Source organism: Rana temporaria, chromosome 8 (genome assembly GCF_905171775.1).
Source record: "Rana temporaria chromosome 8, aRanTem1.1, whole genome shotgun sequence".
NCBI lineage: Eukaryota > Metazoa > Chordata > Amphibia > Anura > Ranidae > Rana > Rana temporaria.
In genome coordinates this window covers 109,682,849-109,754,937 of record NC_053496.1, presented here as the reverse complement: position 1 = coordinate 109,754,937, position 72,089 = coordinate 109,682,849, and the positions used below count along the sequence as shown (strand labels likewise).

Genomic DNA, 72,089 nt, shown 5'->3' with positions numbered 1-72,089 from the left:
GTTCTGAGCATGCGCAGAGAGGCGTGGGACATAGTCAGTGTCACGGCGCATGCGCCGTTCGTTTGGCCCTTCATTTGCATGGGGTCACGGTTTATTTCAATGGAACACGCCCACTTCCTTCCTACTTTGAATTACGCCGGCTTACGCCTATGAATTTACGTCGCGCCGGCGCAACGTTGGACGGAAATGCTCTGAGGATACGGTACTTGCCTCTCTGAGTTGAGCCGGCGTAGCGGAAATGAGATGCGCTACGCCGGTCTATATATACGCCGCGCTACGTGGATCTGGCCCTCTGTCCCTAAAAATGCATTTAGAGACTTTAAGGGGTTGTAAAGGTAAAAAAAAAAAACATCCCTAAATAGCTTCCTTTACCTTCATCCTTCACTTACCTCACCCTTCGATTTTGCTTTTAAATGTCCTTATTTCTTCTGAGAAATCCTCACTTCCTGTTCTTCTGTCTGTAACTCCACACAGTAATGCGAGGCTTTCTCCCTGGTGTGGAGAAAGCCTCTTGAGGGGGGAGGGGGTGAGCAGGAGTGTCAGGACGCCCACTAACACACAGCTCCTTTCTCTATCTGCAAAGTAGAGAGTGTTTGACTCTCCTGCTCGCCCCCTCCCCCCTACAAGAGGCTTTCTCCACACCAGGGAGAAAGCCTTGCATGAATTTATCTATGGTCACCGCTGACACCCCTATTCAGGTGCCCAACCCCTTTTCGGGCGCCAGGCACCTGAATTACAGCGACAGGGATTTTTTAGAAGCGCCTGATTAGAGCCGTAGCCCAGTTCTGTGAGTAGAGGAGAAAGAGATTGTGAGTTCCTACTAGCTGGGAACCATGATCTGTCATCTCCTATGGTCAGTTCCCTCCCCCCACAGTTAGAACACACACTAAGGAACACATGTAACCCCATGATCGCCCCCTACTGTTAACCCCTTCCCTGCCAGTGACATTTACACAGTAATCAGTGCATTTTTACAGCACCGAGTGCTGCATAATTGTCAATGGTCTCAAAAATGTGCCAAAAGTGTCCAATCTATCCATTATAATGTCGCAGTCCCGATAAAAATTGCAGATTGCTGCCATTACTAGTAAAAGAAAAATTATAAAAATGCCATAAATCAATTCTCTATTTTGTAGACACTATGGGCCAGATTCAGGTACATCGGCGCATCTTTGAGCCGGCTTAGCGCATCTCATATGTATTAAAATTAGTTGTGACCCCATGTAAATACGAACGGCGCATGCTCAGAATCACGTTGCATATACTCCCTAAGAAACGACGGCTCAATGCGTACGACGTGAACATAACCTATGCCCAGCCCCATTCACGTATGACTTACGTAAACAACGTAAAATCAGACGGCTGTTCCGACATCCATACCCTAACATGACTTACCCCTGCTTTATGAGGGATAACTATACGCCGGACGTACGCCTTACATAAATGGCGTAGCTTACTGCGATGGGCGCAAGTACGTTCGTGAATCGGCGTATCTAGGTAATTTACATATTCGACGCGTAAATCAATGGAAGCGCCCCTAGCGGCCAGCGTAAATATGCACCCAAGATAAGACGGCGTAGGAGACTTACGTCGGTCGGATGGAGCCAGAATTCAGGCGTATCTGATTTCAAGAATACGGCGCATAGATACGATGGCGCATCCGTGGACTTACGCGGCGTATTAGAAGATACGTCGGCGTAAGTCCTACCTGAATCCGGGCCTATAACTTTTGCCCAAACCAATCAATATACGCTTTTAGTGATTTTTATTACCAAAAATATATCTTTCCCTACTTTAGATTTAGATGGACTTTAATGGTTATGCTTTGCAGCTCCTAAACACATAGTTATACCCCTGCAGACAGGTAAAAAACATTTGCTGAAATTGTGGCAAGTAGAATCCCAAATATTTTTAAACCATACATGTTTCTAAAACACCTGATTCGGAACAAATGCTGGAAGCACAGTTAGCTTCTAGTGTTTACACTGACCTCTAAAATGTAGGTGCAAATAATGGTACTGCATTGTAAAACATAGTTACAATTAGTGTTGAGCAGAATATGCCATATTCGATTTCGCGATATATCTCGAATATATATTCGAATATTCGAGATATATTCGCTAAATTCGAATATTCGTGATATTTTATCGAAAGTAAATGATTGCGATTTTTCGCTATTGCGAATGCGAAAATAATTGCGATTTTTTGATAACTGCGGTAGGAGCACTCTGATTGGCTCAGAATATTCGTGATATTTTATCGAAATATCGCAACATGCGAATGCGATATTTATTGCGCAATTTCGAGAAATGCTGGAGGAGCGCTCTGATTGGCTCAGAATATTCGTGATATTTTATCGAAATATCGCAACATGCGAATGCGATATTTATTGCGCAATTTCGAGAAATGCTGGAGGAGCGCTCTGATTGGCTCAGAATATTCGTGATATTTTATCGAAATATCGCAACATGCGAATGCGATATTTATTGCGCAATTTCGAGAAATGCTGTAGGAGCACTCTGATTGGCTCAGAATATTCGTGATATTTTACAATACAAAATAATTGCGAATATTCGGCAAATGCGGAAGGAGCACTCTGATTGGCTCAGAATATTCTTGATATTTTACAATACAAAATAATTGCGAATATTCGGCAAATGCAGAAGGAGCACTCTGATTGGCTCAGAATATTCTTGATATTTTACAATACAAAATAATTGCGAATATTCGGCAAATGCAGAAGGAGCACTCTGATTGGCTCAGAATATTCTTGATATTTTACAATACAAAATAATTGCGAATATTCGGCAAATGCAGAAGGAGCACTCTGATTGGCTCAGAATATTCTTGATATTTTACAATAGAAAATAAAAAGTGTTTTGCATTGGTGGTGATTCTTTACTCTATCCATCTGTCACAGCCGTTTGTCAATCAAACACCTTAAAGATTGAACACGTTCATGCTGCATGCTTTGGACTTTTTTTCACTTCACATATCAAAGACATTTTTATGAAAGATTATTTTTCTATTATTGGGACTATATTTCTTTATATATTTGTTTCACTGTGTATTTCACAAGTTATTTGCGCTTGCTTATTTTATAATTTGCCCACATGTCTTGTCACTAGACATATTTTTTATTCTTGTAGAGCGACTCCATTTTCTGTCTTGTATTAATTTATGTTGTATAACATTTTTGAGTTGCTGCTGTATTCTCCCCTTTTTTTAAGGTATGCGCAATTTTTTCCTTCTTACAAAAAAAAATAATATCAAACATACAAATATTCATAACATACACATACACATACACAAAGCCCCCCCCTTTTGCATCAGAGACAATCAGAGTTCTCCTACCACAGTTATCGAAAATTCGCAATCATTTTCGCATTCGCAATAGCGAAAAATCGCAATTTTTTTTTTTTCAATTTGGCAACATAATAGGATCGCCTCAGCTTAGCTACTCGGCCCAGGGTCTCTAATCATACCAGCAATGCTTTTAGACGTCGATAGGATGTGATCTGTTTTAAAAATCAAATTGAAAAAATGCGAATATTCGGAATTGCGAATATTCACCGCGAAATTCGAAATATAGCGCGATTTCTCGAATATGCTATATTCGAGTCGAATATTCGCAATGCGAATATTCGTGAGCAACACTAGTTACAATAACAAAAGATGAACAAATGGCAACCTACTACTTGTAAAGCAAACAATTGTACCATTTTAAAACTATAAATGGCAATCTGGAATTCAGCACTTCACTGGTGTACATGACAAAAGAGGTATTGTATCATAAGTGCTTGTTCTTGATAACTGTCTCACTTGAATTTGAAAATGGTTCATTTTGAGAACAAATCAGCACTCTAATAAAAGTGATGACATTTTTCAAAAGTGCCCACATTTTTATTATGCATCTGGAAGCACAGATAATGGCTCAGCCTTTCTATTTTTACTAATTACAGTCTAAAGAACTTTTCCTTGTAGCTATGAAATATATCCTGCTCAGGGAAGGGCTTATTCCCTATAATTTGCAGTTCTGTTGTTATCTTTTCCTTCTCAGACATCTTACAGGACCATATGTCATCATTAAGAGGTGAAGCTTCCTGTATAATGGCTAGCATGGGGCATTCCTTTATTATCAGTAGTCTGTGCTGTCTGATATTTGCTATCCAAGGTCTATAAAAAAATAAAAAATAAAACAGTTGCATTTATTCACAGTATCCCATTTTGATAAATGCATCTGCCACATTCAGATATAAGAATATGAATAGAATTTTGTTTGATCGTTTCAACCCACAAGTGGCCAATTTGTCCATGTTTTAGGCTTCATTCACAGGGGCATATACTATGCACGCTGTAGTAGCCTCGTGTGGGCGAGAATGTCCACAAACAGTCCCTCCGCATTGGAATCAATGCGCCGGTGTCCTGAAGGGGATCGGATGCATGAATAGCAGAGGTGGTGATTAACAGGGGGGTGCAGCGCCCGTGCGCCCTTAATGGAAGGGCTGCCCCTGATGGTCATACAATTTTCCTTGTGAGTGACAGCTCTGATCTTTTCTTGCAGCAGGGGCCACTCTGAACACCAGTACTGTCATGCCGCGTACACACGATTGTTTTTCGGCATGAAAAAAAACGTAGTTTCTCAGCATGTCCAAAAAACAAAGTTTTTCCAACTTCCTCATTAAAAACGATGTTGCCCACACACCATCATTTTTGAAAAATGATGAACAAAACGCGGTGACGTACAACATGTACGACGACACTCTAAAGGGGAAGTTCTATTCGCCTTTGGGCTGCTTTTTGCTGATTCCTTGTTAGTAAAAGACGGTGCGTGCTTTTTTGTCTGTTACAGCGTGATGAATGTGCTTACTCCATTATGAATGGTAGTTTTATCTGAACGAGCGCTCCCGTCTCATAACTTGCTTCTGGGCGTGCGCGGGTTTAAAACTTTGTTTTTGCCCACACACGATCATTTTTTACAACCGAAAAACGTCATTTTTTAAAACGACATTAAAAAATGCAGCATGTTCGGAAAAAAAATTGTCGTTTTTCAGAAGCCGAAAAACGATGTGAAGCCCACACACGATAATTTAAAATGACGTTTTTAAAAACGTCGTTTTTTTTTCATGCCAAAAAACTATCGTGTGTACGCGGCATCATTCACATATATGTATATCTGTGTGTATGACTGTGTGTCCCAAGCGTGTCACGATCCTACGGGTAAAATGACCGCACCAGCCAAGCAGACTCTGGCTGGAAAAAGTGCCCAGAGGCGATTCAGTTCGCATGAGTAGCGCTATACAAGTCATTCATTCATTCATTCATTCACAAAGATCACACAGTCTGCAGCTCTGTAAGATCTATCTATGGCTGCTTCTTAACATTCACTACGAAAATGCTATGCTAAGGATGATATTATCAAATGGTATTCATACTATTTTATTAGTTTCCACATTTATATATTTGCTTTTTCTGTTTCGATATGTTTATTGATTTTGAGAATAAATACAAGAATACAAAGACAAGCTTGTAAATCACCTACACAGGGACTAGATAATGGGTATACATGACAATTTTAGCAATAAAGAACACAATCTAAAATTTTGGGATTTTACTAAAAAGTAAAAATTGCCAAAATGCCCTATACCCAAAATCTACGTGCAGTCACCATGGGAGGCTCATCTCCTACACCCCAACCCATGTACGGCGAATGCGTGAACAGGAACAGAAAGGAACTTAGAAAATAAGCAAGGACAACAAAAAAAAAAAAGGTAGGAGAAGAGGGTCATAGATGAGAGAGGGGGAAGGGGGTAACTCAGACTCAGAATCATGCAAGGCTCAAACAGGTTGATTGGAGTGAGGGAAACTCATAAGAGATCCATGCTTCCCAAAGCTTTAGAAATTTGGCATGTGAATCATTCACAATACTGGACATTCGCTCATGAAACGTCATGGTGGTCATGTATGTCTTCACCCTCTAAAAAGCTACAGTGTTCCAAGCTTGAGCTATGGTCCGTTTATCGGCAATAAAAATATGTGACCCGCTTCTGCTGTGATGTGTATAGGCCAGGTATTGGGGTAGTGTAGTAGTGGTAGTTTAGCATCCTTATGTACCGCTATATGAAAAAGCGTCTGAAGCAATTCAAAAACTCTAGCCCAGAAACCGACTAGTTTTGTGCAGGAACACCGAGTATGTATAACATCCCCTGCTGTCCCCATTTGCGGAAACCACTATCAGTACTCCTGGGGAAAGCATGGGCTATATGGGCAGGAACCCAATACTATCGGAATAGGACCTTATTTGCTGCTTGTATTTGGCCACTACTTCCCAACCCTTACTCCAGTCTTCCAAAGCTATGGAACTAAATAGCAAGCTAGGGCACTGGAGGTTCTGTTCCTATTGGGTGTAACACCTCCCTAATAACTCTGCACTAAGTACAACTATAGCTGGTTCTTTCCCTCACAACTGACATTCGTCTTTCTGAATGTCCTCTCACTTCCTGCAGCCTTGCACTCCACGGTGGTTGCGGAAGTGCGCCACCTAGTGGTACTTCCTGGTCCGCTCCTGCGTGGCCTATTTAAACTCCCAGCACTGACAGAATGGCGTTCCTCTATTGCTGACAGAACGCCACTGTCAGCTGGGCTTCCAGACTTGCCTGTACTCAGCCCCAGCTTCCTGAACTGGACCACCAGGACTCCTTGCACGGCGCAACCGCTCACATCAGCCAGGTCCAGGCTCCCAGGACGCTCATCCATGCCCAGCTATCTCTAACCGCAAGTACTCTGCTATAGAAACCTATTACTAATCACTGCTCTCCATACATGCCGTTTTGCTTCCAAGTGTATGTTCACTGCTAATGCTATCAAGTGCTATAGAGTTCGCCTAAGGTCTCAACTACAGCTCTCATGTTAAAGTTCATTGCTTCAGATACCAATTACTATGCACAGCTCTCCATGCTTGTTGCTTTGCTTCCATGCCTGAGTTTAATGCTTATGCTATCAAGTGCTATAGAGTTCTCCTAAAGTCTCAACTCCAGCTCTCATATTAAAGTTCATTGCTATAGATACCAATTACTATGCACTGCTCTCCATGCTTGTCGCTTTGCTTCCATGCCTGAGTTTGTTGCTATACCTATCAAGTACTATGGAGTTTCCCTAAAGCCTGAACTACAGTTCTCATGTTATGCTCACTGCTATAGATACCAATTACTTGCACCACTCTCCATGCTTGTTGCTTTGCTCCCATGCCTAACTATGTTGCTATACTTACCAAGCACTATGGAGTCACCCTAAAGCCTGAACTACAGCTCTCATGTTATGCTCACTGCTATAGATACAAATTACTATGCACTACTCCTTATGTCTAATCCATTTCTGTGATGTCGCTGTGCACTACTAGTATATCCAAGTAATGAGGACTGCATCTCAAGGTTACTCAGTACTCAGATACACTTAAACCCTCTACAGATGTTCTCACCATTGTGCTCTGCCAATGATGTCGGTTCCTTTCAGTAATAACCTATGAACTGTGATATGTATACTATTTTGTCCATAAGGAACCCAGTCCTGTCTGTACTATACCAGTACCACTGAGCTGTCTCTCTCTGGTCAGTCTGACCCCTAGTGTGCAGTCCCAGTACTGCGGCTGCTCATATCCCTATACCTGTTCTAAACCATTTATACCAAGATTTACTTTAATGTTGCTTATGCTGGAATAAGCGCCATATACTTTACTGAGGCTGTGATGATAGAACCCAAACTCTTAACTGAGTTAAGAGTGAAACCTGGGTTCGAACCTGAGAAGTCTCCGCAGTTGCGATCCATAGACCTGAATCTAATTTGGCGTATCGTTACATTGGGTCATGTAAGAGAAGGATGCTGAGGTGGGGCGTAAATTGCAGAAATTAGACCAGAGGCCCCAGGGCTAAGCATGTTCAAAAGAAGTCTGTTGATATATATATATTTGCGTTTTAACCACATGATGGCGCTTGACAGTGATGTCCATCTAGGTTGGTACTGTCCTGCCAGTACTTTGGAGCTCCCTTAGCGGGCGCTGGATGGATATTTAATATGCTGCTCTCTGCTGCATATGAATGAGTTCGACTCGAATATTGGCTTTTCACCCGTTTGCCGAACAGCGAACAATTTGGGGTGTTCGTGGCAAATTTGAAAAGCCACGGAACACCCTTTAAAAGTCTTTGGGAGAAATCTAAATTGCTAATTTTAAAGGCTAATATGCATTGTCATAAAAAGTCTTTGGGGACCTGGGTCCTGCCCCAGGGGACATGTATCAGTGCAACAAAAAGTTTTAAAAACTGTCGTTTTTTGGAAGCAGTGATTTTAATAATGTATAAAGTAAAACAATAAAAGTGAAATATTCCTTTAAGTTTCGTACCTGGGGGTGTCTATAGTATGCCTGTAAAGCAGCGGATGTTTCTCATATTTATAACAGTCTCTGCATAAAATGACATTTCTAAAGGGAAAAAAAAGTAATTTAAAACTACTCGCGGTTATAACGAATTGCTGGGTCCCGGCAATACAGATAAAAGTCATTGAAAGTCACTGACAAAAAAAATAATGCATGGGGGACCCCCAAATTCCATTAACAGGCCCTTCAGGTCTGGTATGCATATTAAGGGGAACCCTGCCCGAAATGTAAAAAAGAATGGTGTGGGGTTCCCCCCAAAAATCCATAACAGACCGTTATGCGAACATGCAACTTGGCAGGCTGCAGGAATAGAGGTAGGACGAGAGAGCGGCCCCCCTCCTGAACTAGAGGCAGGCAGATCGTTCCAATATGGTTCCAATATGTTGTTTTTAACATCTTGACACTTTTTTTGTGAAATGGTAGGGGTACAATGTACCCCTTACCAATTCACATAGGGAGGGGCAGGATCTGGGGGTCCCCTTTGTTAAGGGGGGATTCCAGATTCCGATAAGCCCCCTGCCCGCAGACCCCCACAACCACTGGGCAAGGGTTATGGGCATGAGCCCCTTGTCCCCATCAACATGGGGACATCCTCCCTATGATGAGGCCATGTGGCCTGGTACGGTTCAGGTACGTCAGCGATGGCCAAATAGAGAGCAGTAATCAGCCAATGGGGACCTAGGCGCACTGGTAAAGCGTCAGCGTTGGCATTGGTGTAACCAAGGCAATTGAAATAAGTGGAGGAGATGAAAACAAGACTCAAACGGCAGTGGCAATCATTTTAGCTCGAACAGGGGGTCACGGCTAAATACCCTGTGTTATCCATGATGTAACACATAAAGGCTTACCAGAGGATGTGTAACTGTGTTCTATAGGTGTAGCTATACCGTGGAAGGCCTCCACCCGGATAACACTTCTGTATAGGTAGGACCGCTGTCTCCTATGGCTACAAATCTTGTAACAGTCACTAACGGTAGTTGTACTTAACTATTGGCAACACAGAATGGTTCTTCTCTTACATTACAGTCTCTCATTGTAGATTACATTGTAGTCTCTTATTAGAATTCTGAGGGTTGTTTTTTGTTTACTCATACTCTGTATACAGCTTTCACGTGTAAGTGTTTTGAACCATGTCAATAAAGTTTTACCCTTGGATTTCACACTACTTGGAGTGTGGTGCTCTTTCTAAGTTCCCCTTTATGCTTTTGGCTTTGGAGAAGAATTGGAGATGAAAGGTGCGGCACTCGATTCCACAGTTCCCTTTAAAGTTTCTATAAATCAAGTGCTGTCTGACTTCTCTTATGAAAGTTACACACCCTCTGGTAAGCCTTTATGTGTTACACCATGGATAACACAGGGTATTGCAACACATGAAGATTATGTGGAATCTTGTTAAATCGCTGGGTTATTAGAACTATCAAGTATATATTGTGTGTTGGAGTTTTATTTTGTGTGAGAAGCAAATTGCACTGGTTTTCTATGAATATTTATAAGATTAGCGAGATTAGATACATTTTTTTCATATAATATTATATGGCTTAGGCACTATTTGATGATATTATCCTTTTGCCTTTCACAAAGTAGTGCAGCATTTTGGTAGTGAATTGGTGTGTTATATCCTATATTTGATGTTAAAAGCTTCCCATATGTACTGTATTTTTATTGTATTTTTTTTTTAGTGTGTTTTTTTTTTACTCCTAGCGCAGCTTTGCTTGATTGTTCTGCTTATAAGCATACATAGCCCCGCCGCACTGAATGATCTTTCACTTTTATGAATGAGTAATCAGCAATACAGGGCTGTGTCATGCAAAGGACTGAGAATATAGCGATGAGTGTTAATTTCTAATAGTAAACATTAACCAACTGCTGGAGTTGAGTATGCTTACAAGCAGCCATTGATAGATCACACATCCCACACAGCACTAAATAATCTTTTGCGGTTATGTCACTGTTACCATCAGGGCAGCGCCAATTGTTTATTCATAACAGCTAAAGTATAGTCAGCTGAAAAAGGGCTTGAGGACTCAGTGCTGGCTGTAATACCGCCTCCCCCTTCCTCACAGGAACACCCATAAATTGGTCTTCAGACTGGGGTGGAGGTACAGTCAGCCTTAACATTTATAAATACAGAGGAGATTTTAGTCCATAACGAACATACCAGCACCAAATCCATGTGCACTTGGTCCTCTAGGGGATTACAAATTAGGAAGAGACATTCTACAGATGCTTGCCCCTTGTGCTGCCTCAATGGGGCATAGAATAGAATTTATATATATATTGTTTCTCTGAACCATTTTCTATGTATGTTATATTTAGTTCACATGCTGCCATCTAGTGACTTTTTGTGGTAATGCACCTATTTTTAATGTTTCTTTCTCTGATCTATGACATGTTTCCTTTGCGTGTAATGTTCCGCCCTTCTTCCTGAGTTTTGCACTTCCTTTGTAATGGAGACAGCTAACAGACCACATGTAACATGGGCACATGTATTCTGCATAAGTAAGCTACAGCCAGTATCATCTTTTGACCGCATAATTCCACAATCTATTCATCTGTTGTATCCTGTCATCTGTTGTAACAATGTTTTGGATTAAACACCTCTGTAGATGGAAATGGTATTGGTGAGTTCAAGCTATCTGATGAGGATTGTTCTCAGTGATTATATCTGCTTGTACAGGCCAGGCATAGAGGTCTCACAAGGGATAATCACTTCACAACAATCGGAGTCAGAATACCCCTTCTGCTTGTATTTTATATACTTTCAAATTGTTCTTTAAACATGTAGGCCATTTTTTTAATGCAGCTACTGTATATCTGTCACAGGATTTCTATGCTTATTTAAGTATCCGCTCATTCTGCAATGTATGTTTTTCTTCACAGAATGGTCTTAGCATCCAGCATGCAGTGTATTACTTGTTCTGCATCTTTGTAAACACTAATAGAACCAGACAGCCATATTGCCATAAAACTGAACTCCAGGTAGAAATAAAAACACAATTTAATGCAGCTGTGTATTTCTTGAAATATAATTATTTATTTTCCATACAATTAGCACATATATTCTAATCTTGATATCCAATATCTGTCATCTTTTGCATACCAGCACTTAAGCTGGTCATACACATATAGATTTTCCTGCAGGCTGAATAGAAAAACTTAAAACAGATTCCTCAATCCATGCTTCATGCTGTCAAAATACTCTACCAATGCTTCCATTTGATTGGATGCTGGCACTGTTAGGTCAGCAATGTACAGTGTATGGCCAGCTTTAGCTGTGACAATGAGCAGCAGCATTAGAAGCTAATCAGGTTCTTCTGCATGCACATGTGCTGACAAAAGGAGAGAACAAAGTGAGTAGAGCTGATAACTTATTAACAGGGCCGCCATCAGGAATTATGGGGCCCCTTACACAGCTTCAAGCATGGGCACCCTGGAGCAGAGAAAGTTGAGAAGCGCGGGGGGGGGGGGGGCAAATTGAGAAGCGGGGAGTTGCCCTGGGGACCTCTGGGCCCTTTAATAAAAAGAAAAAAGAAATACAAAAACATATATAAAAACAGGGGGTTGCCACCCGGGGGCCCTGAGGACCTCTGGGCCCTTTAATAAAAATAAAACATCTATAAAAAATATATATAAAGAAAAAGAAAATTTAAAAAAAAATCTATAAAAAAAAGGGGGGTTGCCATTCGGGGCCCTGGAGACCTCTGGGCCCTTTAACCACTTCGTTACCGGGCCTATTTTGGCACTTTTCTCCTTTATGTAAAAATTACAATTTTTTTGCTAGAAAATTTATCAGAACCCCTAAACATTATATATTTTTGTTTAGCAGACACCCTAGGGAATAAAATGGCAGTCATTGCAACTTTTTTTCTCGCATGGTATTTGCGCAATAATTTTTCAAACACCTTTTTTTAGGGAAAAAAACAGTTTCATGAATTAAAAAATAACAAAACAGTAAAGTTAGCCCAATTTTTTTGTACAATGTGAAAGACGATGTTACGCCGAGTAAATAGATACCTAACATGTCACGCTTTAAAATTGCGCACACTCATGGAATGGCGCCAAACTTCGGTACTTAAAAATCTCCATAGGCAACGCTTTAATTTTTTTTACAGGTTACTATTTTTGAGTTACAGAGTAGGTCTAGTGCTAGAATTGTTGCACACGCTCTAGCGCACGCGATGATACCTCACATGTGGGGTTTGAACGGTGTTTACATATGTGGGCGGGACTTGCATGCGCGTTCGCTTCTGCACGCGAGCGACCGGGACAGGGGCGTTTTAAATTTTTTATTATTTTATTTTATTTTTTTACTTAATTTTTTTATTTTTACACTTTTTTTGACATTTTTTTTTTTTGATCACTTTTATTCCTATTACAAGGAATGTAAACATCCCTTGTAATAGGAATCAGTGTGACAGGTCCTCTTTATGGAGAGATGTGGGGTCAATAAGACCCCACATCTCTCCTACAGGCTTACAAGCATGAAATCGGTGAAAAAAATTTCACCGATTACATGCCGACAGCCGCGATAGCGGCTTTGTTTATTTCCGGGTACCGGGCGTGATGTCATAACGTCGCGCCCGGCCCTCCGACGGTCATAGAGATTACTGTGACCGTCTGGTCACCAGTCATCTCTATGGTTCACCAACGAGCGCCGGTCGATTCGCTCTCCGGGCCCCCGATGGCACGGGAGAGCCCGGAGAAGCACCGGATGGCGGCGGGAGGGGGGGACGTCCCCTCCCGCTGCCTAGAAGAACGATCGAGCGGCGGAACCGCCGCTTTGATCGTTCTTCTGGTGCACAGAATCGCCAGCTGAAGACGGCGATATCTGAATGATGCCTGCAGCTGCAGGCATCATTCAGATCATTCAGATATCAGATATCATTCAGATATACAGGCATACCCCACTTTTAAGTACACAATGGGACCAGAGCATGTATGTAAAACGAAAATGTACTTAAAGTGAAACAATACCTTTTTTCACTTATAGGGTGTAGTGGAGGGTCAGGGGGTGTTAGGAGCTGTAGTTAAGGTCTCAGGGGCTGTAGTGGGGGTGTCAGGGGCACACTGGAACAGGACGGGATATGCTCTCTGAGCTTCAGCTCCTTCTACTGCGGCTGCAAAATGTCTGTACAGTACTTGTAAGGCACTTTACATACACTCACGGGTATGTCCTTACTCGCGAGTGTATGTAAAGTGAGTGTACTTAAAGCGGGGTATGCCTGTACGCCACTTTGTGTTGGTCTATCATTTAAAATCCCAATAAAATACATTTACATTTTTAGTTGCAACATGACAACATGTGGAAAATTTCAAGGGGTATGTTATGAATACTTTTTCAAGGCACTGTAGTATATAACTGAAGTGGGCACACATCCACATGATACAATATATTTATGGACTGTGCAAGCTCCAAACTAGGGAAGTCCTAAAGGAGGCGGCATGATTTGATGTGCATACATTTTCTATTCTCTTTTTTTGCTTCTTGCATATAGATATAATTTTACGAGTCAGGTATTCTGTTTATAGATACAAATAGCCGCCGGGGGACCCCAGAAGAGAAGGATCAGGGCCACACTGTGCAAAACAAACTGCACAGTGGAGGCACGTATGATATGTTTGTTATTTAAAACGAGAGTTTACAATCCTTTTAACTGATTATTTTATAGTCTGCAATATATAAATAAATAAGAGGAATACATTTCCACTCCACTTAAAATAATTACAAACTGGGATTGACTGTTCTGTAAACTGCAAATGATGATGAGATTAACTCCTTTGAGCGTAGCTGTAATTAAGGCTGTGTTCACCAATTGTTTTGTGGCAATATACGCTATGGGTACACAGTATGTACCTTTTTCTGCATATATCCTGTAATAGTAAGTCAAAACACACCTTAGTGTCAGGGCCTGGATTTGAAGCCGGAACATATGCTGTGTCAGGTAATGTCTCTTCTTGCTGACCTACCTGGAATGCTGGACAGTTCTTGGGATACTTCCTTGAATGATCCTGTCTTGAACCTTGTTTGTCTTGAACCATGATCTCTTTGCTCCTCCCATGAACTTCCTGATTTAAGCCATGTCTCTTCACTTCCTGTTTGCCAGACTATTGTGCTCTCTCCAGCTAGTATCTCCCTCCAGTCTTCCTTTAGCTTCTTCCTCGACTACCCTTCTGCCTGATCCCAACCTGCAACTATTGGCTTGTTTACTAACTAAGCTTCTGTTTGATCCCTATCTGCTTATGCGCTACTGCACCCTGGCTTGCTCATCTCCTGGTGGGGCAATCCTGAGGGCTGTGACCTGGTACTAAAAATCCATCTCCACCATCAGGAGCTCTGGTTAGTAATTGGACTCCGCACCACAGGTGAGCCTGCATCATTAACAAGGGTGACTACCTGTGTACCTATCCTGCTGTTCGGTGGTAGTTCCGCTACTGCTATAGCAACTGGTCTTCGAGCTTGAACCCTGATCGTGACACCTAGGTTATAGCACACCACAAAAAAAAACTTTTTATGTATTTTTTTTTACACAGCAAAATTATTGCATTGCCCAAGAACATATGCCAATCTATGACCAGTGTCTATTATTACATTTACTATGCGTACAAAGTTACTGCAAATTAAATGGCTAGTGTGACAGACTCACCCGGGACAGAGGCTTTTGGAGGGGACTAAATGCTAGCCTTTTGCATTGTGATCATGGGCCCTGGCATTTGGGGGAACGGTGCTCTTTGTGAGCTGTATGCCTGGGGACCCTGTATATGCCATATTAGAGTGACTGATTCATACTGTTGGGACATACAGTGTAAGGAGATGCTAATGCCCTTACCCCCTGCTATCTGTCTGTTCTCTGTGCTAATTGACCCGGCTATTGTGTGAAGATGTCCTGTGTTTACACTTATGATAATGTGTATTGTATAGCAGGTGAGCGAGGAGACGTGACGTCTACCCTGATAGGTCACATCTATGAGTCACCTAGTCTGGGTAAATGATTAGTTAATTAGCTCATGTTAATTTATGTTCTGTTACCTCCTCTTTAACTGTATATAAGGTTGTATTCTTGGTTCTATTAAACACTCCATGTTCAGCAGACAAACAAGTCTCGTCTGGTTGTGCGCTTGTGAGCCATTGGAATATCTGATATCTATATCCAGACTGATAGAAAGCGGTATATGACGGAAGCACTCAAGCGGAGTGTGGGACGTTCCGTTACAGCTAGGGAGCCATTTAACAGATTTAAAGTTATGGTTAAAAATAACAAGCATTTCTCCTATCAAGAAAGCAAAGGGAGGAGGCTGGCCAGAGGTTACTTCCTGTTTCCAGAGGAAGTGGCTCAGGCAAGATGGAGTGAGGTTGTGTTGGAGTAGAGCTCTGTAATACCACTGTGCATGCCTCCAGAAGAACGACTGAATTGTCAAAATCCCTACAAACATATATCTCTCTCATGCCGAGAAGAGGGAAGAATATAGGAGCGCCTTATATCCCCAATTACTCCTATACTACGCGATATTTGATGACAAGGAAAGATACCGGAATTCTGTCCGGGTCGGAAATGGCTCCACTGCAGGAACCACGAGCGGATGCGTCTTGACCATACATTGTAAACCCGGGCATCCCAGGCTTCTGGGGATGGGACTCAGATATCTGGCAGCTGATACAGCTGAGCTGTCTAACGGACGCACTGAGGGAAGAGATAGAGGAGGTCCATGTTAGAACTGTGGTCACAGAACAGAAAGTCACTCTCCTAGAGACGCATCAGACATACATTTGCAGGTCTTGGAGGAGAAGTTGTGCATCCAACAGCAGAGATTGATCAGGCTGTAACTACAATCGGAAGACGCCGAAAATTGAGCATGTAACATGATAATTAATATCAATTAGGATTAAGATAAGAAAAAATAAAATAAAGAAAAAACATATATAACTGTGGTGTTGTGTACTATGAATCCTTATTTGATATGATTGTATATATTTTTTAAATATGAAAAAAAAAAAAGAATTTATATAAAAAAAAGAAAGCAAAAGATTAATAGGCTATTAATTAATATTTTTTTCACACTTAAGGCATGTTGGCCTCCTGTGCACTCATTTCTTAATGTCATGAAACGTGCTGGTAATAGCTGTTTATTAACAACTGCGCTGTTCAGATAGGTCGAACAAAACTCTGTTTAGTTAATAGGTTTAAGCCAGCGGCAGCCTCGAAAGTCTCACGCCTCTTCTAACTCTGCATTTTAGCTAAATGATGTTAGAAGGTCTCCCGGAGAAAGCCCCCAGAAGTGACTTAGAGCAATTAGCATGAAGGCAAAAAACAATTAACAGTCATCAATTATCTTTATTCCCTTGATAAACCTATTAAATCAAAAATTAAATCCATGTTACTGTTAATGGGGCATTATAGAGGTCCACTAGTGCTCCATGCTGCCTGTTGGCATTTAACTGCATTAATCATTTTGTATCTACCACTGTATCCGTTAACTCTTCAAAATAAACTAAAACAATATTGCTAGGGTTTCTTGACATAATATTAATACTTTTTAGATATTTTAGCAAAAAACTGTTATAGAGAAAGCAAACATCGATTAGTGTTGCAATTCACCTGTATAAGATTAGCCTGTATGTTGTGCATTGTCTTTTTTTAATTCACAAACTTCTGTCTGTACTGTTCACACATTCTAATTTTATTAACTTTTTTATTAAGTTCAGACTTAAAGTGTATCTAAACCCAAAAACAAACATTTAATATAGTATATTGCAGCTTACCAATATTTACATATATCAGCTGCATTAGTTTTCTTTTTTTAAGTTATGTCTTATGTCTTAAATGTATATATTTTTTTAATTTTACTTCCCCAACTTAGACTATTGTGTTCTGATCCATCACATATAATTTAGATTAAAACAGGGTTTGACAAAGGAGCCAGCTAAAAAAGTTATGAGCCAGAAACGAGCCCCCTCTCCCGCCGAGCTTGCGCGCAGAAGCGAAAACATACATGAGTAGCGCCCGCATATGAAAGCGGTGTTTAAACCACACATGTGAGGTATCGCTGTGATTGGTAGAGCGAGCGAAATAATGCTAGCCCTAGACCTCCTCTGTAACTCAAAACATGCAACCTGTAGAATTTTTTAAACGTCGCCTATGGAGATTTTAAAGGCTAAAAGTTTGTCGCCATTCCACGAGCGGACACATATTTTGAAGCGTGACATGTTGGGTATCAATTTACTCGGCGTAACAATATCTTTCACAATATAAAAAAACATTGGGCTAACTTTACTGTTGTCTTATTTTTTTATTTAAAAAAGTGTGTTTTTTCCCAAAAACGTGCGCTTGTAAGGCCGCTGCGCAAATGCGGTGTGACAGAAAGTATTGCAACGACCGCCATTTTATTCTCTAGGGTGTTAGAATAAAAAATATATATAATATTTGGGGGTTCTAATTAGAGGGAAGGAGATGGCAGTGAAAACACAGGGGAAGCTCCATTGGCATTGCTGGTTGTATGTCATACCAACGGCCACCACAAGATGGCACCAGATCACTGAAGGAAGCATAGGCCTACAGAAGGCCGCAAAGCCGCGGCCTCAATTACCGGCCGGTGCGGCCCTACACGATCGCACGGCGGGGGAGGTGGGGGCGCACGGAGACACAGGATGGGGTATCCTGGAGTCAGGTTGCTAATTCTAGTTGCAATTGGGACCTGGCGCCCGGATTTCGTTGAACCCTGAATTAAAATAAACATTGAACTAAAGGCTTTAATGTAACAATATAGGGAAAAAGCCAAGGGGGTGAATACTTTTGCAAGGCACTGTATATACAATTCTCATTTCTTTACAAACAAAAGTAAATATATTTAAATGGCATTTTTTTGCTTTGTGAATGTCTGTTTTGCTGTAGTAGTAGGTTATATACATTGTACAGATGCACCACTTCACAAGAAAGTTAAGGGCACCCCCAGGCATGGTATGTAAAGGAATTCTGTTTTTAATTTTCACCGTAAGGATGAGTTCACACTATTGTGCTCTATAGAGCTGGTTCACACATCTCTGAATCGGTTCCAGTGTAAATTGCACAGGAGTTTCAGGTCTAAATTCAGCCTAAAATTTGAGCTGAAATCGGATTTGAAATGGTGAACGGGGATGCACTGGACCCCTGCTGTGAGCCGCTCCGTGCTGCAGTGTGAACCCAGCCTAAAGCACTAATAAAATTGCTGCTCTCTGACAAATTTATTTGGATTCATTGCAATGGGCAGGGGCGATCTGGGAGCTGTGTACAGCGCTCCTAAACTGCCCCAAAGATGCTGCTTGCAGGGCTTTTTCTAAGGGCCCACAAGCACATCGCCTCAGGCTTTCATATGTGGGGGCATTGGAGGCAGTTTTCATGCGCTTTACAGGTGCTATTTCTACCGCTAAAATGCTTGAAGGCTGTCTCAGTGTAAAAGGGCTCTAAGTGCTGATCTGTGGCTATGTGCCACTTACTTAAAGGAGGAGTACAGCCAAAGCTCATTTGACTGGGCTTCTGTTATGGATCACAGGAGTGCAGTTCATTTTGCACTCCTGTGACCCGTTTTCAGCATAGAGCAGGCTGAAGTCTGCTCTCTGCTGATGTCACCGATATCAGTCCAGGCACTGCGTCATCATGACAAAGTCTGGATCTGCCAGATGCCTTGACTGACACCCCGCTCAGCCTTTCAGCGGGCCGCCCTCTCCAAAGCCCAGCACTCCAGTGAGCAAGGTGGGGCAGAGCAGAGAGCTGTGACTGACAAGTCTGCAGCTCTCTGCTCCAAGATCTCTGAAAACTGAGAGATCAGTGGTGTTTGATCACTTGGTTCTCGGTGTAGAGGCATTGGGGGACAGATGCAGCATCGAATCAATGCTGCATTCACTGAGGTAAGTATGAATAAAAAAAAAAAATCCTTTACTTGTCTTTTAACTTTCACAACAATCCAATGATGATAACACTAATAATGATTTTAAAAAAAGTATCAAGGATACTAACACATCAATGACAATATACTTGCTATGGTACATAAAATGTCACACCTTTTCAGGCTTGGACTAATAATAACATATGAGGTGTGAAGTAAGCTGTTTCAATAATGACTGCACAATTTTATTTTATGAAAGAGTCTGTAAAAGGTACTGCAAGCTATATTACTTTTGCTTCAGTGATAGATGTGTACATTGTTGCATTTTTTTGCAATGTTCTGGGCAGCATAGGAGTAAGACAGAGGGGCAGATTCACAAAGATATTACGCCGGTGTATCTCTTGATACGCCACGTAATTTCAAATTTTGCGCGTCGTATCTTTGTTTTGTATCCTCAAAACAAGATACGACGGCATCTCGGCTAGATCCAACAGGCTTACGTCTTAGTACGCCGTCGGATCTAAGCTGCAATTTTTCGGCGGCTGCTAGGTGGCGTTTCCGTCGAATTCAGCGTCGAGTATGCAAATTAGCTATTTACGGCGATCCACGAACGTACGACCGACCAGCGCATTTTGTTTACTTTGTTTGCATTCGGCTTTTTCCGGCGTATAGTTAAAGCTGCTGTTATGAAGCGTACTCAATGTTAAGTATGGCCGTCGTTCCCGCGTACAATTTTGAATTTTTTACGTCGTTTGCGTAAGTCGTTCGCGAATAGGGATTTACGTAGAATGACGTCACCGTCGTGAGCATTGGCTTGTTCCGGGTTAATTTCGAGCATGCGCACTGGGATAACCCCACGGACGTATTAACATAAAACACGCCCCCATCACAGAGATTTGAATGGCGTGCCATTACGCCGCCAAAGATACACTACGCCATCGTAACTTACGGCGCAAATTCTTTCAGGATTCGAAAAAAAAGCACAAAGTTATGGCGGCATAGTGTATCTTAGATACGCTGCGCCCGGCGCAGAGGTACGTGGATCTGTTTTATATCCTATTTTATGCTAAAGAGCCAGTTCATTCAAACCCAATATTTCACCTGTATTCCCTTTTGATGAGACCTCTGTTGGAGTTTTTATTTATTTTATAAAATGGAGATAACCATAGGAGCCTCCCACAACAAAGACAGGAACACTCACAACTTTCAGGTAGACAAGAAAATAGCCAGAAATTATGGCAGGATGACCTTAGAGTATGAAAGACATAGGTCAAAGGCTCACCAGACTCAAATATATGTAAAATGTTGGTTCTGAGTGCTCTGCTCTTTTAATTGTATATGCAGATACATCCTCTAACAAAAATATAGCTCATAGGTTTTATTTTCATGAGCAGTATTGCCTTGTAAAAATTCAGACCTGGTAACTCATGAAATTCCCCTGATAAGACATGTATTGGATTTGTCATTGTGGCAGCAGTCTACAATAATTAAAAAAACTGCCAAATCCTTAACAAAAATGTGATGTACAGAAGAATTTTGTAGTCTCTTCTCTTTTTATAGATCAGGGATTTTACAGTCCCTCAATGAGATTTTTCATGCCTGTTATTTGAATTGTTTTACGCCTGTTTCCTATTTATGGGCTGGGGTTTTATTTTGTGTTGTGGCCTTTGAGGAGAAATGTGAATATTAGCTTTTCATTATTGTTACTATTTATGGTTAGGAAAAATATAAAACATTTCCATTTCTAGTATCTTGAAAATGTTAAAACCTAGGAAGAGGACTCTTGGGTCTCAGATCATATCTAAGTTGATTTGTACAAGTAATATTATACTGGCAGGTTTAAAAAATAGTCTAATTCATATACCAAAGTCTCACAGCTCCTATTAAGGCTCTCATTGCACCTCTTCATAAACCATTATTTCTCCTACTACATGTCCTAATTCGGTACTTATTGACTAGAAGTTCTCCAAGTTGTTCCGTTGTGGTCAAGCATCGCCTCAGTAGTTGGGATTGAAGTTTCACTTTCAGATTTATAGCGATACTGTACATATATCAAAGCAAGTAAGAACACCAATATTTTTTTTTTTTTATGTGATTTGTACTATGTCATTTTAAAGAAACTTGACAATAAGACCTATTTAATTTTTAAGAACTTTGAAGAGAACTGTTCCAATCCCAAACCTTATCTAAAAATTGTAGGAACATAGAAGGGAGTGACCTGTTTGCAGTGGTATGAATCTATTGTATATGTCCTCAGCATGCACATATTTCATTGTAAAAATAATGATGACATGTTCCTTATGGCTGTATCTTTGTCTGTAGTATTGTCTGGAGTCTGGGATTTCAGCATAAACCTACTGTACAGATGACCAAAATCAAGTAGAATATATTTCATAAAGATGTACAAAATGCTGAGCTATTCTAACTGGCTAAGCTTCGACTCTTCCCCTGATCGCATCCAAGCTTACCCACTCCCTTCAAACCTCTACACCAGGGGTCTTCAAACTTTCTAAACAAAGAGGCAGTTTACTGTTCTTCAAACCTTAGGGGGGCCAGACTATGGTTAGCGGGAGTAGAAAATATCCTGGGTTCTTTTTCAGTAAGCAATGTCCCATCCTTGATATTAGGGGGATGTATAATGCCCCATCGTTGGTGTCAGTAAGAGGAATAGTGCCCCATCATTGGAGCCAGTGGAAAGAAAAGTGTGCCATTTTCATTATCAGTGGCAGGAACTATGTCCCACTGTATTTGATCATGGGGTAATAATGCCCCAAGGGATGGATAAAAGCAAGCAAAGAGGCACATCCAGTCCCAAGGCCGAAGTTTGGAGACCACTGCTCTACACACTTCTATTGGTCCACAACTGTTATGAGTTGCCTTCTTGGCCAATAGAAATTTGTATGAAGCAGAAAGGGACGGACAAGCTTAAGTTTCATCAGGAAAGGTCAAATTAAGGTATACAGTTGGGGATTGGAGAATATATATATATACACACACATATGGATGCACACACATAAATGGCAAGCATCCCCAAATATTTATTCCTACCTCAAAATGATGAGGGTTTGGAGCCAAGTTATGGCCACTTCAACTACAGTAGAGATCGATCGCCCAAATGAGCCGGATCTCCCACAGGGAGGGGTACGTAATCATGAAATGTACACAAAGAAAAGAATACAACCTGTAATTCAATGAAACACAGCATATCTATAAGGATTAATGCCTCCATATCTAGAGCATTAAACGGGCCAATGTCCAATTGAATAGGGCTCACTTGAAAAGGTTTATTTGAATAGAAATTTTCTGGGGGAGAACCGGCTCTTTTGGGTGATCGATCTCTAGTTGGTTGGACGCACAGGATCATTGTACATGTAATGTATTTTCTTTGTGAATATTGTAACAATACCTTTTTGATATGTATGTTTAATTGTTTAGTAGATGAGATTCCACGTCTTGTTTCCTGAAGAAACCTCACGGCAAAACATGTATAATATAAGCGTAGAAACAGCAATATAACATCACAAGATGTGTTTTTACATAATCGGATGCCTATGTATTGCATGAAATTTTGTAATTTAATCATATCTTTTTTCTATATCAACAGTGTCATTTGTACTCAAACCACCTTTAAAGTAAAAATGTTGTTCTTTGTTCATATTCAAGGGATGGTGGTGCCTTATATATTTATCCTGGTTGATTCTGGATTTGACCACATAGTTTACTACACATTCACCTTTAGATTTGCTATCACCTATGTAGTGCAAGTGCTTGTTGGATTTGATACAAATTGAATACATTTTTCAGGTGGGGCCTCCTATTTCATAGCTTTGAAAAATCGAATGGAAATTGAACAAATATTGTACAAGCAGATTGCAAAGTGTATGGCCATCTGTATAGAAGAATATAGGAGAGAGTGGATGGGGACACTCAGCTGGTAGACCGCGTTCACACTTCGACATAGTGGGAATTCACGTTGCCGGTAGTGTTTTTTATTTCTGCCGTTTTGAAGCGTCACGCATAGGGCAGTCTATTCATGTAATGGGCTGCCCTATGCATGATAAACACCCTTAAGAAGCTCTAGAACTTTTATTTAAAAGCCAAGCCTTATAATAAATAAATTATTGTTTAGAAATAGTACAATACTTGACAATACTTCCTAAAGTCTGCTCACCTGCCAAAAACGTACCTAAAGTGTTTGCACACCCATCTAATCTAAATAAATACATTTTCCCCTTTCTGTATTTCATATTTACCTTTTACATAAAGATGTTACTTGTTACTGTTATTCCTATGAAATACCTGATTGATCCTGCCAGTTCCCCACTTCATGGTTAAGTTACATAGTAGGTGAGGCTGAAAAAAGACACAAGTCCATCAAGTCCAACCTATGTGTGTGGTTGAAAACTGACCATGCTAAAAATCTGTGTTATGCCTAGTACACATGGGCCGACTGTCGTGAGACATTGGCTGGTAAACTAAAAAATTACCAGCATTCAGGCCGTGTGTATGTCAGCAGGCCTGACAGAATCTGCTACCCAAAGTAGAACTAAAGGCATTTTTTCTGTTTTAAATAAAGTAAGGGAGGGTTAGAACTTTATTTTTTTGCTATCTCAGTTCCATAGGGGAGATTTCCCTTTACTACTTGTACCATAACCAAAACAGGAAGTGAAAGGAAATCCCTTCAAATTGAGGGAATCCCAGGATGTCACCACGTTCATCATAGCGAATATCTCTATTGAAAGATTTACACTCTATTACTGTTCCAAAATCTGTATTTTTTTTCTCTTTTTTGTTCTTTTTTTACCTTTACTTTTGACGATAAAGGTAAACAGGACTAAAAAAGAGGGTGAATCTCCCCAATTGGGCACAAATACAGCAATAATAACCTGACTGGTGTTCAAGTACCTCTCCTCTCTATCTAAATCTTAAAAAAAAAAGGTTTTGCCTTTTAGTTACATTTTAACCACTTCAGCTCCGGAAGGTTAACCCCCCCCCCCCTTCATGACCAGGCCATTTTTTGCGATGTGGCACCACATTATTTAAACTAACAACTGCGCTAGCATGCGATACTGTACCCAAATTTAATTTGTGTCCTTTTTTTTCCACAAATAGAAATTTCTTTTGGTTGTATTTGATCACCTCTGAGGTTTTAATTTTTTGTGTTATATATAAAAAAAGACCGACAATTTTAAAAGGAAAAACAATATTTTTTACTTTTTGCTATCAAACATTTCCAAGTTCTTCCTAAATTTAGGCCAGTATGTAGTCTGCTACATGTTTTCGGTAAAAAAAAAAAAAAAAAAAAAAAATCCCAATACGTGTATATTGATTGGTTTGTGCAAAAGTTATAGCAGCTACAAACTATGGTGTGTGTGTGTGTGTGTGTGTGTGTGTATGTGTGTATATATATATATATATATATATATTTAACTTTTTTTTTTTTTACTAGTAATGGCGGCAATCAGCTGCGATATTGTGGCTGACAAATTGGACACCTAATTTACACTTTTGACACTTTTTTTTGTGGCTAGTGACACTAATAAAGTGATCAGTGCTAAAAAATATACACTGTCGATGTACTAATGACACTTGCAGGGAAGGAGTTGACATCAGGGGAGATCAATGTGTTTCCTAGGAGTGATTACTAACTGTGTGGGAGGTGCTTTGACTGGGGAAATGTAGCTTAGCAGGAACACAGGATCAGCACATTCCCCTTGTTTACATAGGCAGACCTCCTTTGTGCCTTTCTCCTGAATGATCAGTAGGTCCCAGAGGAGGTAGCATCTGCCAGGCCTGCTGATTGGCTCTTGTTGTGTCCAAACACAGCGGGAGCAGCTCGCCAGCAGCGCGTGCACCCGCCCAAGACTTGGAAGTGCCAGATCACATACTAGATACGTGATCTAATGCAGAGCGGCCACCCTGCGATGGGGAGATGTAAGTATTTCTATTTTAAGATGGCTTTGCTTCCCAAGATGGCTGCTTGGAGCCAAGATGTGGCGTTGGAAGGCAAATAAGTCCCTAATGGTCAATTTAAAAAAGGCACATTGCCACCTTCAGATCAGTGGGTATACTGCAGCCCACATCCACCTTTAAACGCAAAGCAGGTCATACGCAGATTCAGATCTGTCTTCTATACTATACAAAATCTAATGTTACACAGTAAAAAACTTGAACATCATACTACCAAACATTGTTTGTTTTGTTTTTGTGCAGAGAAATACAAATGTATATATTTACTTGCAAATTTCGAAATGAATATTATTGTAATTTAATTTCTCTCTTCAGCTTTGAAGATATGCTATACCCTAAAAATGGTCCCTGTGGCCTCTGACTGCTTGAGTAAATAATTAAGTAAAAAGAGATAAATAAATTTCTTAGTTCATTCATTACTCTGAGGGATTTTACTTTAGTTTTTGATCTCTTTTCATAAAAGACTATTCAGATGTCACTTAACACATTTGAATTTCCATGTACCACTTCAAAATTAATTACCGAGAAAACATTTTCATTAATCTGGCTGAAATATGGCTCTGATGCCATGTTAAATAAGTTGTATTCAGTAATGTTATTATAAACACTAGAAAAGGTGGATTGACTATTGGCTTTTTACTTTACCTACTGTATATACTGAAATATGTCTTATATGGAGCGAATTATAATGGACTTTGTAGAACATAACCAGGTGTGCGAAGATAAAGGCAAAAGTGCTTGGGTAGGGTATGGCTTTTTTTAAATAATTTTATATCCTGTATTTTTTTTTATATAACACAACAGCAAGCTATTAAAGCCTGGTGACTTTTTTTTACAAGACACCATGGCAATGGGATTCCTTTTGAAGAATTTTACTTTTGGTGCAACAATAAGTGTTGTGCTACCTGTACTGCAAAACACATCTGCTCTCTTCAAAAGTACTTAGTGTTTGTTACCCTAAAAAAAAAAAAAATATATATATATATATATATATATATATATATATATATATATATATATCCTTATACTTTAGAGCATGCATAACAGCACAGTGCTTGTACTGTGTAATTTGCCCCCCTGTATAACCTAAAATACCTGTCAGATCCTGCTTGGTTCTGCCCTCCCCCTGTAAACTGACCACAGTTTATCATGGCTGACACCATGGTCAGTTTACGTGCTTCCTCATCCACGGCTCTTCTCTGTCCTCTCCCTTCACTGCCCTTTAGCTCAAGACACTGCCCCTCCCCCCCCCCGCTGCTATAAAAAAAACTATATTATATTCATACGATCCCATCTGTTATATATCGTTGTGTCCTAGTATCTGTGCTGCATAAAAACTATGCTGATTCCTACCTTTTTTCAGAGCGTCTCTCTCCACTCACATGACTCCTCGTCTCTTTCCCCCTCTCCCCCCGGCTGATCTCAGTGGGATTTCTCTGCCCCTTCCGCTGTAGCTGTCAGCCAGGGAGAGAAGAGAGAGACTAGGAGTCACATGAGCACCAGGAGAATCTCTGAAATAAGGTAGAAATCTGCATTGTTTAGCCACTTCAGCCCCGGAAGAATTTACCCCTACCTGACCAGAGCATTTTTTGCGATTCGGCACTGTGTCGCTTTAACTAACAATTGTGCAGTCGTGCAACGTGGTACCCAAACAAAATCGATGTTCTTTTTTCCCCACAAATAGAGCTTTCTTTTGGTGGTATTTGATCACCTCTGTGGTTTTAATTTTTTGCGCTATAAGCAAAACATCAGTGACAATTTTGAAAAAAAAGCTATATTTTAAACTTTTTGCTATAATAAATATCCCCCAAAAATATATAAAAATATTTTTTTTCCTCAGTTTAGGCCGATATGTATTCTTCTACATATTTTTGGTAAAAAAAAAAATCACAGTAAGCATATATTGATTGGTTTGTGCAAAAGTTGTAGCGTCTGCAAAATAGGGGATCGTTTTATGGCATTTTATGGCAAGGGTTGTGGGGATGAGGCCCTTGTCCCCATCAACATGGGGACATCCTCCCCATGTTGAGGGCATGTGGCCTGGTACGGTTCAGGAGAGGGGGGGCTGCACTCTGTCTCCCCCTCTTTTCTGCGGCCAGCCAGGTTAACGTGCTCGGATAAGGGGTCTGGTGTGAATTTTTGGGGGAACTCCACGCCATTTATTTTTTAAATTTGGGGTGAAGTTCCCCTTAAAATCCACACCAGACCTGAAGGGTCTGGAATGGATATTTGGGGGGAACCCCACGTCATTTTTTTTAAGTTGACAGGGGGGTTCCTCTTAATATCCATTCCAGACCTGAAGGGCCTGTTAATGGAATTTGGGGGGACCCCCACGCTATTTTTTTTTTTTATGAATGAAATCGCTCTGAATTGCCAGAGCCGACAATTCATTATAGCCGCAAGTCCGGTTTTAAAATACTTTTTTTCCTTTCAGAAATGACACTTAGTGCAGGGACAGGGACAGTTCTATGTATGGGAAACATGCGCTATTTCACATGCTAACTTTACACCCCCCCCTAGGTATGAAATTTAAAGTGGAAGTAAACCCTCCTATCTTTTTCAGCCAAGGAAGCTGCCATCTTGGCCTTTGTTCAATCTTCAACTGCCATGAAGCTGCACATGTGATCAGTTATGACACCAGCCATTGGATGGTTTGACAGTTTGGTTGAGAGCACAACCAATGTGCAGTTAGCATTCCCGGCATGCCGGGAATTTTAACAGTTTTTTTAAGTGTTACATCTATGGGTTTACTTCCGCTTTAAAGTAATATTTCACTTTTATTGTTTCACTTTTAGCATTATTAAATTCACTGCTCCTGAAAAAATGTCCGTTTTAAAAAAAATTTGCATTGATACATGTCCCCAAACACTTTTTAGGACAATACATTGCATATTAGTCTTTAAAATTAGCACTTTAGATTTCTCCCATAGACTTTAACAGGGTGTTCTGCGGCTTTTCGAATTTGCCGCGAACACCCCTAATTGTTCGTTGTTCGCCGAACAGGCAATGTTCGAGTCGAACATGAGTTCGACTCGAACTCGAAGCTCATCCCTAGTTCCCACATTCTGCTGAGAAGTTATTGCCACGCTTAGCTTAGTATCGTCTGCAAATAAAGATTGAACTGTTTATCCCATCCTCCAGATCGTTTATGAATAAATTAACCACTAGCCGTTATACGGCGGTAGGTCGGCTAGGCTGCGCGAAATCACTTAGGTATACGTAATTTTGCATCTCAGCCATTAGGGGCGCGTGCGTGCCGCCGGAGGCGCACGCGTGCGCCCCCTGCTCGCCCCTGGTGCCGAGGCGTGTGACCGGCGGGCGTGATTACCGCCGAGCACCCCCCATCATTAGTTACAGAGTGAGAACTTGGAAGCTGTGTGTGTAAACACACAGCTCCCGGTCCTGTCAGGGGGAGAAATAACTGTTTGTCTGTTCATGCATGAACAGCGATCTGTAATTTCCCCTAGCCAGTCCCACCCCCCTTCAGTTAGAATACACCTAGGGAACATAATTATCCCCTTCCTCGCCCCCTAGTGTTAACCCCTTCCCTGCCAGTGAAATTTTTACAGTAATCAATGCATTTTTATAGCACTGATCGCTATAAAAATGCCAATGGTCCAAAAATGTGTCAAAAGTGTCCGAAGTGTCCGCCATACTGATAAAAATTGCTTTTTGCCGCCATTACTAGTAAAAAAAAAATGCCATAAAACTATCCCCTATTTTGTAGACGCTATAACTTTTGCGCAAACCAGTCAATAATTGCTTATTGCGATTTTTTTATGAAAAATATGTAGAAGAATACGTATCAGCCTAAAATGAGGAAAATAACTTTTTTTTATATATTTTTGGGGGGTATTTATTAAAGCAAAAAGTTAAAAATATTTTTTTTTTTTCAAAATTTCACTCCATTTTCTTTATAGCGCAAAAAAACCCCCCACAGAGGTGATCAAATACCACCAAAAGAAATCTCTATTTGTGGGGAAAAAAGGACGCCAATTTTATTTGGGAGCCACGTCGCACGACCGTGCAATTGTCAGTTAAAGCGACGCAGTGCTGAATTGCAAAAAGTGGCCCGGTCATTGACCAGAAAAATGGTCCGGGGCTGAAGTGGTTAAATAGGATTGGTCCCAGGACAGAACCCTAGGGGACCCCACTTTTCACCCTGCCCATTCCGAGTAACCCCCATTTATCACTACCCTCTGAACTCGCCGGTGTAGCCAGTTTTCAATCCATGTACTCACCCTGTGGTCCATGCCAATGACCTTACTTTGTACAGTAAATGGGGAACTGTATCAAATGCTTTTGCAAAATCCAGATACACCATGTCTACAGGCCTTCCTTTATCTAGATGGCAGCTCACCTCCTCATAGAAGATTAATAGATTGGTTTGGCAAGAACGATTCTTCATGAATTAATGCCAATTACTGCTAATGATAAAGTTGTCATTGCTAAAATATTGTATATAGTCCCTTATTTCCTCCAAGATCTTGCATACAATTGATGTAAGGCTAACTGGTCTGTATTTCCCAGGGATATATCTTGGCCCTTTTTTAAAATATTGGTGCTACATTGGCCTTTCTCCAATCAGCTGGTACCATTCCAGTCAGTAAACTGTTCGTAAAAATTAGGAACAATGGTCTGGCTATTACTTGACTTAAGGACCCTCGGGTGCAAGTCATCTTGTCCTGGTTACGTATTAATGTTGGGTTTTTCAAGTTATTTATAATTCTGTCCTCTGTTAGCCATGAGGTGCTTCCTGTGAAGTGTCATGAAGATAAACATTGCAGTTTTGGTTACTGAAGCCCCCTGATTCCCTCGTGAAGATTGAGGAGAAGAATACATTCAATACCTTTGCCACCTGGCCATCCTTAGTAACCAGATTCCCTTCATCATTCTTTATGGAACCAATATGATCTTACTTCCCTTTCTTACTATTTATGTACTTAAAGAACTTATTGGGATATTTCTTACTTTCCTCCGCTTTCGTGTTCTATCTTAGCCACCCTGATTGCACCCTTATGCCGCGTACAGACGATCGGACATTCCGACAACAAAACCGTGGATTTTTTTCCGACGGATGTTGGCTCAAACTTGTCTTGCATACACACGGTCACAAAAATGTTGTCAGAAATTCCGACAGTCAAGAATACGATGACGTACAAAATGTACGACAAGCCGAGAAAAATTAAGTTCAATAGGCATTGCGGCTCTTCTGCTTGATTCCGAGCATGCGTGGAATTTTGTGCGTTGGAATTGTGTACACACAACCGAAATTTCTGACAACAAAACTTGTCGGAAAATTTGAGAACCAGCTCTCGAATTTTTGTTGTCGGAAATTTTAACAGCAAATGTCTGATGAATCATGGAGCCTACTATGCGGTTGGAATTTCCAACAACAAGCTCCCATCGAACATTTGTTGACGGAAATTCCGATCGTGTGTTTTCTTGTTGCATTCTTGGTAAAGTTGGAATGCTGATGATGATGATGATGATGATGGAATGTTGATGATGATCCCTCAGCCTTGTATTTTTGGAAGGCCTTCTTCTTTGCTTTTATATGTATTTTTATGTTGGAGTTAAGTCACCTGTGACTTTTATTAGTTATTTTAATTGTATTTCCCATTGGGATGCACTGGCTAATGCCCTAATTTAATATGCTCTTAAAGCATACCCATTTCTCCTCCATGTTCTATGTTCTTAAGATTTTATCCCAATTTGTATCTTCTAGCAAGGCTCGCAGTTAAGGGAAGTTGTCTCTTTTGAAATTCAGTGTATGTTTGTATTCCCCTTATGTTTCCTATTAGTGTGGTTTATACTGATATGAGTTGACCTGTGATTGCTGTTTCCTAAATTGGCCAGTATTTCTACATCCGTGATCAAGTCTGTATTGTTGGTAATCAGTAGGTCTAGTAACACTTACGTTATATTATTTATTTTCATATACAGTATATGTACATATAAGAAGATACAAAAATCCCCATCTTTTAAACTAACCTCTTCTTGTCTTGAATAAGTTTGTTAATGTTTCACAGGACTATGCTCTGTGTCAAGGATATATTAATAATGTCCTCACTTGAGAAAAAAAAGATGACCATTAACATGGCTGCTCAATCGCAATTCGCTTTGACAATCAGGAACCCTTATCATGTGACTACTATGTCAACTCTGGCAACATGATCACATTCAAGGTGGAGGCTTAATTGACAAAAATAAAATAAAATCTATGTTCTAAAAACATGAAAGGCATTTAAAATTGTCCTGACACAGATGAGACAATAAAAAGAACAGGGGGGTGGGATTGTGGAAAGGAACCCTCTAGTTTCATAAAGTCACAAGTTTAATCATTCTTGCCCCAGGATTGCTAAGAGGCCACTTACCTTTTCTTATGAAGTCACTCCTTTACTAGTCGATCAACATGTTGCTCATTTGTTAGTGAGTGAGATTCTGCAACATTCCAGGCACCCAATTTTCTTTTCATATGACAAATGTCATAAAGTAAGAACAATCCCAGGCCCCAATAGCACTAACAATCTGACCAAAAAAAACCCCATACCAAGCTAAGTTCTAAACCTTATTGGTTCTGTCCCATACAAAAAGAAAACATTTTTGTATGAAATCAAACTTGAAATTAAAATGGAAAACATTAGAAAAAAAATCAATAGCTCCATTTGCTGGCTGGAAATGGACATATACCGTATTTATCGGCGTATAACGCGCACTTTTTCCCCCTTAAAATCAGGGGGAAATCGTGGGTGCGCGTTATACGCCGATGTCATTATCGTTTACAATGGGGGGGGGGCGGAGATTGGGCGGGAGTGTCGTGCCGGCCGTCCCACCTCGCATGGGACAGCCGACGGCGTACTAAGAAGATTAAAAAAAGTCTCCTCTCTCCTCTTCTTGCTCCTCCTCCCCCTCCGAGTATAGCTTCAGATTGGAGGAGGAGAGGAGGAGGAGGAGACTGTGTGGTTTGAGCGGGAGACTGTGGTTTTTAGATGCCGACCTGATCGGCTTTGCGGGCATCCGTGGAGACTGGGGACCCAATGCGGCGCTGTACCAACACCCGGAGATCAACACGGAACGGAACGGGTATCAACACCCGGAGACCTGATCCGTCGGGACTACAGACGCTGACGCCGAAGCTGAAGCTGGGTGAGTGGAGCGGCTCATGCTGTGACAGGAGAAGCAGGTAGGAGAGCAGAGGATCCCCCCCCCACCCATACAGCACTCACAGGCAGTTTGAAAATGTGTAATGTGCTGGGATGTGATCTAAGTGCTGGGATGTGATCTATATGTAATGTGCTGGGATGTGATCTAAGTGCTGGGATGTGATCTATATGTAATGTGCTGGGATGTGATCTAAGTGCTGGGATGTGATCTATATGTAATGTGCTGGGATGTGATCTAAGTGCTGGGATGTGATCTATATGTAATGTGCTGGGATGTGATCTATATGTAATGTGCTGGGATGTGATCTATGTGTAATGTGCTGTCATGTGATCTATGTGTAATGTGCTGTCATGTGATCTATGTGTAATGTGCTGGGATCTGTATGTAATGTGCAGGGGGCTTTGGAATATAAAAGGGGCTGTTGAAAGTTTTTTTCCTAAAACTTCCCTCCTAAAATTAGGGTGCGCGTTATACGCCGGTGCGCGTTATACGCCGATAAATACGGTACTAAATATTCTTATGCAGTATCACCTATTTCTTGATTAAAAAAAAATATTTTTAAAATGGTATTTTTATCTTAAGCATATTAAATATAACAATATAGAGAAAAACGATACATTCCCCTTAAATATGAAATTATGTGTTAGTGATATGTAACTTTAAACCAGAAAACAAGCAGAATGGCTCTTAGGGTGGCTGACAGTTAACATATTTTCAGTTTAATGCCACATTACATTTGCTGTAGATTTACACTGTGTATTGTGCTTTTAACAGAGTGGTGGGAAGAACAAATTGGAAGGTATCATTAATCCAGGGGACCGAGTTTGTTTCCCAGCAGATGTCCCTCCTTCTTCTTCTGCCCCCAAGGACAAAGACAACTCATTCTCAGGTGAGGAAAGTTCCTGTTCACTGATTGCAGTAAAGAGTCTCCATTAAGTGTCTCTGGGGTCCACAAAAAACAATTCTAGGGAGGCAGAATGTACCATGAAAGATTTGGCACCTCCCAACTGAAATTCCACTGAAGCCTGGCCTCATTTGTCTGCTGTCACTTCGTATTCTTCATTCATCTCTTCATATTTCTTATCTTGTGCAACCATTCCAGATGGCATTTTGTCTTTGTGGCATCTGTTTAATAACAAATACAATGAGTAGATAAACGGATTTGTTTTTAATATGCAGTAAATAACAGTAGTCATAATTTACTATAAGACACGTGTCCTGTATTGGGTTTCTTGGGTGTTGTGTTTTTATATGAAATGTACCTATAACAAGCAAGGATAACTGACAGTATAGAGTCACATGACTCTCCTGGAGAACTGCAGGTTCCAGCATCAGGACCTATGCCCCGTACACACGATCGGAATTTCCGATGGCCTAAAATACGATGGAATTTTTCGTCTTGCATACACACTGTCAGACCAAATTCCGACCGTCCAAAACACAGTGAGAAAAATTAAGTTCAGTGCTTCCGAGCATGCATCGACTTGATTCTGAGCATGCATGGGTTTTTTCTTCGTTGCAGTTGCACACAGGTGATAGGAATTTCCTATTCTTTTTATTCCATCGGAAAAAAATAAAACATGTTTTATTTCTAAACACAGACGTAAAAAAGTCAGGCCCCATACACACGAGAGGATTTATCCGCAGATACGGTCCAGCGGACCGTATCCGCGGATAAATCCTCTCGAGGATTTCAGAAGATTTCTATGCGATGGCGTGTACACACCATCGCATTGAAATCCGCGCTGAAATCCTCTGCAGATGACGTGTCGCGCCGTCGCCGCTATTATGACGCGGCGACAGGCGTGACGCTGTCATATAAGGAATTCCACGCATGCGTCAAATCATTACGACGCGTGCGGGGAATCCCTTTGGACGGATGGATCCGGTAAGTCTGTACAGACGAGCGGATCCATCCGTTGGAATGGATTCCAGCAGATGGATTTGTTGAGCATGTCAGCAAATATCCATCTGCTGGAAATCCATCCCAGGGGAGATTTATCTGCGGATAAATATCCGACGGAGTGTACACACCATAGGATCTATCCGCAGAAACCCATTTGATGGGATTTATCTGCGGATAGATTCTATGGTGTGTATGGGGCCTCAGATGGGGCCCACACACGATCGGAATTTCCGATGAAAAAAGTCCATCAGACTTTTTTCATTGTAAATTCCGATCATGTGTACGCTGCATAAGTGTATGTGTAGTGTGCAATGGTTAGAACCCTGGATATGTTGTTGATGTCTGTACCCATGCTAGGTAGATTCACCCTCTCTAATTGTCCAGGTGACTAGTCTTACTAAGACAGAAAGGTATGGGTAATCATCTGTGACAACTGTATAAAAGAGGAGTTCCCCACACAGTGCAGAGGTTTATTCTCACTTTTTGTTGTATCCCCTGGGCAGGGAGTGAAGAAACATCTCCTCTTACACTGCACTCAGCCAAAAAAAAGTTGGGGGTTTAAACCATCCCTAAACTATTTAAAACTGAGATTTTTTTTTCTTTTATGCATACACTTTAAAGCCAATCTTAAGCAAAAAAAGTTTATATTTAGTAAAGTGTAAAAATGAACAGAAAACAGAGCTCCTGGCAGGATGAACATGCGATAAAACTGTTATAGGGGACAAAAAACAAAACAAAATAACATCCTGCCATGGTTGCATCATATACTTAATTTTGAATATTGCCCATATTTCTACTTTAATTCGAAAAGAAACAGAGGTGTCATCCACCTGGCTCTGATGTGGCAGAATTACTGTTGTTTGAAGAATATTTAATTAGTTATATAGGTAAATATGAAATAAAAAAATGAAGGGGTGCTCACAGGCAACTTAAAAAGATGGCTGCACACTAAATCAGCTCCGTACTGCCCAGGTGTGTGAATACAAAATAAAAAAAACAAAGAATTGGGACTGGGAATCTGCCATTGGGGGGAAATCCAGGGCTGGAAATGTTCACTAGCTACAAAGTTGGGTCAGACTTCAAGACCTAGGGGTGCTTATAATGTAGCTTTTAATTTTTTTTAGGAAATGCACATTGTGGTTTTTATATGTTTTTGTGCAGTTTGAATATAATTATACCCGACTGTATCGCTCTGCTCTCTTAATGTCTCGCAGAGACTATCTCAACAATTTTTTATTAAGAGTTCAGCATACCCCACTTAGGCTGCATTCCATGGGTTTACACCCAGATCCTCTGTGCACCAGATGTAACTGAGATACAGGAGACCTAATACATTTGATTTAAAGGTGCCCGAAGCTTCACCGCTACTGAAACACTGTTTTCACTACAGTGAACACCACATTTCAGGTTTCCATTCCCCTGGAACCCAAGCAATCTTGGGTATGCTTAATGCTGTAATTCCAGATTTGTATGTTAGAGAAGCAGTCTCTAGAGCTGTTTCACACTTGCAGGCTCATTTCATTACATTGGCTTTCTCATGCTTCCCCTACGCCATAGATGTGGCCGGAACAGATGGACAAGATGCTACGGTTTAAAAAGCTAATATATTAGCATAGATGCAAATTCTCTAAATTTGAGAAGGTATGGGGTGGCTGGCTGGCTGCTCATAGTTTAGGCCCAGTGGATATAGTACTGGACATATTATTGCTGTGAAATATGGTATTACAAATATGGTTATATCTACTCCTAGATGTTATGGTCGAGGACCATGTGCCCTTTCTTTCCAAATGTTTCCCTGTTTTGTTATGGTGGTCCTAGTGTCCCAGCCATGAAGGGTGCTAGATATGACCTTTAACAGCAATTAATACTTTTCATGTGACTTTATTTTCAGTACGGTTATACTGGGCTGTTTTCTTTAGTGAACAATACGTATCTTTATTGCCTGTTTGTACGATTTTGTGACATCTCAATAAACCTTTTACCTGATTTAAACAAAATATATAATTATATCCTATGCTAACTAATTATTCCCCCCTAGTGTCCTATAATCTAATACAAATATGTTCAAGCTCTACCCTCACCTTTAGTAAATAACTATTTCACTACAAATACAGTGTACATACAACAATAACATGAAAATGAATATAAAAAAAACACAGCTAACACAAACAAATTATAAATAAGTGAAGTTCATAAGATAAGTAAATAAAAAAAATCCAAATTAATTATATAAATTGATGCTTACCAGAAGATATTGACCCCTTACAAAGTGAGTTCGTCAAAAAGAACACTTTACCCAGCTGGGTATTTTGAAGCAGGCAAGATGATCACGTCTAGTTCTTCATCAGAAATATTAACACTCGTATATGGGCTCTGTAAATTTTCTCTCGTTTATAAACATATTAGAAAAACATCCCCATAGTGTGAATAATGGAAGAAAGAAAAAACTCAAATTATTGCAATCACAGAGCTAGCTAATAACAGGTTCATATCAAAATTGAGTCTTTGTGCAATTTTCTACTTAAAGGCTCAGCGGAAATCAATGACTCCAACATAAGAGTCAAAACTGCACTCTTCTGCACACCTTTGAATACGAAAGTATCCTCTTTCTTCCAACGCAACGGCCAAACAGGTACCATACACCATTTTCTCAGGATTTTTAAACAGCAAAAAGAATATTGCTTAGTATGTTGGTATACACCCAAAATTATATAAAAATGTTACTCACAAGGATAGTGAAACATCAATCCAACTCATATCAAAATCCCCACTTATTAGACATATTTACCCCTTCACCAAGAAATGGGTGCAAATAGCTTTCTCTAAAAAAAAAAAAAAAAAAAAAAAAAGGTGTTGTGCTTCTTTAAAACAAATAACCTTAATTTAACTCTTATGCCGCGTACACACGATCAGTCCATCCGATGAGAACGGACCAATGGACCATTTTCCTCGGTTAACCGATGAAGCTGACTGATGGTCCGTCGCGCCTACACACCAAAAAACAGATTGTGTCAGAACGCCTTGACGTAAAACACAACGACATGCTGAAAAAAACAAAGTTCAATGCTTCCAAGCATGTGTCGACTTGATTCTGAGCATGCATGGATTTTTAAAGCAAGTTGGCTTTTTTTTTAACCGATGGTTAAATAACCTATGGGGCCCACACACGATCAGTTTTGACCAATGAAAACGGTCCATAAGACCGCTGTCCTCTGTTTAACCTATCGTGTGTACGAGGCCTTACACAAAGGAGGTTCACCAGACCAAAATTGACCCACGGAATTGGGCCACTTTTTATAGGAATGGTATACCATGACCAGACCAACATACAATCCTAAATACTCTCAGAACTTCTAAGATATGGTAATGATTATAGTTAAAACAGAACTAAAATGTCATTTTAAATGCAAACAATGCAATTTATTGGAAATGTGTTATCTTTTGCATTATCCATATTTCATATTGTCCATATACTGATTTTCCTAAATTGCTAATTAGCACCAGGGATGAGTTGTCTGCTGGCTTGACCCTGCTTCTCCCAAATGTCTCAACATTTACCCATTCAGATAGCTTTAACCGTCAATGGTTGAGAAAAGAGAAAAAGGAGAAAGACAGAAGACGAGAGGGGCCCCGAGAGAGGACGAGTACCACGCATGTGAGACCTGTACAAACAAGGCTTAAAGCCAATCATAACTAGTCAGGGGCAGGGACGGGAAGTAGTAACCTATCCACGGTTCCCAGATTTTCTAAAATTTTGCACATGAATCCTTCAATATACTGGACATCTGCTCATCAATTATCAAAGCGGTGGTGTTTTTGTTTTTTTAATTGTCAAAAAGTGTGTGTGTGTTTAGTTTTTTTTCTGTGAGTGAGCAAGGGTACTCAGTACCCCTCACCCATTCATGCAGAGGAGGATCCAGTATCTGGGGGCCCCTTATATTTACACTGACATTCCTGATGAGCCCCCTGACTACCAAGCCAGGGGTGTGGGGAAGAGAAACTTGTCCTAATCAATAAGGGGACAAGAGGCTTTGCCAGGCAAGGTAACTGTCATGTACCTGCAGTAATGTTTCACGTCCTGTCTGCTTATCTCTGGTTTGTGTATCAGCTTAGGGACAGCGCTCTCACACCTGCATGTTTAAGTAGTAATCTCTCAGCATGGCTCCACCCAAGCCTCTAACAGGAAACACTATTTAACACCGTGCACTGCAAGCCAGCCCTGCCCAAGCAATAGTGTGTTTAGGCTCCCTGTGTAGTTCTTTCTGTGTGCTCTACATTTGATTCTGAGTACCGACTTTGACATGTTCTCCTGACTATCCCTGTCTGCCTGTTACCCTGACCTTTAGCGTGTTCTCCCAACTATTCCTGTCTGCTTGTTACCCTGACCTTTTGGCGTGTCCTTCTGACCATCCCTGTCTGCTGGTTACCTTGACCCTCAGCTTGTCCTTCTGACCATTCCTTGTTGCACTGAACTGCTGCTTCCTCTCCATCCACCAGAGCCAGCCAAGAGCATGAGATGGAAGACCTTGGGGACCGTGACCTGGAGTCAGCTGGCATGAGGTCCATACTTACCATCAAAGGCTCTGTTAAAAACCTGCTGACTCTTATGCCCTGTACACACGATCAGTTCGTCTGATGAAAACGGACAAATGGACCTAAGAAACTAGAACTTGTTTTAAATTTTTCTTATGGTTAAAAAAATAACAGAAAAAAACGATCGTCTGTGGGGAAATCCACCGGTCAAAAATCCATGCATGCTCAGAATCAAGTTGACGCATGCTCGGAAGCATTGAACTTTATTTTTCTCAGCACGTCATAGTGTTTTACGTCACTGCGTTCTGACACAAATGGATTTTTGACTGATGGTGTGTAGGCAAAACTGATGAAAGCCAGCTTCATCGGATATCTGATGAAATAATCCATCGGATTAGATTCCATAAGATATCCAATCGTGTGTACAGGGCATAAGACTCTGCACCCTGAGAAATCCTATGCTCTAGCTCCCTGTTTGATTCGTGTCAGTGCTCAGGTGGAGCTGCTTTACTGAACCACCCAGAGCTCCATCCGCAGCACTCAGCCAAAGGGTCCACAAGCTTAGCAGTGCGCTGACCCCAGCAGTGTGCATCTGTCACCTGGCCTCAGGGGGCCTGACAGTACCCCCTCACCATGTTGAGGACATGTGGCCTGGTATGGTTGAGCAAGGAGGGGGGCACATGCTCAGATAAGGGTCTAGTATAGATTTTGTGGGGACCTTTTTTTCTTTTTGTGAGGGTTCTCCCTTAAAGATGCCACACTGTTTTGTTTTTTGTATGGCATTCACCAAGGTAAAGGGTCTGGTGTGTATTTTTAGGAGGAGCCACATACCTTTTTTGTGTGGGGTCCCCTATTAATCTCTACACCAGACCCTAATTTAAAATGAGGGTTTGGTATAGATGAAGGGAATCCCTGGCTGCTTTGTTCACAAACAGAAGGAAGCAGCTTGAAACTATCATTTACCGGCAATTTAAGCAGCCTTTTTTCTTTGTAAATGTCAGGCTGTGGTAGGTTGTATGGCATCCCCCAAACATTTTATCTAAATATTGTATTTTTAAAAAAGGCACAGCAGCTGAAATACTTTGTGCAAAAGTCACATGATTTTTTCAAGTGTTCATCCATGCATGTTTTTAACGTGAAATTTCAGAGTGTTTGCAACAAAACATTGGTTCTTAACAGAATAACTTACCTTTACTTTACTACTTGTTCCTTTATGACTTTGATGTCCCTCCTATATGAATATTATTACAATTTTTTTTTTACTTTCCTGTAAACTGCATGATAGATAAATAAAAAAAGATTACTGGTACAGCGAACCACAAAAAGCATTAATCACCTGTCATAACAGCTATTATGGATTACAGTTCTCATTAACCACTAATGTTACACGTAAAATCTCTCACTAAGAAGTATAAATGCATATATTTATGAAGTTAGAATATCTTTATATTCAAGAATAGCCTTTTACTTTCAGTCCACCCTACATGATGGTAGGAAGAATAATTTGCTGTTCCTGTTGGGGCATATTTTAAACAGGTGCAAACTCAAGCAGCCATATTGTCACTAGAGATGATCAAGTGTAGAAAATGCTGCTCTGGATACAACATAGTAAATTAGTCTAGTTTGTAGATTCTTGTTCATTTTCGAAGGAAAAAGCATGATCTGTACGGATTTCTCACACACATCTCACCTTTTTTTTTATTAGCATGCACATCTAGAAAGAATTTCAGATAAAGATATTACAGGGGAAAAGATGTGTCGTGCTAAGGTGACTGTTAAATTATTTTGCTGAGGCAGTATCAATAGCACCGTGTAGGCGGGGAAGAAAAGTTGACAATGAGGAAGAAGAAAACAAATCTTATCTTGTATTTTGGATGAGCTGAAGGATCAGTATCAGATTTAAATAGACTGAGAAAGCATTAATGAAGCAAAAAAGTTTTAATTTTTTGTTTTGTTTGGTAACCTGTGCAAGGGAAGCACCCAGCAGTCGTTCTGTAGTATAAGCAATTAGAGTGTGGTGTTAGATGATTCTTGCCATAATGAGCTGTTCATGAATGCTGTTGTGAGCCAGGTTCAGGGTGCACCTTGATGATGTATTTTAGAATTCTTCATGTTATAGTTTGAATGTGATTGTGATAAGCGCATACAGCAAGAACTACTAAGATTAGCAGGGTGTAAAAATGTCAACCTTTTTTATTTTGCAAAGTTATATCTTAAACATTTTTTTTTGAAAAATATAAGGTTCTGATTTTTAAAAAGTAAAGTGCACTTTCTATTTCCGGTTGAAAGACACTCAGAGCCATTGAATCTACATCAGGCAAACCTAAGGTATCAAGGATCATCTCCCAGTATCTTTAAACATCTATAGACTTGCAAGTGAATGCTGCAGCATTCAGGACTTGCCCATCAGAGGAAGAAAAGGAAGTAAAGGACTTATGACATTGGATAACCAGAGAGAAGTAAGTAAAAGTATGTTCACAACATTAATAAAAATTATAAGGCAAAGTTGGCAGGGGTGGGCAGAATCTAGACTTGGGCTTCAAAAATAAATTAAAATGTATTTTCAGTTAAAGTGGAGGTTCACCCAAAAAATAAATTTTTAACATTACATTCAGCAGAGTTGTCCTAATGACAATCGGCAGTTTTTTCCCCCCCCGTACATACCTTATTTTCACTGCCGCTTCCGGGTATGTCTTCTGCAGGACTGGGCGTTCCTATCTGAATGACAGGCTTCCGACCGTCGCATACTACGCGTCATGAGTTGCCGAAAGAAGCCGAACGTCGGTGCGCAGGCGCCGTATAGAGCCGTTCGGCTTCTTTCAGCAACTCGTGATGCGCTGTATGCGACGGTCGGAAGCCTGTCAGATAGGAACGCCCATTCCCGCAGAAGACATACCCGGAAGCGGCGGTGAAATACAGTATGTACGGGGAAAAAAAAAAACAGCCGATTGTCATTAGGACAACTCGGCTGAATGTAATGTTAAAAAAATTTTTTGGGGTGAACCCCCGCTTTAAGTTTAATAATACCCATCTTGGAACTGGACCACTGCTGCATGCTGGCTACAGCATGCAGCAGTTCTGTCAGATAATGAACCACTTCACCCAGAAAATTGTAGCAATTACAAATGTTTAGGCATTCTCATGTTTATTTCTTATGTTTGTATTGGTATGACACAAAAAAGTGGAGAAACAAAAAGCCAAATCTGATGCATTCCACACAAGACTCCAAAAATGGACTGGACGAAATTATTGGCATCTTCTCAAAATTGTAAGAAATAATTGCATTCTAAGCTTGTGATGCTCCTGTAATTAGACTCACCTGTATTAATTAACATATGCCGACAATATAGAAATCACACTAGCAATCAGTTAAAATGGTGAAAAATGTACTCAACCTTTCTGTTGTGTGTCTCTGCATGCCACATGGAGCATGGAGAAGAGAAAGAGCAGCAAAGAATTGTCTGAGGATTTGAGAACAAAACATTTGGAAAAGCATGGGCAAGCTCAAAGTTATTGACGCACGCACAAAATTCCACGCATTTTCTGAATCAAGTACGAGACGGAACCGCTCGGTCTGGTAAAACTAGCGTTCATAATGGGGATAGCACATTCGTCACGCTGTAATGGAATGAAACGCATGAGGCTGAAAAGCGCGAATCGTCTCTCACCAAACTTCTACTAACACGACTGGTATTGAACTTCTCTTTTCTAGTGCTGTCGTGTGTGTTGTACGTAGAATTTACAACAACATTTGTGTGACCGTGTGTATGCAAGACAAATTTGAGCCAACATCCGTCGGAAATGTATCCACGGTTTTGTTGTCGGAATGTGCGATCGTCTGTACGCGGCATTAGGTTTCCAACAGACTTGGCTACAAAGCACAATTTGCAACCATTCCGACAATTTTAACCTAGTATCAATGAATGGATCTCATTGCCACACCTATCCCCCCCTCAAAAAAATAAAAAACCTGTCAGAAAACCATTGTTCACATATCAAGCCTTCTGGGTAAGTTTCCAGCTAGTTGTCAATTATTTTGCTTGCATCACTGCTGCCCCCTGCCGCAATGGTGCTTTTGTTGTTAGTTATCAATTAGTACCTAAAGTGGGATGAAAAGTATTTCCTCCCCCAATTTTCCTTCTTCACCCTTTTTTCTCTATATCCATTCTCCCCAACCGTCTGGTCTTATTTTCAGTCTCCTTTCTTGCTAATACTGATGAACTTTTCCTCACATGACCTGCTAATGGGCAGAGTTTACACCACCTCTAATCCACATTTGTTTATGGGTATGGCATTTCTAAACTGTTTAGTCATGATACTGTTGTTTCAACAAATGATTGTTCAATGAAAATATAATTTGCAGAAAATTGTAGTGTTCCTTCACCTGCGACTTCTTACAATAACATAATATTGCCAACTTGGACAAAAATGAGCAATTTTCGGTTATTTTTATCAATCAATTTTCAGTGTTGATTGAGGTCAATGTTCATTACATAAAAAACAAAACTTTAACTTGAGATCCCTTCCTTTACAAGTACACTTTGCTTGACACATGCTTGACACATGCTCCTCTTGGCCTCCAAATTGCTCTAAATTTTGGCTTATTTCTAGACACTCAGGTATACAGTAGCCCTCGACTGCAGTGATCTAAGCTTGGGAGCAATTTAGCAGGTAAGATGATAACATTTCAAGGCACTCATTAAAACTATACCATTTAGTGCCACTCTACTGGGAGCTGGAGGGCGAGTTAGAGAAAAATAAAGGATAGCATTATTTTGGTATTAATATTACATTAACCTCCTTGTGGGACTTTACTTTTAAAATTACATATTTTGCTAGAAGAAAAATGCTCATGTTGTGTTGATTGATGTGTGCAAAGAACAAAATAAAAGAGCATATTCTGTAGGCAGTTTGTTAACTCTTTATTATTATTTTTTTTATAATAGATGAATTTATTTCATGAGAATGCAATCCCACATATAACACATTATTATTGTTACTAACATGGTTTAGCCTTTTGTGTACTTTTTTTTCCTTAACTGTGAACATGAATGTAAAGGTTGATTTAAAAAATGTCTGCCTATTGATTCTATTTCTGTATATTTTTAAAGACATAAAGAAAAATTATAATAGTTTTAATCAACATTACGGTAATAATGGAAAAATACTATGCAATAATCCATATTTACATGACTTAAAAGAAAAATTGGAAATTTTTAGTCCTCGGATATTTTTAGTCCCCAACATTAAATACTCTATATTACCAAAAGTATTTGGACACCTGCCTTTACACGCACATGAAATGTAATAGCATGGTTCAATATTGAGTTGGTCCACCCTTTGCAGCTATAACAGTTTCAACTCCTCTGGAAATCATTTCCTTGGGATGAATTAGAGTAAAGACTGCGAGCCAGACCTTCTCGTCCAACATCAGTGCGTGACCTCACAAAGGCACTTTTGGAAGAATGGTCAAACATTCCCATATACACACTCCTAAACCTTGTGGACAGTCTTTCCAGAGGAGTTAAAGCTGTTATAGCTGCAAAGGGTGGGCCAACTCAATATTGAACCCTACGGACTAAGACTGGGATGCCATTAAATTTCATGTGTGTGTAAAGGCAGGCGACACAATAGTTTTGGTAATACAGTGCGTTGGGAAAGTATTCATACCCCTTGAAAGTTTCCACATTTTGTCATGTTACAAACAAAAACATAAATGTCTTTTATTTGTATTTTATTTGATAGACCAACACAAAGTGGCACATAATTGTGAAGTTGAAGGAAAATGGTAAATGGTTTTCCAAATCTTTTGCAAATAAGTGAAAAGTGTGGCGTGCATTTGTATTCGGCTTCCTGAGTCAACACTTGGTAGAACCACCTTTCGCTGCAATTAGAGCTGCAAGTATTTTTGCAGATTCTCAATTGGATTTAGGTCTGGACTTTGATTGGGCCATTCTAACACATAATGATGCTTTGATCTAAACCATTCCATTGTACCTCTAGCTATATGTTTAGGGTTTCCTGTTTGAAAGTGAACCTCCCCCCGTCTCAATTTCTTTTGTAGGCTCTAATGCCGCGTACACACGATAATTTTTCGGCATGAAAGAAAACGTTGTTTTTCAGCATGTCCAAAAAACAATGTTTTTCCAACTTCATCATTAAAAACGACGTTGCCCACACACCATCGTTTAAAAAAAATGATGAACAAAGCGCGGTGACGTACAACGGCACTCTAAAGGGGAAGTTCTATTCGCCTTTGGGCTACTTTAGCTGATTCCTTGTTAGTAAAAGACGATTCACGCTTTTTTGTCTGTTACAGCGTGATGAATGTGCTTACTCCATTATGAACGAGCGCTCCCATCTCATAACTTGCTTCTGAGCATGTGCCGGTTTAAAACGTCATTTTAGCCCACACACGATCATTTTTTACAACCCGAAAAACAAAATTTTTTAAAACGACGTTAAAAAATGCAGCATGTTCGGATTTTTTTTGTCATTTTTCAGAAACTGAAAAACGATGTGCAGCCTACACACGATCATTTTAAATGATGTTTTTAAAAACAAAGTTTTTTTTCATGCTGAAAAATGATCGTGTGTACGCGGCATAACAGATTTTCTTCTGAAATTGCCCTGTATTTGTCTCCTTCCATCTACCCATCAAATCTGACCAGCTTCCCTGTCCCTGCTGAAGAAAAGCATCCCCACATGGTGTTCTCAAGGTGATGTGCAGTGTTAGTTTTCCGCCACACATAGCGTTTTGCTTTTAAACCAAAAAGTTACATTTTGGTCTGATCTGATCAGAGCACCATCTTCTACATGTTTGTTGTGTCCCCCACATGGCTTCTCGCAAACTGCAAAATGGACTTCTTATGGCTTTCTTTCAACAATGGCTTTCGTCTTGCCACTCTTCCATAAAGGCCAGATTTGTGGAGTGCATGACTAATAGTTGTCCTGTGGACAGATTCTCCCACCTGAGCTGTGGATCTCTGCAGCTCCTCCAGAGTTACCATGGGCCTCTTGGCTCCTTCTCTGATGAATGCTCTCCTTACCCAGCCTGTCAGTTTAGGGGAATGACCATGTATTGGTAGGTTTGCAGTTGTGCCTGTCAGAAACCGTGAATCAGACCAAGACAGAAGTACAGTTAAATCACACTTATTTAATAATAATATTAAAAACAGAATAAGCGTGGTCAAAACATAGCCAGAGTTCAGGAAACGGATCGGATAGTCAGCCAAGCCAAATGTCAGAGAGCCAGAGAAGAACATGTAGAACAGCAAGCATGATCAGGAGCCAGAAGAGACGTCAGCCAAGCAAGTCTTCAACAGGAAGGCAGGAGATAGTCTCTGTGATGTTGACCAAGACGAAGGCTGATAGCAAGTGAACTGGAAGGCTTAAGTGGGCAGGATTGACGAGCCGGATCATCAATAGATGAGTCACTGTGGAGAGATAGGAGCTGGCAATTAGGTAACAGCTGAGCGGCCAGCTCAGAGAAGGAAGGGTCCAGCCCTGACAATACCCCCTCCTCAATGACACTTCCCCCTTGGAGGACCAACCGGGCTTGAGGGAAAAACGTCTGTGGAAATCACGGAGGAGGACAGGGGCATGTACGTCCAAGGATGAGACCCAAGAGCGTTCCTCCGGACCTTACCCTTTCCAATGCACTAAGTACTGTATGCGCCCACGGAACCTACAGGAGTCAACAATGGACTGTACTTCATACTCCTCATGGTTCTCAACCTGTATAGGGTGAGGACGTGGCACCGAAGTGGTAAAGCGGTTGCAGACCAAAGGTTTCAATAAGGAGACATAAAACACATTTGAGATGCATACTAGAAGGAAGGTCCAATGTGTAAGCTACTGGGTTAATCCTGCGAAGGATCCGAAAAGGCCCAATAAACCGAGGTGCAAACTTCAGAGAAGGAACACAAAGTCAGAATTTGTGAGATGACAGCCAGACCCTGTCCCCAACCTGGTAGGAAGGTGCAGGCGGGTGTCTGCAGTCAGCATGGAGTCTGTACCTATCGTTCGCATGACGCAAAGCCTCCTGGACATGTGCCCAAGTGGAACAAAGACCACGGAGATGCTCCTCTAAAGCAGGAATACTCTGCGGAACAAATGAGTCGGTCAACATGGAAGGTTGGAATCTATTGTTTGCCATAAAAGGGGACAATCAGGAAGCAGAATTCAAGGCACTATTGTGTGCAAACTCCGCCCACAGTAAGAGATCTGACCAGTTGTTATGAAATATAGCAACGTAGGAATAGCTCCAAGGACTGATTGTCTCGTTCTGCTGCCCCATTAGACTACAGGTGATATGCAGAGGAGAAAGCAAACTGAATTCCCAACTGTGCACAAAAAGTTCACCAAAACCGGGACACAAACTGACTGCCCCTGTCTGAGACAATCACCTTGGGTAGCCCATGTAAGCGATAGATCTCCCAAGTAAAAATGGAAGCCAGTTCCTTCGAAGTGGGCAACTTCTTAAGTGGAATACAATGAGACATTTTCGAGAACCGTTCAACCACCATAAGGATAACTGTGTTGCCCTGGAAGTTGGGTAACTTCACAATGATATCCATAGACAGGTGGGTCCACGGTCACTATCCATTGGGTATGGGTTGTAGAAGGCCCACTGGAAGAAGTCGTGGAGTCTTATGGAGCACACACGGAACAGGCAGCTATGAAGGTGGTTACATAAGCACCTGGACTAGGCCACCAGAATTGTTTGGAAATGGCCCTAGAGAGTTATTTTTTCCCAGGGTGGCCAGCAGACTTGGGAGAATGGCAAGTCTGGAGCAGTACAGAGACTCTCTGGGACAAAGCAGCGGTCATACAGTTTCTCAGGAGGAGCATCAACCTGAGCAGCAATAATTTTGTCACCCAAATTAGAAGTGAGACTGGTGCGAACCCTAGCCAGAATACGGTTAGGAGGAATCACAGGAACCGGAACCGACTCCATCTTGGAAGTGGAGGAAAATTGTCGTGACAAAGCGTCAGCCCTTACATTCTTGGTACCGGGTAAGAATGAGACAATGTAATTAAAACTTGACAAGAAAAAAGCCCATCGGGCCCTTCTGGGAGAGAGCCATTTAGCCTCAGACAAGAATGTGAGATTTTTATGGTCAGTAAGAATGAGAACCGGCACAGTGGTACCCTCGAGGAGTTGTCTCCATTCTTCCAGGGCTAAAATTATTGCCGACAGCTCTCTGTCACCAATCTCGTAATTGCACTCCACAGGTGACAGTTTCTTGGAAAAGTAGCCACACAGATGCATAGCGCTCTCAGAGCAAGGACGTTGAGACAGAAGGGCGCCAACTCCAGTCTCAGAAGCATCACCTTCAAAGATAAAAGGCAACATAGGATCAGGATGTGCCAACACAGGAGCAGAAACAAAGACTCTCAAAGGCCTTAATGGACTCCGGAGACCAACTCTGTGGGTTACCGTCCTTTCTGGTAATATTAGTTAGTGAACTATTGAATAGCCCAGGAGAGACGTCTCAGTTACCCTATTTTCATAAGTGGGAGCGCGAATTAGGAAGACCTTTTACAGATGAGCAAAAGAATAAAATAATCCGGAATATTTTTGAATCATCCATGTGTGTAAATACACAAGAGATGAATTATAAAATTCTGTCTCAGTGGTATCGGACCCCAGAGGTACTGAATAAGTGCTATCCGGATATGATAGACAGATGTTGGAGGTGCGGGAAGAGAGGAGGATCCTTAATGCATATTTTCTGGACTTGCCCCAAGATCTTGGGCTATTGGGGCAAGGTCCGGGAAATAACACAAAGATTCAGTGGGGAGCCACTCCCAGACGAGTGGTCTTTCTTTATATTGCAGGATATGGAGATGTCAGTGAGGCGATACAGGAAAACAGTAGTGTGTCATCTCTTAAATGCGGCCCGGGCATGTATCCCGGGGAACTGGAAGCAGACACGGCCCCCAACCATAGGGATGTGGCTTAATAAAGTGGAAGATCTAAACAGAATGGAAGATTTGGTATGGACCTCAAGGCAGAAACGGAAGTTATATTTAGAAACTTGGGCGGAATGGAACGTATTTAAATATTCGGAGGAGGGAAAGGCCCTGATAGATGCAGACTGAGGAAGGGGGAACGTGGTGGGCCCCGGGGGGAGACATGTTTTTTTTTTGGTGTTTGTTTTGGGGGTTAAGTTATAGAGGGGGGGGTTCAGGGGAGGCAAAGCGGAGCGAGATTAAATGCCCCAACTACGGCGGGACATGTGTTCCCGGCGGGACGGGGATAAAAGTGGCACTGAGGCAAGGATGACCTTAGTTAACGGAGTGGATCTTGGGGGATCAAGAGAGGGTAAAGGAAGAGGGATAAGACAGAATAATATAGAATAATTGAATCATATTTTGGTTTTAATGTCCTCCTCCGGTCATATACGGGGAAGGATATGATGAGGAAAAGTCTTGCTCTCTCCCTTTCTTTTTTCCTCTTTTTTTTTTTGTTGGAATGATAGATTGATGTCTGTTATATATGAATTGAAGGGACGAAACCAGAGGAATGCCTCTTAGGTTATTGTAAAATTTCTTGCTTTGCTGTTTAAAATCAAATAAAGGAAAATTGGAAGAATATTAGTTAGGGGCTTGATCAGAGATGAGAAGTTACGAATAAACTTCTGATAACAGTTGGCAAAGCCAGGAAAGCATTGCAGAGGACGTAAACCCATGGGTTGAGGCGACTGTAGGACTGCTGAAAGTTTCTCTGGGTCCATCGAAAAACCAGCAGTGGAAATGACATAACACAGGAATTTAACCTGTTCACAATGGAATTCACATTTCTCCAATTTACAATAGAGTTTGTTCTCTCTTTGTTTCTGAAGCACACAACAGACATCTGTGTGGTGGCTCTCCAGGGACTTAGAGAATATGAGGATATTGTCAAGATAAACCACCACACATAACTGCAACAAATCTCGGAGGACATCGTTAATAAACTCCTGGAAAAGCGTTACAAAGGCCAAAAGGCATTACGAGATACTCATACCTGTTCTGGTATTAAACGCAGTTTTCTATTTGTCGCCCTCCTTAATCCTGACGAGATTGTATGCCCCTCTCAAATTAAGCTTAGTGAAAACCATTGCTCCCTTGAGGCGGTCAAATAACTCTGTAATCAACGGAATCGGATAGGCATTCTTAATCGTGAAATGATTAAGACCCCTATAATCAATACAAGGTCTCAGTTCACAACTCTTCTTCTTCACAAAGAAGAAACCAGCACCAGCAGGAGACGAGGATTTGCGGATGAAACCTCGAGAAAGTGCATCTGCAACATACTCCTCCATGGCCTTATCCTCCAAAACCGACAAAGTGTAAACCCGGCCACGAGGGGGTATGGCAACAGGTTGATGGTCAATTGTGCAATCATACGACTGGTGTAGAGGCAAAGTACCGTCTTGACCTTTGTCAAAGACATCGCTAAAATCACTCTCCTCCCTGATGGAGGAGTACAGCGAAGAGGTGCACAGGACCTTGGCTACCTTCTGGAAGCATCTCTTACTGCATTGTGGCAACCAGGACAGAACCTCAGCACGGAGCCAATCAAAAGAAGGCTTGTGCCTCTGTAACCAAGGATAAACAGCAGAAACTTAGGTGAAGAAATAACTTGGAATTGGATTATCTCATGGTGAAGAGCCCCTACGGCCATGGACAATGGAACAGTCTCATGAGTCACATGGGCATGCTATAGAGGTCTCTCGTCAAGAGCCTCAATGACAAGTGGAGTGTCATGCAACTGCAGCAGAATTGAGTGCTTCAATACAAAGGCAGCATCAATGAACAGGCCTGGAGCCACAGAATTGATTAGAGCCTGTATCTTGACAGACGACTTTGCCCAAGAAAGGGTAACCAAAACCAGTGGCTTATTCTTCCGGATAACTGGAGACGAAACAACACCACCTAAGGTCTGTCCATGACAGGACCTCAAAGTTCGGGCGTTCCCTGGACAGGTAGGACAAGACTTCAAAAAGTGACCAGCCTGGCCACAATAAAGGCACAATCTCTCACTCCTCCTAAGGGCTCTCTCAGCTACAGAGAGATGTGTGAATCGCAAGTGCATGGGTTCACCTTCACTGACTGACTCGGTACCAGGAGGCATGGGAGGTGAGGGAGGCAAGGGTGGGACTGCAAAGCTCGGAGACAAATGTACAGGAGGCTTCCGCAAGTGCTCCTTAAAAGAGAGAGTCTTTCTCTGGGTCTGGAGTCAATGAGGATGGCAAATGTGATCAACTTCTCCAGCTACTGGGTATATCTTGGGCTGCTATCTCATCCTTGATGTTATTCAACAGACCATGAGAAAAAGCAACCATGAGGGCCTCATTGTTCCAAGCAACCTCTGCTGCCAGAGTACGAAATTCAATGGCGTAATCGGCAACCGTTCTTGTACTCTGTTTGATGAACATGAGACTCTTGGCAGCAGAAGCAGAGCATGTGGGAACATCAAATACCCTTTTAAAGGAAGCCACAAATTCTGTGTAACTCAGGACCACAGGTTTTTGCATCTCCCATAGAGGGTTTGCCCAGGCCAAGGGTCTCTCAGAAAGCAAAGATATCACAAAACCTACTTTGCTTCTGTCTGTGGGAAACGCCTGGATGAGCATCTCAAAGTATATCTCAACCTGGTTGAGAAACCCTCTGTATTGAACTGGATCACCCCAAAATCGCTGGGGAAGCAGAGCGAAACCAGACATACCTCTTATAGAGGTAATACTTGAGGTGCCTGCACAGCGACTGGAGCAGCAGCAGGGATGGCCTGCAACACAGGTTGTACCAGAGCAGCCACAGTGGGAGATTCCAGATAAGCGGTGCGACTCAGGAGCGTTTGTAACGCCATGGCAAACTGATCATGCGGTGATCCTGGTCATCCAATCTGGAAAAAATCTTACTAACAAGTGGACTGACTGAATCTTCTGAATTCAGGGGCTTCGCCTACTGTCGGAAACCATGAATCAGACCGAGACAGAAGTACAGTTAAATCACACTTGTTATAATAATAATATAATAATAATTAAAAGATAAACAGAATAAGCATAGTCAAATCAGACAGAGTGTAGGAAACCGGATCGGATAGTCAGCCAAGCCAAATGTCAGAGAGCCAGAGAAGAACCTGTAGAACAGCAAGCAGGATCAGGAGCCAGAAGGGACGTCAGCCAAGCAAGTCTTCAACAGGAATGCTGGCAATTAGGCAACAGCTGAGCGGCTAGCACAGAGAAGGAAGGGCTGAGCCCTAGCTATGAAGAAGCACTAAGGCATAGTGCGAAACGTCAGCTTTTCTTTTGTTGTGCTGTTTTTTGCTGTGGCATGTATTTTGTGATTTTTAATTAAAGGAGGAGTTTTTTTGGAGTGCGGCTGTCCCAGCTTTTTTCCTTCATCCTAACCTGCATTTTGATTGCACTGCCTGCACCCTTGGCTCGGACCACAGGAATCAGATTACCTGGTTCTCTTTGAGCGGTTACCCACTCTCTCACAACAGCTGAGCGGCTAGCGCAGAGAAGGAAGGGCTGAGCCCAGCCTTGACAGTGCCACACTCTATTTTCAGATGAGGGATTGAACAGTGCTCTGTGAGATGTTCAAAGATTGGGATATATTTTTGTAGCGCTACCCCCTCAGGAGCCGCTGATTGTTGTTGGGATCTACTCTCATTGGTTGGCTCACCCCCTATTTAACTGGCTCAAACCCTCCCTTTACACATCAGAAGTCTGGTGGGTAAGGTATTGTGACCCTTGCTGGGCTGGAGTCACAATAGCAGGCACACAACATGCAGTAATTATATTAAAATAGTATTACCTGTTTTTTTTTTTGGATGGTCCCTCCAGACGAGAAAATACACTTCACACAATAAATATATTTAAATCAGAAAATGTAAGTTTACTTTGTGTGAACTTAAAGAAACAAACATATAGTTGAATCATAAATAAACAACTGTTAGGTAAAGGCTCACTATGACTCTGCAAGGGCCATTGCAGGAATCAGCGATTAACATCAATAAAAAGACCTAAACTAAGAATGGTACCATTCACTTAAACTAAGATAGGCAGTCTATGCTCGCAAGCGCCCTCTAGCGGGCAGTCCTGTAGAACAGTTAAAGTCCATGTTGCAGCTGGTCGGTGCACGTTAAAATTATAATCCACAAGTGGTGAACAATAAAAGGAAGTTAATCAAACAGAGTATTTTAGATGGCACGTTGGTGAACTGATCGCTTGTCAGTGTCAGTCACTTCTGTATAACACTATCAAACAGTAAAGGGACCTCTAAGTTTTAACTGGAGGCCCAACATGTGTCTCCGGTCTGTGAGGTGGCACTAGAGTGTCTGTCTAGAATGAGAAGTTTTAGCTGAGCGTGTGGTCTCTCACCCGACAGGCCTGGTCCGCCTGAGTTCTCCTCAGAAGGCGCGTTGGTAAATCACTGTTCCACAACACAAGGATCCCGGACGAGGGGTGCTCCACTGTTTCAATTGTCAGCTAGGCTGCCTCTTCAATCTCCGGGAACACGGGCTGGATACTGGAGTCTTGCTTCCTTCCGGATGGCTGGTCTCTCGGTAGGTTTAGGCCCAGGCTTCTGGCCTAGCAGCACTGCTGTGCTGTGTTGGCAGCTCCACAGAGGAGAAGAATGCAGGTCCCGAGAGAGCGAGATCAAGCCCGCCTTTTACTTAAGTAGCCTCCCCCATAAGTCTGTGCGGAGGTGTCACATGTTCCAGTGCCGCAGGGCATTGTGGGATATGTAGTCTGTTTCTCCTAAGAGTCAATGGAGTCCAGATCTCCAGCTACTTGCAATCCCACAATGCATAACTCCTTAAAGGTAACTTACATATTTACAAATGTGAGCAAAGTTCCGGCGGGGATGGCCTGTCTTTAGACTCTGACAGGGTGACCTCTGAGGGCTTCACAAAACAGCTGTATTTATACAGAGATTAAAGGAGTTGTAAAGGCAAACCATTTTTTTTTGCTGAAATTACTGTTTACAGGGTATAGAGACATAATAGTTAACTGATTCCTTTTAAAAATGATTAAAAATCGATAAAAATCAATCATATAATGTACCTACAGTTTCAGTTTCGTTTTTGCATGCTGTTTCCTGCTTCTGTGATATACAGAGTAACAGAGCCAATACAGGGCAGTGATGGTTTGTAAGACAAAACTGATTGGTGCTAAGGGGTTTTAGACACACAGTAATCACACCTCCTTGATTAGTGACCACAGAGAGAAAGCGCCCATGACTTTTTTCATCAGGAAACAGACAACCAGGAAGTGTTCAGAACAGAGAAGGATTACAGCAACATCAGAGCAAAAACAAACAATGAGGACAGCTAAAAAAAATTCCTTTAGTGAACCTTTAAATTACATGCAGGTGAACTCTATTTACTAATTAGTTGACTTCCAAAGGCAATGGGTTCTGCTAGATTTTAGTTAAGGCTATCAGAGATAAGGGGGACAATGCATGTCACTTCACAATTATGTGCCACTTTGTGTTGGTCTATTATATAAAATCCCAAGAAAATACATTTATGTTTTTGGTTGTAACATGACAAAATGTGGAAAATTTCAAGTGGTATAAATACGTTTTCAAGGTGCTGTAAAGTATATATACTGCAAACACTGTGATACAGTATATGAAATGGGATGTAGAGGTCTTATGGCCAGGAGGGGTGCTTTATGGATGACAAAAGGAGTTTTTCTTTTGTTTTGTATGGCAGGGTGAGAGTCTTCACGGAGCAACTCAGGGTGCCCTTCACTAGAATTTTTCTACATAAGCAAGCAGATGCAGACATGTTCAAGTGGCACATTCCAAACAATGTGCCCAGCACATAATGCATTCTCTTGGTAAGGATCTCATCAGGAATCAAACTTATCAGTGCTCTACTGGTTCCTCCCCATCCTGCGTACAGCAAATAAGCACCCATTTCTCTATTTCTCCTTTATGGGAGAAAATGGTTATTCTCATCAAAAGGTCACCAACTTTTACATGGTACTGCTACTTCCTACTTTGTATGCAGGGTGTGAATTGCTAGAAACCATCTATACTTAGTGATGGTTGAACCTATTGTAAAATATGTGCATTGCAAACGGTAATGTGAACCCCACTAAAGTTACTACAAAGCAAATCTTGAATATCAACTCTGGACATTTGCAAGGCTATTAGAAAAAGTATTGTAGAAAAAATAAATAAAAAAAACGGCACTGCAAGGGGTTATATGTACAAATTCAAATGAATCTTTAAAAAAAATACCATTCAATGGTAAAGGTGGTAAGCTGGGACACTAGAGTATTGATTGGGAGCAACACCTAACGGACGGCAGACGAGCGTGGTGCTCGTAGGAGATGCGACCGTTTTGATACTGCTCAATGTGAGTTTTTTATTTCATTTTTACTGGTTCATTAAAAGTTTTGCTGTGCTGTGCACTCCCACGCGATACGCCCCCCCTCTCTTCCTTCTCCTCTCCCCTCTCTGCTCCCTCACTCGGATATGAGCGGCCGCTTTCACGGACATCCGAGGAGCTCAGTGCTGACAGTGAGAAGATCAGGATACGAGCTCGGCGCTCGTGGAGACAGGCACCTTCCCCTTACACATAGTGTGAGTTGTGTAAGTGTATACTTACCCACTGCATCTTTGAGAAATCCTTTCCTTTTTCTTTGAGTGGCAGGAGGCTTTTGCTACAATATATATATACATTTCTTTCCCCTACATGTATGGTCAAAATATTGTGATCTGGTAAGAGGATACTCAACAAACAAGAGGCTGAAGTACCAGCAAGCCACTTTATATGTGAGTGATAATCAGGAGGTAAGCCCTTATTTCACCTAATGGTGTGGGTTGCACGATCCGTGGATTGAATTGGGTTACACTCCTTCACTTATTGGACTTTGGTACTCAACTCATTGTCCATTCAAGTCACTTTTGCACTTTATTTTGTTTTTCACTGATTTGAGCTTCCACTCACCACTGTTCATTTTCAGTCATTTGTAGTATACATCAGGTATATCACACATTTATTGCTTGATTTTGTGTTTCATCACTCAGTCCAGTCAGGACCAGATTGATTCACCACTTTTGTAAGTTATTCCCTGTTGCATCTTAACACGCTTTATCTTCCTAATTCCAACACCCCCTTCCCCTCACCACCACTGTTTTCTGTCCACCCTTCATTAGTTTAATCACAGCGCAGACACTCACAACTTTTGCAAAGGTGGTAAGCAAGTCTTAAAGGGGTTGTAAAGGTTTGTTTTTTATTTTCTAAAAAGGTTCCTTTAAGCTAGTGCATTGTTGGTTCACTTACCTTTTCCTTCGATTTCCCTTCTAAATGTTTTTTTCTTTGTCTGAATTTCTCACTTCCTGTTTCTCCTCAGTAAACTTGCCACCATCATCCGAGCTGTGGTTAGTCAGCCAGAACAGCTTACTGAGCGGCTTACTGAGGAGGAACAGGAAGTGAGAAATTCAGACAAAGAAAACAAAGAAAAAACATTAAGAAGGGAAATCGAAAAAAAAGGTAAGTGAACCAACAATTAGACATGTGCACACGGAAATATTTTGTTTCGTAATTTCGTTTTCGTCCAAAAAATTAACTAATTTAGTTACTTTAGTTACTCATTGAAGGCTTATGGTGTCTGTCGAATGTTCAAAAAAGAAAAAAGAAAAGAAGATTCGACAGAATCTTTAAAAAAATAAAAATAAATTTCGACTCTTCATGTCTCTCTATGTCGAATCTTCATGTCTCTCTATGTCGAATCTTCATGTCTCTCTATGTCCAATCTTTTCTCTCTATGTCTAATCTTTTCTCTCTATGTCAAATCTTTTCTCTCTATTTCGACTCTTCTTCATGTCTCTATAATGTCGAATCTTTTCTCTTTATGTAGAATAATATTGGACTAATAGAGTTAAGGTTAGGCACATTCGACTGCAACGAAAACGAAAATAAAGCATTTGTTTATGTCGGATCTTTCGTTTTTCGTTTTCTGTGCTTTCGTTATCGTTTGTTAACGATAACGAAAATACCTGAAATTCGGATGAAAATGCATTCGGACGAAAACTAATGCAAGTGCCTACCAACAATGCACTAGCTTAAAGCAACCTAGTTAGAATATATAAAAAAAAAACCTTTACAACCCCTTTAACCTGAAACATTAAACAATCACAATTCCTACCCACATTAGAAATGCTTTAAACCTGCCTGTGAAGTGGCATGCCTGTAGGATTTACTAAAGCAAACTTGTGTAAGCAGCATGAGCCCCACTCTCCTAAAGCCTGGTCCAGTGCAGTGGGGTGACCAGATATCCGCCCCCCTCATATCAATAAATAAGGAGTTCCCCTGGTTACTCATTCACAAAATAAATTAAATAGTAAAAACACACACATACCATGATAAACCCCCTAAAATGTCCTACATCGTACATTTTTTGTCAATCACATTGTCCAGCAATGTAGATACAGCTTCATTTAGGATGAATGAGGATCCCGACGACCTGATGACCCACACACAACGATTCTTTCCTGATGGGCTCTTGCTGCAACTGAAAGCTCACTAGCAGGCTGCATAACCACTTCAGCCCGGACCATTTGGCAGCTTAAAGACCTTAAAATAATTCCTTTTGTCTCACAGTATCATCCTTTTTCACATAAAGTTTTCAATATTATTAAAAAACATTGGAATACACTTAAGAGTAGTTACTCCACTACTGAGGAAATTTGGAGTTTACCCATGCCCTCATATAGGAAAGAAAGAACACTCAGGGATCGATTGGTCAAATCAGATACATTTTCCCTGCCTGTTCCTAAAATGGCATTTCTGGGACCGAAAAACATAGGATCTTTTCCATGTTTATCCTGCATCCAATGTAACTCTATGATTAAGGGTAAATATATTTCACATCCCCACAAAGGTTTCAATACTCCCATTAAGGGACACTACACCTGTCAATCATCGTATGTGGTGTATGCTATCAAATGTTCATGTGGATTATTATATATTGGAGAAACCACCCAAAAGGTAAAGGATCGAATAGCCCTTCATAAGTATTCAATCAGAGATAAATTAACACAGCTTGCATTTGCCCGACATTTTGTAGAGAAGGGACATGCAGTCTCACAATTAAAATACATGGTATTAGAAGGCATTGAAAGAAATAGGTGGTGATCGTGAACTTACCTTGAGGAGACGTGAGGTACATTGGATACATTTTCTTAATACTATTACTCCTAATGGATTAAACACAGATTTGAATCTATATTTATTTTTATGATTTACATTTTTTTCGATCGATGCATATGTGTCTGCATTTATTTTTATGTTTTTTTCTTTTCACTTTTATTTTAATTTTCATATATATACTCGTTAAATCCCTATATATGTGCTTTTCAGGTAATATTTTTTTACATATAATATATATATTTTTCAGATTGAAACTAGGATGGCTCCTGGGGGAACTATGAGACTGTGGCCAGCTTGATTAACCCTTTTTTGTATCTTTGGTGTGAAATACTTGAAATAACCATGTAGGAAATGGATTGTATTAGTAAGCAATTAACCATACAATTGATTCCATATGTGATGTAGCTTGTGAAGTGTTTAAAATCACATGACTTTCATGAAATTGTTAGAAGTGTTCTGACTTGATCTGAGGAAGGGCGTAAGCATGTAAGCCCGAAACGGATATCATCATCCACGTCTAAATATCTTGAATTCTTCTTTGGTATGTAACCTTTATGAAGATATTTGAAAAAGAAAGAAACGATTTTAAGTGTAGCAACTCTTGAACTTTTTTCATATATATATGGTCGGTGGGAAGACCTATTTGCTGGCACTTTTTGTACAACGGGTGCAGTTGTTCTCTACTTCTTTGCATATATATACATTTTTGTACATTAATTGACGTTATAAACAAAGTGCATGTCAAGGTCCCAAAGCAGTGTATAGCAGGAAAAAAGGAGCTACCGAACATACCACCATCCCTCCCTCATTCTATCTTGCCATCTTGAGAACAAAATTGGATTAACATGTGACACCATTTTAGGAACTATGGGCCAGATTCACAGTAGAAATACGCTGGCATATCTACTGATACTCCGGCGTATTTTCAAATTTGCCACGTCGTATCTTTAGTTTGAATCCTCAAACCAAGATACAACGGCTTTAGGCTTCGATCCGACAGGCGTACGGCTTTGTACGCCTTTGGATCATAGGTGTAATACTTCGGTGCCTGTTGTTTTGCATTGTTTTCCGCGTCGGGTATGCTAATTAGCTGTTTACGGCGATCCACGAAGGTACGCGCGTTCATCGCATTCTCTTACGTCGTCTTTTCCCGTCGTAAAGTTCCGGCTGCTATTTAATGGCTTATATTTAGACCAGCCATGTTAAAGTATGGCTGTCGTTCCCGCGTCGAATTAAAAATTTTTTTTTTGCGTAAGTCGTCCGGGAATAGGAAAGGATGTAACGCATGTCGCCGTTCAAAAAATTACGTCGGTGCGACGTCATTTCGCGCAAAGCACTGCGGGAAATTACAAAACGGAGCATGCGTAGCACGTTCGGCGCGGGAACGTGCCTAATTTAAATGATACACGCCCCATTTGAATTAGGCGGGCTTGCGCCGGACGGATTTGCGATACGCCGCCGCAAGTTTACAGGCAAGTGCTTTGTGAATCAAGCACTTGCGCTTAAAAGTTGCGGCGGTGTAACGTAAATGACATACGTTACGCTGCCGGAATTCTATGTGAATCTGGCCCTATAATCTTAATTCCAACTCAATATGAACAAACTGAAGAAAAGAGTATGCCTAGAACAAGACTGTTCTCATAATTGTGTTGCTTTTTGTGATTTTTTTTTTACAATTGTTAATGCAAGGTTTTTAATGTGTTGTTGAGCAAAATAAATACACCCCATATTAAGGCCTCTTGCACACTGGGGCGTTTTTCATGCGGTACAGCGCTAAAAATAGCGCTGCTATACCGCATGAAAAATCATGCCTTCAGTGTTCAATGTGAAAGCCCGAAGGCTTTCACATTGAAGCGGTGCGCTAGCAAGAGAGAACCAAAAGTCCTGCTAGCCGCATCTTTACCGCGGTATAGGAGCGGTGTGTTCACCGCTCCTATACCGCGCCTTCCCATTGAAATCAATGGAAAAGCACAGTAATACCGCAGTATTAACCCTTTTTCGGCCGCTAGCGGGGGTTAAAACCTCACCACTAGCGCCCAAATATCGCGGTAAATAGGACGGTATAGCCGCGCTACAAATAGCGCGGCTATACCGTCACCGCGGCTCCGCGCTGCAATGTGAAAGCAGCCTTAGTGACATTGTTGCATGTGTTGCATTCATGCAAAACTGGGGTAAAACCAAACAAGGCTCCAGGCAGTTCCTGCCCCCCCTCCAAGCCACTTGTCATATGGATACATTATTACTTATGGCACATATTCCATTATTTAAAAAAAAAATGCTTCACTCTTAACCTTTTCAGAGGAAAACATGTTTTTCCATTTCAATTGAATGCTGAAATTTGCATTCTGAAGTTGAAAGTTCACTAAAGGCCCCCAAAACTATGTTTAAAAAAAAATGCACTGACTTTTTTATTGCATAAGAAAACACATGCTCAAATGAAGCAGAGGAGACTTATGATCAATGGGGGTCTCGCTTTATAGTCATCCAAATAATATCTGATTACCTTAGAGTCTGGCTGATGCATTTTATTAACTGTCTTTTTTTTATGTTTAGCAGAAGCAATTTCGGTAGCTAAAGAGCCACCTAATCACTTAAACCTTCAGGCCCCTGGACATCTATCAGGCCATAGGCACCCACCTAGGCAACCTTGTGTGTAATCCAGCTTTACCTCCATGATAATACAATTTGGGCATGTTAACAATACTGATAATTTTACAGATCTTTTACAGATCTTGTATAGATCTGAACAGATACATTAACTTACGCTGTTAGGATTTCTTATGCAGTTCCCATGCACTAATTGGCACATGAATAAGCACACAAATATTAAATGAAATGTATTTAATTATTATAAATGTTTAGAACTTCATATATTTTATTCTGATTTGAAAATAGAGATGAACCTCTTGCAAAATGTGCTTTCTTTTTATTAGATAACTGCTGCTGTTTATCTCCTAATATATTTTCATGAACGTAGCATCAAGGCAGAAGGAGATAAAATATGTAATAACCAAGTTTCTTTGGTAAAGGCTCTGTCAGTTAAATCTGCTTCTCTTTTTTATGTTCTCCCACAAGAAAACATTATTGTGTGGGAAGGCAGCATCCAAAAGTCTAATTTTGTTGTTACACTTTATATTGAATTTTGACATGAGTTGCAGAGATCTGGCTGCATTGCATTCCCCTGAGCCTGGGACTATGGGTTAATATGAAGTTCAAGTTAGCAATTTTTGTTAAAGCCACAGACAGAAGTGCTAACTTTGTTACGAGGTGCTGTTTTCTTCACTTACCTGATCTCTAAAAGATTAGAAAGATTACAACTATATTGTATTTTTAGTATTGTTATCCTTTAAACAGATAGTAATGCAAAAAAAACATTTCTAGCACTTTTTGCCTGATATGATGTCTTTTAGCTGTATGGTAATATAATTTCTCCCTAGTACACTTTACAACATGGAAATCTATTTGAATAAATTGTTTTCCATTTCTTAATGCCTGTAACAACCATAACTTTTATAAAAGATCATTAAATTGAAATAGGTATATTATGAATTGTAGACTAGCATACTAAAACTGTAGCTTCAAATGTGCAGTTTTTCATAAACTTACTAATGTGCTGCTTTTTGATCAATTACTTTGACCAAAGGCTCGTATTTTAAAGAAACCCGGTCTTCAGTCCAAAAAAATGTAATTGGGTTAAAAAGGTTTAATACTTAACCTTTGGGTAGGCAATGTGTTAAAGCCCCACAGCCTTGAAGAGCTAGTGATGTTATCTGATTTTTTCAGGTGTGTTAGAATCCTGGTCCCTCTCTGTGTACTGTGGTATAGGACACAAATGTGGCAAGAGGGTCTGCAGCCTCTCAGGGGACAAAATAATCAGATTTCAAGGGCAACATCCATCTCTTCAAGACAGTATTTTTTTATTTTTTTAGAGAGAACTTAAGTAGAACCAAACAAAAATGGCCCATCTTGAATTTTTGTAATTCTGGAACCTTCTCTTGCAATTGTAATAGTTTATTGATGTCTCAAAAGTGATCTGTTTTTGGTCTGACATTTAAAAGTAAAAAAATGTATACACGGAAGCTGTGTAACAGCTGCATTATGAGAAGAGAGCACTATGTGCTGACATTTTGATAGTAACCAAAATAATATTTGAAGCCAGTAGATTTTGGCAACATATTTAAGTAGGACAAGAGTCCAGCAAATAAAAAAAAAACATTAATAACTTTTATTGTATTAATACAATTAAAATTGATTTGTCTGTGGTTAAAACTGCCACTGTGACTCTAAGGCCCCGTACTCACGACCAAACATGTCTGCTGAAACTGGTCCGCAGACCAGTTTCAGCAGACATGTTTGGCCGTGTGTTGGCCCGAGCGGACCATTTTGGGACGGATCGGACAGGTTTCCAGCGGACAACTGTTTCCCGGACTTGTTTTAAAACAGTCCGCTGGAAACCTGTCCGCCCGGACATGTACGGTCGTCTGTACAGACCTACCGTACATGTCCTGCCGCCCGCATCCCTCGCATGCGTCGAATGACTTCGACGCATGCGTGGAAGCATTTTTAAGGCGGCCCGCCCACGTCGCCGCGTCATTGTCGCGGCGACACCGCGTCATCGACGCGGCGACACCGCGGACACGCCCCGCGTAATGTTTACGCGCGGGCTTCTGTTCGATGGTGTGTATAGCCATCGAACAGAAGTCCCCGGGCAGTCCCCGGCCAGACATGTCCGATGGAAACGGTCTGCAGACCGTTTTCATCGGACATGTCCTGCCGTGAGTACTCGGCCTTACATTGCATAAAGCAATGAAGCACAGTGGAGAAGGTATCTGCATGTCTAGCTTCCATCGCAAAAAAAAAAAAAAGAGGTTTACTAATAATCTTAAGAAAAGCCATACAAATCATCATTATGCACCTGGGTCAACTGTGAATAAAGTGTTTTGTGGTTTACAGCACAGATACAGCCTAATATTTTAGTGTAATTTATTCTACACTGCTTATCGCTGTTTCAAGTTTCTTGGCCATCATCAGTGCAGTGTATGAACACTGACTTAATTATGTACTTTCATACTTGCAGTTTCAATTCTTATGCCCTGGTTAGGGATGAGCCAAACACACTTGGGTTTGGTTTGGGGATGTTCGGCCTAACATATCAGTGTGGATTTTGGATGCTAAATCCAAAGCCCATTGTCTGGACCTGGATCTGAACCCAGAACCTCTGCAGTGTCTGGCTTTGCCTCTTTTTTTGCTGTGCCATATCATGTTGGACAGCATCCTGCCTGATTTCATGGACAACTTTACTTTGTGTGCTTATTCTGGTCTTGAACCCTTTGCTTCTCTAAAGAACTTTCTGATTTAAGCCATGTCTCTGCTCCTCCTGTTTGTCAGATTATTGTGCTCCTCTCTAGCCAATATCATTCTCTATTTGCTTATGCTGCCTTCCATATCTTCAATATCACTTGTTACCATCCTTTCACTTGACTATGCATCTGCTTGATCCTTAATTCTGACCTGCAACCATTTATTATTGACCTTTACAGGACCGTTTTTAAAGCAGGGCAAAGGGGGCAGCTGTTCTGGTCCCGTCATTATTGTGGGCCCAAAGAAGCTGCCTCATACTTGCCAATTATCCCAGTTTAAATTCCCTTGTCCCTTGAAGTTTTAGTCTTGTGCTGTGCTCAATATCTCAGTGTGAAGTTCTGTTACTAATGCTACTCAGCTCTGTTCTATTGTCGTGTACAGGTGACTCACTTGCAGACCCTGTGTTTACATGTAAATAATCTGCATTAATATATAAATAGAGGAAACATTGATATGTAAATAGCCTTGGACCAACGGCATTGATTTGTAAATAGAGGTGGCATTCATATGTATGGCATGCCCCCATAGGTCATATTCACCATCTCTTCTGCTGAATGCAGCCCACTGGGGAGGTAACGGGGCATGCTGGAAAGTCTTGCCTACAGCTGTGGTCATTAAGCCTAACATCAGCAAATTGGAGGTGGAACACTTTTTCAAAATAACAAGGTGCCACAGCACCCTGAATTTTGGTGCATGTAAATATGCATATCTCAGCAGATGTGTGAACATGTCATTAACAATTAATATTACTGCTGTGTATCTGCTAAAGTGCAGCACATTTCTGTGGTGTCAGGAGAGCGATTTTGCATGCGTTCCCGACACACACTCTTCTATACCTCTCTGTTACGTACCTGGTTTATTAGAGTCTGGTTGCAGGAGGCCTGGTTACGGCTCTGGTTCACGAGCTGCTGGAGTGGGAACAGCGGACTCGGAGCACAGCGGGGTAGGAGTGCCGGTGTAGTGATGAGCAGAAGTAGGTGGCTGAGTCTCTCTGGCGTGGAGGTGCTAAAGACACTGAAGCAGAGGAGGGGGTCAGCGACCCTAACTGGAGGTGCGGCTACAACGGCAACAAGCTGATGAAGTAAGCAGGTTAATAGGAAGCAGCAGGATCAGACAAGCCGGGTCACAATGGATAATCAGATGGTTCAGATGTGGAAAACTGGAGCGTAGTCGTGGTGTAAGCAGGTAGGTCTGGCAGCGGTGGATCAAATCAGAAGGGTAAGTCAACAAGCCGGAGTCAGGGATTAGAGAGATATGGATAATCAGCAAGCCGGGTCAAAGGTTCAATCAACAATTCAGGATCAGGTTTCAGATGCCAGTTCACTTCAAAACTGCAGATCAGGCAGCAATGGGCTGGAAACACAGGAAGGTTTTTAAAGGGCATTTGGCGCCAATTGTGCATGCGCGCGCTCCCGTCGCGTGCCTGCCCATTGTGCACGCATGCACACCTGTTGTGCACGTGCGCGCGCCTGTTGTGCATGCGCCCGCGCCATTGACGCGTGAACACGAGCATTGCGACGGCGCACAGTTACAGGGGGACACTGCTGTCTCCCCTGAATGGTGGATCGGCGGGATCGGGAGGTGAGTCCCTGACATTGCCCCCACCAAGGGGCAGCCTCCAGATGCCCAGTCGGGGTACTTTGTCAGGATGGGCAAGGAAAAAGGCACGTAATAACTTCTTGGCATGTAAATTACCTTCAGGTTCCCAATAATTATCTTCTGGTCCATACCCTTTCCATTTGACCAGGAATTGGTTTTGACCCTGTCGCTTCCTACAGTCCAATATAGCTTCCACCACATATTCTTCACAGCCATCAATATGGACATGTTCGGGAGGTCTGGTTCTCCTGTTGGGAAAGGGATCAGGAACTGCAGGCTTGAGTAGAGAGACATGAAACACAGGATGTATTTTCTGAGAATCAGGCAAAGACAGTTCGTATGAAACTAAATTAATCTTTCTTTTAACTGGAAAGGGTCCCATAAATTTAGGTGCCAATTTCTTGGATGGACAAGGTAACCTAAGATTGTTTGTTGACAGCCATACCTGATCGTCTGGTTTAAGATCTAATTCTCCCCTCCTTTTCTTGTCGAAAAATCTTTTGCTGTCAGCTTGAGCCTTGGTCACCGCTTCACGCAATAGCTGGTTGTTGCGTTTGAGGAACTCCATGGTACTTTGTCCTGCTGGGACTGGAGACTCTGAAAAGAAATCTGGCAAAAATGTTAAATTGAAACCATAATTAGCCAAGAAAGGAGATTGACCAGTAGCCGAGTGATTGGCATTATTGTATGCGAATTCTGCTAAGGGTAGCAGGGAAACCCAATCGTCTTGGGAAAATGTTGTGAAACATCTAATGTATTGTTCCAATGTCTGGTTCGTTCCCATTGGTCTGGGGATGGTAGGCAGAAGACAGAGAGAGTTTAATTTGTAATGTTTCGCAGAGGGCTCTCCAGAACCGAGAGGTGAATTGGATCCCCCTATCTGACACGATATTGGAGGGCACCCCATGTAGCCTGACGATTTCTTTAACAAAAACACGGGTAGTTTCAGCAGCAGAAGGCGTATTTTTTAAGGGAAGGAAATGAGCCATCTTGGTTAATCGGTCCACAATAACGAAAATTGCCGTGCAAGGAAGTTCTACAATAAAGTCCATGGCTATCATTTCCCACGGTCTGTCAGGTACTGGTAGAGGCTTCAGTAGACCCCAGGTTTGTTTTTCTGGACGTTTTATTCCGGTTATAGATAGGACAAGTATTGATGTATGACCTGCAAAAGTCTTCTAAACCCGGCCACCAGAATTCCGAAGTGCCCTGCTAGTGGATGATCACGAAGAAGCTTTAGAACTTCTAATCGGATGTTTTCCAGTACAAAGATTTGGCTTCCTTTCCAAAGTAAACCGTCTCTGGAACTTAGCGAGATGTTAGAAGGTTTGGACGAATCAGAGGATGCTTCTCTGATCATGGAGAGTAGATCAGTATGCAGGAGCAGGAAGTTGCCATCCGGAAGAATGGTATCAGGAATGGATGTATCCTTCGGATTGTCATGCATTCGGGACAATGCGTCTGGCTTAATATTCTTGGATCCTGGGCGATAAGTAATGTGAAAACAAAAACGAGAAAAGAAAAGAGCCCAATGGGCCTGTCGGGGTTTTAGACGCTTGGCTGACCTTAGGTATTCCAAATTCTTGTGATCTGTATAGATCAACACAGGATGAGCAGTAAGTAAGTACCTCCACTCCTCTAAGGCAGTCTTAATGGCTAGCAATTCTCAGTCACCCACGTCATAATTCTTTTCTGCGGGAGAGAGTTTCCGGGAGAAAAACCCTACCGGGTGCATTAAATCCTTGTCCCCTAGACGTTGAGAGAGAGAACAGCCCCCACAGCAACTTCAGAGGCATCCACCTCAAGGAGAAAGGGCAACACTGGATTGGGGTGACTGAGGATTGGAGCTGACGTGAAAAGTCCCTTCAAGGTATCAAAGGCTTTCTGAGCTTCAGGGTTCCAACGAAAACAAAGGTTTTGTTTAGTGAGTTGTGTAATACGAGCCACAATTGCAGAGAAACCTTTAATAAATCTTCTATAAAAATTTGCGAACCCTATAAAGCGTTGTACCCCCTTCTTATCCAAAGGTGTTGGCCAGTCTAAGATTGCAGATACTTTCTTTGGATCCATCTCAATTCCTGTTGGAGAAATCACTAGGCCCAAAAACTGAATAGTTTGTCGCTCAAACTCACACTTTTCTGCTTTTGCGTACAAACTGTGCAGGCGGAGGCGGTTTAGAACCTTACAGACATGCTCGCGGTGTATTACGAGGGAACAGGAAAAAAAACAGGATATTATCCAAATAGACGATGACGAAGATGTCCAAGAAATCTCTAAATACGTCATTGACGAAGTGCTGGAATGTAGCGGGGGCATTACATAGCCCGAACGGCATGACCAAATACTCGTAGTGGCTGTATCGGGTGCGGAAAGCTGTCTTCCATTCATCGCTGTCTCTGATGCGTATCAAGTTGTACGCTCCCCTCAGGTCCAGTTTGGTAAAAATAACGGCAGACCTTAATTTTTGGAAAAGTTTAGGTATTAGGGGCAGAGGATAACGTTTTTTCACTGTAATGTTGTTAAGTTCCCGATAATCAACACACGGACGAAGAGTCTGGTCTTTCTTAGAAACAAAAAAGATTCCAGCGCCTGCTGGCGAGGTGGATGGGCGGATGAATCCCTTATCTAGATTCTCATCGAGGTAAATTTTTAAAGCATCCTGTTCCTTTTCGGAAAGCGGGAAGATACGCCCAAAAGGGATCTCGGCCCCAGGAAGGAGTTCGATCGGGCAATCATATGGCCGATGAGTTGGAAGGGAGTCGGCCCCTTTTTTACTAAACACGTCAAGGAATCCATGGTACGGCTTTGGAACGGATTGGAGCAGACTGGGATCGGCATTCAGGCACAGCAGAGCAGGAAACGGATTAGGAAGTCTGGGTAGACAGTGTCCCTGACAGTAAGGAGATGGGAATGTGATATCTCCGGATATCCAGTTAACTTGTGGGTTATGCGCCCGGAGCCAAGGTATACCTAGGATCACTGGAAACAACGGGGATGAAATGACGTCCAGAATTAACAGTTCCTTGTGGTTGGAAGAGGTCGTGGCAGGCAGAGGAAGGGTCTCCCTGGTTACTTGACCTGACTTAATATGTGAGCCATTGGCCAGGAAGACGAAAGTTTAAAGTCTTTTTCACGTAAGGGTATGTTATGCAGATCAGCAAAGGTGGTGTCAATGAAACAGCTGCAGGCACCTGAGTCAACGATAGCGTTGACCGACACCGTCTTTCCCATAAGCTCTAAAGAGAGGGAGAGAGCAAGATGGGAGGTGGTGTTGGCTGTGATAGCTGAGATATTAACATGAACTGAAGAATGGGACTTACATATCTTGACGGGGCAGTTGTGAAAGTAATGGCCGGCTTTACCTCAATAGAGGCATAGGTTCAGCTGGCGACGGCGTGTGCGTTCTTCAGGATGTAAGGTAGGTCGCATCACCCCTAGTTGCATAGGCTCAGAAGTGTCCGGGGGTGAACCAGCAGAATTCAGAGGAACAGGTGGTTGGTAACAAGAGGCAGGCAAGGGAGCCCGGGCAGTGACCCAGACTGGGCGACTCTGTTGAGAGGATCGCTCCGCCCGCCACTCACGCAATCGTCAGTCAATCTGCACGGCTTTGGTAATCAGATCATCTAAGGTATCAGGTACCCCGATGCGGGCCAGCTCGTCCTTCAGGGCCTCTGACAGACCTAAACGGAATTGATGGCGCAGGGCTGCGCTGTTCCATTGGGTATCCGCACTCCAGCGGCGAAAATCAGTTACATAGTCCTCGACCGCTCTGCAGCCTTGCTGGAGAGAAAGTAAAGCAGCCTCCGCTGTAGCAGTCCTTTGGGGATCGTCATAAAGTTGGGCCATGGTCTGGAAGAAAGTCAGCAAAGTCTCTGTCTGAGGGCCATTCTCCTCCAACAACCGGTGGGCCCAATTTTGGGGTTCCCCTTGGAGCAGAGAGATGACAAACCCCACTTTCGTAGCGTCTAATGAGAACGTTCGGGCTTGTAAAGCAAAGTATAATTGACATGCGTTGCGGAAGTCCCGGAACTTAGTTCGATCCCCTGGGAATCGTTCAAGCATAGGGACCCTGGGCTCAGGTGGTAACATCACTACAGACGGAGCAGCAGCGAATGATGAGGGTCTGGCGGCAGGTGCTGGTACTGCATCCCCAGGAACGGATAAGTTCTGAACCTGTCCTTCCAACCTCAAATAACTATCTTTCAGATTTTTTACAGCCTGGGTGAGGGATGCCAGATGTTTACATATCTCCTCCATAGCCGGGGCTACTCCTGCAGACTCTTTCATGGCTGCCTGATACTGTTACGTACCTGGTTTATTAGAGTCTGGTTGCAGGAGGCCTCTCTTATGGCTCTGGCTCGCGAGCTGCTGGAGTAGGAACAGCTGACTCGGAGCACAGCGGGGTAGGAGTGCCGGTGTAGTGATGAGTAGAAGTAGGTGGCTGAGTCTCTCTGGCGTGGAGGTGCTGAAGACACTGAAGCAGAGGAGGGGGTCAGCGACCCTAACTGGAGGTGCGGCTACAACGGCAACAAGCTGATGAAGTAAGCAGGTTAATAGGAAACAGCAGGATCACACAAGCCAGGTCACAACAGATAATCAGATGGTACAGATGCGGAAAACTGGAGCGTAGTCGTGGTGCAAGCAGGTAGGTCTGACAGCGGTGCATCAAATCAGAAGGGTATGTCAACAAGCCGGAGTCAGGCATTAGAGACATACAGATAGTCAGCAAGCCGGGTCAAAGGTTCAATCAGCAATTCAGGATCAGCCGCGTGCCTCCCCGTTGTGCACGCGCCCGCGCTGTTGACACGCGAGCATGAGCATTGCGACGGCGCTCAGTTACAGGGGGATGCTACTGTCTCCCCTGAATGGTGTATCAGCGGGATCGGGAGGTGAGTCCCTGACACTCTCCTTCTTTCTTACCTCTTTCTGTTTTTCAGCCAACCACTGGACTCCGTGCAGAAAATCTACCTTCCTGGAGGTCAAAGCTACCAAGTGATCTTGTTGCCAGGACCAGAACAGTGGATCCCCACAGGTAGGCGATGGTGAATTTTGATTTTGACCCCCCCTCCAGCTTCATGACAAGTAGGACGCCATAGGCTGCTCCTTTGAGAGTAGCTACCCATAACGCCCAAGGACTAAATTCCCCCACTAAATGCAGAAAAGTCATTGACTATATGCGATCACTTAAAATGGACGTTGTTTTTCTACAAGAAACGCATTTTCCAATCTGGTTCAAACCTTTCTTTATCCACGCTTAATTTCCCCAATTCTACTTGGCAAATGCAGTGTATAAAACCAGGGGGTAGCTATTCTAATTTTAAAGGGATGCATATTCTCTTTGAGGTCGGAATACAGAGACCCAGAGTGCAGATTCCTCCTGATCAAAGGGACCCTAGATAGACATCTCTATTCATTAGTATCCTACTATGCTCCGAAAAAAGGGCAATCCTAAATTCTTCCACACCCTTTTTGAAACTTTAGGACCCCAATTAGAAGGCTCTATAATCTTTTGGGGGGGGGGAAGACTCTAACACAGTCTTCGACCGAGGCTGTGTTAGACAAATATAAAAAAAAAAAAAAAAACAACTGCCCCTACCTACGACTGGTCTTCACAGCAAGGAGCATTGGAAGGGTGGACGCATGTCAACAAACACACAGATTAACCAAGCTCAACTTACCAACCAATCAGCAATCAACCAAATTCACCTGTCTAACAGTGCGTTTAAAATAGGGGTTTAGTTGCACGCATTTGCAAATACATGTGTAAGCTGCAGGCCCTATCAAGGCTCCCTGTGTACTGCAGTCCAAACTCTAAAATTTAAAGTCTCCTCATTGGAAGCAAATGTATGCTGATGGATAGATAAAGGGAAGATAACTGGAGGGAGCCCAACCCTCCTTAAAGGAGCAGGGGCACACTAAACACCCAGCACATGGAAGCAAAGGTGCTAGTGCATTGCCTGACCACAATTTGTGTTAGACAAATATAAACCTCCCAATGCTCAAACCAGGAGCAGTTCAAAAATTGACAAAATGATATTCCAGCAGGGCCACATTGATATCTGGAGAGAAGTGAACCCTATCAAAAAAGACTAAACTCACTTCTCCCATTCACACCAATCCTATTCCAGGATTGACCATCTCCTGGTCGCTAATATTATAATTCCCTCAGTGCTCAAAGCTTATATTAGAGACACAGTCTGGTCGGACCACTCCCTGGTCATTATCACGATATGTAATTGCCCATCCAATCAAACTTTCCCGTTGGAGACATAATGAAACCATCCTAAACGACCACATCAGGAAATTTGAGCCAGAAAAGGCCCTAAACTAATAATTTTCCCTAAATGATGTGAACAGTATTTCAGCGGAAACCCTATGGGCGGCGCACAAAGTCACTATAAGTGGTAAAATCATACAAATTGCTTCCCAACTAAAAAGGGAAAGATGTGCGCTTAATGTTTCTTTCCAGCCATCACTGGTGGCATAGCTGAAGGACTCTTTTAAATTTGAATGGAGCGAAAATGAATGCCATCAAAATTACACTCCTTCCGAGACTTCTATATCTTTTCCGCTCCCTCTCAATTCTAATCAAGAAAGATCATTTGAGCTTGTTGCAAAATAAAATTGTAAAATTTGTCTGGGGTAGGTCAGGACACTGATTTCCCCAGCACATGCGATACAGCTTGAGAACTAGAGGAGGACTAGGCCTACCAAACCTTATCTGGTATTACCAAGCTGCAAGACTAGCTCAACTATCCACAGTATACTCTAGGATAGCCAAACCAGACTGGGTTGACATTGAAAGACAGGCTGTTCCTTTATATAAACCTAGACTACCTTTTATGGTACCATCCTCAAATCACCCCCTATCCTATCCCCCTCACTTTTTCACTCTATAGCCCTATGGGATAGGCTCAAACAAGCTCCATCTCTGGTATCTTTTAGCTCTCCCCTGGCCTCTCCATAATCAAGACTTGGCTCGGGATGAAAATTAAGGCCTTCAAGTGGTGGCTGGATAAAGGGATGTACCAGATTTCCACCTCAGTCTCATCTCGCTTACCTACTGTATTAGCAACCTCCCCGGTGGGAGACGCCCAGGA

General features: G+C 41.7%; 2 long non-coding RNA genes across 2 annotated transcripts; one reads left to right on the top strand and one right to left on the bottom strand.

The window, feature by feature from the left end:
* Positions 1 to 33,119: 33,119 nt before the first annotated feature.
* On the bottom strand, positions 33,120 to 40,136 carry LOC120908957. Its single transcript, XR_005741200.1, has 3 exons — positions 40,051 to 40,136; positions 36,574 to 36,701; positions 33,120 to 33,547 (listed from the first exon to the last, which is right to left on the bottom strand). It is a non-coding gene; the product is annotated as an uncharacterized LOC120908957 (long non-coding RNA).
* On the top strand, positions 33,201 to 58,650 carry LOC120908958. Its single transcript, XR_005741201.1, has 4 exons — positions 33,201 to 33,311; positions 41,151 to 41,320; positions 43,473 to 43,532; positions 58,277 to 58,650. It is a non-coding gene; the product is annotated as an uncharacterized LOC120908958 (long non-coding RNA).
* The last annotated feature ends 13,439 nt before the right edge of the window (positions 58,651 to 72,089 follow it).